This window comes from Pinus tabuliformis, chromosome 3_1 (genome assembly GCF_031772625.1).
Source record: "Pinus tabuliformis cultivar Carrire ecotype Pingquan chromosome 3_1, CPIR1, whole genome shotgun sequence".
In the NCBI taxonomy this organism is placed as follows: Eukaryota; Viridiplantae; Streptophyta; class Pinopsida; order Pinales; family Pinaceae; genus Pinus; species Pinus tabuliformis.
This window is the reverse complement of record NC_142301.1, coordinates 414,412,502-414,484,590: the sequence shown is the minus strand read 5'-3', so window position 1 is coordinate 414,484,590 and position 72,089 is coordinate 414,412,502.

Genomic DNA, 72,089 nt, shown 5'->3' with positions numbered 1-72,089 from the left:
CAAAACAGGAACTTATGTTGTTAGGGTTGGGCCCTCACCCAAGAGATTCAGCCCTCTGAATCAACTCAATCTGAATCAAAATAGAATTTCTCATTATCATAAAATTTTCAAGTACATCATAACAATAATAGTCAAAATATTTCAACTCAAATGGCCTCTTGGCTACAACAAAAAATTGAATCCTAATGACTCCCTTGGATCTCTTGTTTATGCAAAACTAGAGCTACCAACAGCTCCCTAGAAAATAGATATACTTGGATCCCTAACTCGAGTATAACTCTTCCTTGAGTGTCACTATCTTGGTTGCCAATGAACTCAGCTTGCTTGGTTGTAAGAGACATTGAGATGATGAGATAGAGTGGAGGAATATTTGAATGATTTGAGGAGTTAAGGAGTGATATCAACTCTCTCTTTATTTCCTACTGTGAATTCCTGCACTTAAGTCAACCCAAAAATGCTCCAATTCCTGCATTTAACACACATTAGGCCACATGACATAGTGACTCACCTTTACTCTTCTCACTAAGAAAAATATAACAAAATATGTAAATAAACCAATTGAATAAGTTGGAGAGTGGCATTGTGACCCATATAGTTTACCTATTGATGAGCCTCATCATCACCCCCCCCCCCCCCCACTGAAATTATTGCTCATTCTCTGGGCAACCTAGTCATCTATATCCATATATTTCATAGCCTTGGTGGCCTCTCTGACATCCCAGGATTCTGTGGATAGTGTGTCTTCTTGAGGATGGAACCCTACATGTTTCTCAATCTCTTCCATCTACTTTCTTTCCTCTTCTTCCTTCCTACCTTCCAGAAAACCCAACAACAAATGTGGACTGAGCTTTAGTCCAATCAAATTGATCTTCAGTATTTGCATGGCCTTCTTATACAAGGGTATCCCTTCCAATGCATTTCTCAATCTCTCCAGAGAGTGATACTCCCTGATTCAGTGTTATGAAACCAGCTCACAAAAAGATAGAAAAGAGAGATAAACGTCTTAGAATTCAGCCTCTTCGAGGGGGCAACCTCCTTTACATTACACAAATGAACAATTCTTGGATGATACAAATGACAAGACCTCCTTTCTATATATAGGAGTCTAAGGAGTCATACTATAATCAGAGGCGACATAACAATAATAATGTAAGGGCACAATAATAACAATAGTGGGCTTCTATGGGGCACAATAGTAACTATATGGGGACTACATGGGTACAACAATATAATAAGGGGGATGTACTAATAACAATAAGGGGTTACACTAGTAGTATAGGGGCATAACATGCCCCTCTCCTTCAAAAAGTGTTGTCCTCAACTTTTGAGTAGTTCTTGATGCTTCTGTAGAATATTCTTGTCCTCCCATGTAGAATCTTCAGCGGGTAAGTTCTTCCACTTGATGAGATACTCTGAAATTGATCGATATCGTAGCTGTCGGGTTCTTGTTTCTGTGAATGCTCCAGGTTCCAATATGATTTTTCCTTCCTCTTCAAGTTCTGGCAATATTGTTTGAATTGGGATCTTCTTCAAGTTTTGAATGAGTGGCCACACTTCTTCGTCCTTCTTAAGTCCAACTTTTGAGGACAACACTTTTTGAAGGAAAGGGGCATGTTAGGAGAAACAACACTTCCATTATTATAGTTGTGAGGGGTAGACTTCCTTGTTGCCATAATTTTACTTCCCACTATGTAACAAAGCTCTTTTACTCTTTCCAATTGTTGTGGTGTTGCTCTAAAGAAGGTGTTTCTCTTTGTATCCTCATAATGTGCTATCATTTCCTCCATGAAAATGGACCACGTAACAAGTTGTTTACGAGAACAAAGCCCTTTATACCATAAAAATTGATCCAATTCTAAATATGAAGATGCAATACATACCTTTCGTAACAATGCTACACCATGTAGATCAAAATATAGCTCCATTTGAAGTATCCAATTTACCGGATCCTTGCCATCAAACTTCCTCATATCGCATTTTCTTGATTTTAGGAGCTCGATCTTGAAATGACTATAACTCTGTAATTTTAGTTCTTCCAGTTCTAAAATTATGACCTGCAGTAGCCCTTTGTGTCCTCTTTCCAATGTCACCAGTCTGATCCAAATTGGATTCTCCAAGGAAGAGTTATGCTAAATCTCCCACAGTGACCTGATTATAGACTAGTTCAGTAGAGCAAACTTGTACGATGTGCCACGTGTCCCTGTTTTGATATTTGGCTCTAAAAAATATATACAAGAAACTACAATCTGTCCTCTTTTTGTACCTTCTTACGAAATTTCAATCTGATGCTCAGAGAGAAAGTTATGATGATTTTCCCCAGGTCACCTATTTGGAATGTAATTCAGGAGTCTGCAAAAAGACCAACTTCCTCATATCATATCTCCGCAAATATAGTGCAAAAAGCTCTAAAATTTGGACCCGAGGTTCAGTACGATTTTGTATCAAATGGGTTTTTTTTTACTTTTGAAACATCATAGAAGAAAAAGTTATAGCGAAAATTCCACAATGACCTATTTGGAGCAGCGAAACCCTGGAATCCAAAGCTCTAATACCAAATGTTATGAAACCAGCTCACAAAAAGATAAAAAAGAAAGATAAACGTCTTAGAATTCAGCCTCTTTGAGGGGGCAAACTCCTTTACATTACACAAATGAACAATTCTTGGATGATACAAATGACAAGACCTCCTTTTGATATATCGGAGTCTAAGGATTCATAATATAATCAAAGCCGACATAACAATAATAATGTAAGGGCACAATAATAACAATAGTGGGCTTCTATGGGGCACAATAGTAACAATATGGGGACTACATGGGTAAAACAATATAATAAGGGTGTCGTACTAATAATAATAAGGGGTTACACTAGTAGTATAGGGACCTAACATTCAGATACTATCTAGCAGGCTATTTCATCTCCTTTGGTATGCTTGTTGGCTCTCAGTCCCAAATAATCTTAAAGTGTTCTCAAAATGGGATATGACTTGTTCTTGGGTAGCCAAGTATCTTGGTACAAGTTGAGCATCATTGGAAATGATGTTGTTGTTACTAATAACAACCATCGAATTTATTTGTTCTACTTTGATGTAGAGGGGCTCTCTTTCCTCTTTTTCTACTATTCCCTTCACCTCCTTGGCCCTGATCTCCTCATGACTCATCCATGATGCAAGGGCCATCAGCGGCAAGTCCCCCAACTTCACATTGGGGTACCACACATTCAAGTCTGTCAAGGCAAGGTTTTGCATGTAGAATTCGAATAATTTGACCTTGTCTTCAAGGGTTCTCTTTTCACATAGCTCAATGAATTGCATATAATCTTGGAATGGCATGGTCCCCTATTGTGCCAATGTCTTAATTTGAAACTATATCCATTGATCTTTGAGGTATAGTGCATATGCTTTGGATGGTAGCCTGCATTGAAGTGCCTCTAAGGAGAGGGTTTCCATGGTGGCCAACTAGCTCTCCTTTTCTTTCAACTTACTCCTCAACCATGTGTTTTCTGCCTACAGTTGTGTTCTCGTGGTGTAGTCTCTATCTCTCAATTCACTCAACTCCCTGCCCATCTTTAGGATTTTTTCTTCCATATGGCCCACATATTTTACTTTATTTGACTTAGAAATTTTCATCCATCGATGTGTCATTCCTCTTTATTTTTCAAGTTCAAAGAAGAGAGAGATTGCAAATTTCTGTGGTATCACTCTGCCTCCCTCTATGAACTTGTAGTAGGAGCTCAAATTTGGTTGTGGGATATGTTCCTACAATTCTAGAAAATCTCCCTCAAATGTCTTGGGAGAAGATGCCCCCTCTTGTACCTATGGTATTGCTTCCTTGCCCTTCTTTTGTTGCTGCTTCTCTTCCTATGGCTCTTTCTGTCTTTCCTATATCACTGAGAATGTTTCTTGTAGCAGGCCTTTTCCTTTCTGTTGGAGGGTTATAGGTGCCTTGGTTTGCTTAGATGATGTTGACCTAGTGACAGGCTTCCTAACATAGGTGATGGTAGCCTTTGGGGTTGCTTCTAGTGATGTGACTTTCTCAACCTTCATTCCCATGGACTCTAGCTCCTCTTTCTTGTTTGGTGATTCTTCAATTATGATGGGGGTTTTTGTTGGTGTTTGTGGCTTCCCCTGCTTAATCCTAGTGCTTCTTCTTGTTTTGAAATAGAGGGGATTCTGCCTCTACCTTTTCCTCTTGGACTTGATGGGTGTGCTCAAGGTAGCCAAGGAAACAGCTGCCTCCTTTTCAGTGGGTTTAGGAGACAATCTTGGGGATATCTCCTCTTCTTCAAGTGCAGTATTTTTCTCAAGGTTGATCTTTGCCTTCTGCTCCTCCTCTCCTTCATTATTTTCTTCTTCTTCCTTCTTCCTCCTTCTTTTTCAGTCTATAATTCTTCTTCTCCTTCTTACTCCTCTTCTCCTTCCTCTTCCTCTTCTCCTTCCTCTTCCTCCTCTTCCTCTTCATCATTAGAGGTTGGAGTCCCACCATGTTCAAGGACTCAAGTTTCAAGGAAGGCTTCTCTATACATGTCTCTAGATATTGACCAAAGAATAGGAATACTCAATTGGCTTAAGGAATCTTCAATTATTAGCTTGATGAAACCATGGTGTGTTAACTGCTGGTGTTTCCCTTCTTTCACTTTCCAACTCATGTCTATAATGGACTGTAAAAGAAAATAAGGCACATTAAGCCTTTGTTTTATGGGTCATCTAGCTCTAAATCTCAACTCATGGAGGTGTCTAAATTGGTAGCCATAGAATACAATTAGTCTCCCTTCAGAAGAAATGTACTTTAGGATGTGGGAGGCCACCTCATCCTAGGGATAGGGAAGGCTCTCCCTTCTGACCCCATTTTTTTCTTAAATGGCTTTTCATCATTTAGGAAGATTTTTTTCTTAGCAAAGTTGTTGCTTTCCTTGTCCTCTTTTCTCTGTTGAATCCCTAGAGGAAGTGTTATCACTTTGTTCATCACATCGGGGTTGATGGTTATGGAAAACACTCTCACCATAGTGGTAGCACTTGTTCTTGCTTGAGGGTTTAGTGCCATGGAAAACTCATAGGTTATATCATCATCATATCCCTTGAGCAACTCAAAGAAGCCTAACCAATGATGCCTCCTGAAGATATCTACCACAGGGGGATGAAGGTGAATTCTTGATGTATCTGTGGGTTCTCTTCTATTGAATCCCCCTCCCATTTTCTTCTTTGTTTTAGCTCATTGCAAGAGGTTTTGTAGGATAGCTTCAGTATGGATTTTAGGGTGGCTGAGAGCTTAACCTTTTTAGTGGATGACTATAATTTATACAATTCCTTATAGCCACAAATTTTTTCTTATATAGCCCCAAACTCTGTCTAATTCCCAAGCTTACTGTAATTACTAAAAGAATGCAAATTTTATCAATTATCAAAGCATGTACAGAGGAGAGATGGGACACTTACTTTTCACTGTAATGCTAGGGATTATGCCAATTGATGACCAAGCTGACCCTAGCCACCCCGTTGCAGACTTCCTATGGAATTCCAGTGCTTCCTGTAGCTCTCTGTAGGCTTATGTGTTTCCTGTAGTTTTCTCCTATAGGATGGTCAGAGTAGGGTTTGACTTTTCAATGGCTTCCTGAGTTAGTCCCTATCTCCTTGATCTTGGAATGAGCAAAAAAGTGCATGAAATTTTGGGGTTTTATGTTATTTATGGTCGAGGCTAAGAGCATTGTGCTAGCTAGCAGTGGTATGATATTTCCTAATTGGGACCATTGGCCCAATATTGGTGATCATTCACTTTCTCCTTGTAATCATCACCCACTCCCCCTTAACTGATTTGACCACATTTTTAACTGATTCCCATTGATGTGACGCTATAACATGGCATGCTGATTGAGAGTTCACTTTTTTATCATGAGATGAGGGTGGCCAAGTTAACTGGCCACCTCCATCTTATAAAAAGACCTTTCCTCAAAATTTATACATTTTCCATTATATCATACTTAGGGAAGAGTTGGGTAATTTTCCATTCCTATGCCTACCTTTTGTTTATAGATGCATGATGGAGTATTTTCCTTCTATTTTTCTACTTAGGGAAGTGCTCTTTTTCTCTCTTCCTATGTATTTCTTCCTGCTTGTATAACTGACTACTTGTATGTTCATGTGTGAAGGTGCTTGATATCTCTTTGCTACTATTGCTATTGTGGAGCCTAGCTAAGAGAAACAAGGTGTTCAGAGATGATGGTACTCCTCCTTGCTCTGGGTGGGAAGAGAAATTAAACCTCGGGATGGTTTCAGTAATTGAACAGGCTACTATAGGAAATCTTGTAGCTACTATATGAGATCCTATAGTTGCCTCTTTTCTTCCTTTTACAATGATTTCTTCTCAAAGGGATGTTTGGTAGTGGTGTAGGAGTTGGAGGATGATGGAAGAGCTCTAATGGAGTACTGAATGGTTGAGGCAAGGGAGGACATGTTCTCTATTTTTTTCATAATATTTTGGACACTTTCCTATGTTTTTTCTTGAATGAGACAGAGATAGGTATGGGTATGGTGATTTAGACCAGGGATGCATGGATGATGGGTGAGTGATTTGATGAAGTGTAAGGTCCATGATCAACCTAGAATATGAATGCATGATGATTTTCTTATCTCGTCCCCTTTCCTGTAGAATTTTAGGACATCCTGTAGTGCTACAGGATCTTCCTGTAGCAGCTACAAGACATCTTGTAACAAGCTAGAAGATGCAAAAAAAATTATTTTTGATGCCTGAAAATGGATATGAGTGGTAGGGACATGGTTGAAATGGATGAGATGGAGTTGATGGAGGGAGAAATGGAATGAAACTTGGCATGTTGTCCATATAGCTCTGCATCTTTCACTTCCTTCAAAACCTACAAAATCACAAAATTTATTAGTGGATAGGTTTGAGTTCCCTACAATGGTATTATTTTTGTTTTTTTTCATCTTTTCTCTTTTTGTATTTGAAAGACACACAGGATACCTCAAGAGATATTTTCAACCTGCCTGCCTACCCTGGACACCTCAATGGAGGTTTTCACCTAAGGTTATTTTTCTTTTTCTTTTTTCACTCCTCGACTGCCTCAAGGAGGTTTTAAAACCAAGAGTTGGCCTTAGACGCCTCATAGAGGTTTTCATCAAGGCCTCTTATTGTTTTTTTCTCCTTTTTTTTTTCTTTTTTCACAAATAAAAACAATTTTCAAGAATTGTGTGACTAAAAATGATAAGACACTTGCAATCACATTTACCTCCTTACTAATGGTGCTGATGGACTCCTCCCTGGACAAAGGTATTTTGTAAGATTTCAATCTGTATCCATTGAAAATCAAGGTAATACATTCCTCTTCAATGATCTTGATTTGAACAACCCCATTTTCATGGAACTTCTCTATCAGGTATGGGCATAACCACCTTGTCATCAAATTTCCTTTGAAGTCCTTGAACCTGGAGTCATATAGAATAGCCTAGTCTCCTTCTTGAAAAACCTTGTCCTTGATGTTCTTGTCATGCCAAGCCTTCCTCTGTACTTGGATAAATTCAGTGTGTAGGAGAGCATGCATCCTAAATTCATCCAGACCATTCAGTTGGAGTAACATCTCCTATTGTTCCTTTGTAACATCCAAATCGAACTATGATGCCATTCTCAAGGTGTTGCAGTCAAACTCAATGGAGAGGAGAGCCTTCTTTTGATAGAACAATTCATAAGGGGTGAAACCAGTGGTTGTCTTCCAGGTTGTATTATAGGCCCAAGTGGCCTCCACTAGTATATCATCTCAATATTTTCTGTTTTTGCTCACAACCTTGGTGAGGATGCCTTCCAATGCTCTGTTGGTGACCTCTACTTGCCCATTGGCCTGAGGATGATAGATAGTTGACTTCATGTGTTTTATTTCATGTTGCCTCAATAAATTTTCGAGCATATGTGATGTGAATTGACCTCCCTGATTGGTGACCAATTCTCTAGGGTACCCAAACTTGTATTATACATTCTCCCTTAAGAAATCACCCACTTTCTCCTCCATTTCTACCTTGACAGCCTTGGTCTCAACCCACTTTGTCAGATAGTTACTGCATACAATTATGTACTTTTTATGGCCTAATGGTGGATCAATGAGCCCAATGAAATCCATGCCTCACTTGTTAAATGGATCTAGAGTCACTTGAGGTTGCAAGGTAATTTCAGCCTTGGGAGTAGGTTTTCCCATCCTCTGGAACTGATTACATCGACTGGTGTATCTTCTTGCATCTTGGTGGAGAGTGGGCCAATAGTAGCCAACTTGCAGTACCTTCAAAGTTTTCCTCTTGGTTACAAAGTGACCTCCACAAGGCCTATCGTGACAGGCTAGAAGGATGTCAAAGACTTCCTCCTCCTTGACACACCTCCACAAAATTTGATCTAGGCCCAGCTTGAAGATATTTCCCCCAATCCAAGTGAATGGGGTGCTCTTCCTTACAATTTTTCTCTTCTCCTTGATGAAATATTTGGAGGGAACTTTGCAGAAACTAGGTAGTTGGTTATGTTAGCAAACCCTGGAGAGAGAAATGAAATAGAAAATAAATGCTCATCTGGATGTTGATCATCAAACATTCCTTCCTCACCTACAATAAAAGCAAGTCTAGACAAAAAATCTGCAACTACATTTTCTCTACCTTGCTTATCAATGATAGTTAAATCAAATTATTGTAATAAAAAAAACCATCTAATAATTATAGCATTCACATCAGGCTTGTTCATTAAGTATTTGATAGCAGCATGGTCAGTATGCATAAAGGTTTAATAACTAGGGATGTAGTGTCTGAATTTTTTCAACGAATGGACAACATCTAGGAGTTCCTTTTCAATCACAGTGTAGTTCAATTCAGCCTTGCACATATTTTTTATAATGAAGTAAATGGCATAAGGAAACTTGTCATCTATCTAGCCTAGATATGCTCCTATAGCTTTATCAAAGGCATCAACATGGATGTGGAAAGGAAGAGCCCAATTTGGGACTCTGAGTATGGGTGCAGTAATCAACTTGTCCTTCAATATTTCTAGAGCTTCTTGGCAACTCTCTAACCAAGAAAATTCAAAGTCCTTGGCTAGCAATCCAAATAATGGTGAGGTTACTTTGTTAAATTCTTTGATAGATCTCCTATAATATCTAGATAAGTCCAATAAACTCCTAACCTACCTCTTCTTTTGAGGAGTAGGGGCCCTTTTTATGATGGAAATTTTATTTGGATCCACTTGTAGTCCTTCCTGGGATATTGAGTGACCCAAAACAGTCCCTTCATTCATCAAGAATTCACACTTCTTGAGACTAAGTGATAGGTTCATTTCAATGCACTTATTTAGTACTTTTCCTAAGTCAGAGAAAGAGCCTCTAGGAAGTCACACCCATAGGGAGTGAAATCATCCATATAGATTTCTACATAGTCATGGACTAGCTCAGCAAAGATGCTCAGAACTTCCCTTTGAAAAGTGGCAGGGGCATTACATAATACAAACGGAAGGAACCTACAAGCAAAGGTACCCTAAGGACAAGTGAAGGTGGTTTTATATTGGTCCTCTGGTTGATCTGGATCTGATTATAACCATTGAATCCATCCAGGACAGAGAAGAACTTCTTCCCTACAAGACCATCCAAGACCAGATCAACGAAAGGTAGAGAAAAATGGTCTTTCTTAGTAGCTTTGTTTAGCTCTCTATAATCCACACAGATCCTCCACTTTCCATTCTTCTTTGGGACCAAAACTAGAGGGGACACCCACTCACTATCTAAGATGGGGTAAATGAACCCTGCATCCAACAACTTCTACAATTCTTCTTTAGCTATGTCTTTGAGGGCTGAGTTCATTCTCCTCTGAGGTTGTGGCACTGGTTTGCATCCTTACTTAATGTATATGTGGTGACTACACACCAAACAATGCATTCCCTTCAATTCCTTATAGCTTCAGGCAAAATCATCCAACTACTCTCTCAGCATCTTACACAACTTCTCTTCTTGATGTGCGAAGAGAGGGGTTGATTTTCAATGTTTTAGATGGACCAAATTCTACCATTTTGACATGAGCAGGACTTGAGTCAACTAGTTACAAATAATTCCAAGGGTTATCTTCAGATTTCTTCACCATCTTATTAAGAGGCATGGTACTGGGGGGCTTGTTATGAAGGATTTGATCAATGAGGCCATCTTCATCAGGTTGCCCCCTCCTATAATAGCATATAGGGCACATATTGGGTAGGATGTGGTATGGTGTACTTCATCTTCGTCCTCCTCTTCCAACCATAAGGTTAAATCATGATCTAGGGATGGTTGAGCAGGAAGGTACAAGACCAAATGTTTGGACAAATTCCCATTCTTAATGATCATGCTCCCAACTCTGCAACTTATGTAAGCATCAGAAGTGGCTAGCCATGGCCTTCCAAGGATGAGTGGATAACCATTGAATTTGATCTTGGGCTGGAGAACTAAGAAGTCAGCAGGGTACTCCAATGAATCAATAGAGACCATCACTCCTTAACAACTCCCTTGGGAGCTATGTGGATCTATCTACAAGTTCCAATATTGTTGTAGTCTTTCTTAAGGATCCTTGGAGATTCAGTTTGAGCATTGTATCCTTAGTCATCAAAATATGGTAGCCACAAGATCAATCAAGGTGTGGGGGACAATGATGCGGTCAATGTTCCCATCTACTGCAGGACTTCTAGGGTCTAGATACTATGGTAAAATCACTCTCCCAACTTTAATTCAGAAAAATTCCCAACGACATTAATGGTAATGGGTGTCATTCTTTCTCCTCCTAGGATGTTTGAATCATTTCTCCTTGATTATCTTGTTATAGATGGGGACATACTTGATGGCTTGGAGGAGTGGGATTTTAACACACAATTTTTCCAATTCTCCTAGAAGTTCAGTCTCTTCCAGGGCGTGCTGACTAGGATAGATCAATCTTTTAGGAACGGAGGTGGATTAGCTTTAGGAACACTCTCTTCCTTTTCCTCTTCAAGCTCCTCAAGTGGATATGGAGGTTAGTTATCTAGAAGCACCCTTCCAGACCTGAGGTTGATTTCTTGAATTTCCACAGCATAGGCAGGATAGGATATCTCTCCACTATAGACCTGTTGTACCTGTTTGTTGATTGGGTTTGGATTTGATTGAGAAGGCAAATGATGTGTCTTAGGTGGAGTAGGATGAAGGAGTTGTGTTTGATATGGAGGTGGAGGCATTAAGTATCTAGGTTGGTTGAATGGAGGCCTCCACCCTTGTGATGGGGTATTTATTGAGGATGTGAGGGAGCATATCGCTGAAATGACTGATTGGTTGGTTTGGAAGGGTATTGAGGTGGTGTGCACAATGAAAGATGAGAAGGATAACACCAAGGGGGGAGGGATGCATTCTAATTGGGATTGTAATAGGAATAATATGCTCCTTCTATGCCCTATTGGTATGGGTGGTGGGCCCTAGTATTGCAGCAATAATGCTGCAACTCCTGGAAATCCTTTCTTTAATTTTATCAACCCGGTAGTTCGTAACAAACTTGGAAGCGACAGTGTTGTATGCACAAGTACTAGCTCTTGCCGCAGCTGTCACTTGGTCAGCTGGCACAAGTCCGCTAGGAGCTTAAGCCAACTTCTATGAGCTCTTAGAAGAAGCTTTTCAATTGATGGATGAAAGCTAACTCGAAGGAAGCTAGTCTATTTGCGAAAAGAGATTGAAAAACTGAAGGAAAACGCAAACCCTAGCAAACCCTAATTCTACCAGCTAGTCCTACTGATGCAAAGGAGAGAATGCAAACTACTGAAAGAGATGCCATTACTTCTATGAAGGTAAAATACATGTGTCTAGACTATCTCTATCTGAAGAAAACATCTTTTTGTATTTTTGATTAAGTTGTCAGATTTACCATGCATGTGCTTTCACTGTTTTTGATTGTGCAGAGGTGGATCAGTGGGAGAAAATGCTTGCAGGAGGTTCGGAAGGTTAGAAGAGGTCCTAAGGGGTCCCTAGCACCCTTCCTAAGAGTTTCACAAAGTTTGGCTATCAAGAAACCTCATTCGTGAGCTTCTATAGGAAGTCTGCAGGGGTTCTACAGGATGTTATGAAAAGAGGATTTTGGAGAATGGATGGAGGGAAAAAGGTGGAGGAATGAGTATGGAGGTGAAATAGGGGTGTAGGGGAGTTCAAGACTTGGAGGATGGAGTCGAGGAGTGGCGCAGATGGTGAGATTTGTTCAAGGAGGGATGAAACGATGTTGCACAAGAAGATGAGAATCATGGCAAAGTAAGGGAATGAGGTAAATGTAAGGTTAGGGTTCTGAGTGAAGGATGAAATAGGTAGGTTGGATGGAGTATGTGCAGGTAAGGAAGGGTAATAGGTACTCTGCAAGTGGTTTTTCAAACTGAACAAACAAACACTTATAAAACCTATGACCTAGTTACTTTACTCTATTCTGACCTAAGTAACAACAAAAGGAAATGAACAACAGTTTATTCGAAATGAAATGCGTGAACTAACTTATGCCACTAAGAAATCATCAACTGAAGCATTTAAACATTACTAATATCAACATCTACAAAAGAGGATTCCAACACTAAGAATTGCATGGCAAAGCAAAACAATGTTTTTCTTGGCAACAAAGTCACATTGGTCCCAGCTCATGATTCCACTAAGGGGGAGGTGAGATCCAAGGTGTTTGGTAGCCTTTTTCTAACGATCTTCCCTATGATTAACCTATCAAACAAATCTGAACATGAAAAACCTTTTTAATCATCAAAAGCAACCTAAACAACAACACAATATTTAAATCTAAATAGCAGATTTTATTCTAAGAATGCAGCAAAGACACATGAAAGTAAACAGAGGTATTGGGCACTTGAGATGGGCCCAACCCCAAGAGATACAGCCTCCTAAGAGAGATTTATAGCTGGTACAAAGCTGGATTCATCTTTATTGATCAAAAGAAATGTTACATTCCAAAAACTGTCCACAAGGAGAACTTGAAAATGTGCTGAAAGCAAAGCTAATCTACTGCCTAAAAATCGAACTACAAAATGACTAAAAAATGAATACAAAAATGACTAACTACTGGCTTAAAAAAATGACTAACCACTAGCTAACCAAAATGAGGCCCTAAGCCTTCTTATTTATACAAATTGAGGACCCCAACAGTCCTCCTAAACTTTAGGGACTCGGTTGCCCAAAACTTGTAGTTAACAACAGTCCTACTTGACTTGCTTGGCTGCCCTTGTGCTAATTGATTTGGTGGCCCTTGAACTCCGAGCTGATGGTGGAGAATTCGAGGGGACACCTTCCTACAAATCGTCTCCCTTGTTCTCCCACGAATTTGGCTGCCAAGTGCTCATTAAAACCTTCAATTTTGTCTCCAAATTGACCAAAAAGGCTACACAAAGCACACATTAGACTTGTTGGCATAATGACTAACCCAATTCACTCTATTAGCATAAATATAATCAAAAACATGCAATAAACTAATGAGAATGGTGGATTAAGTCGAATTAGGAGGTTGAATGAGCCCAAATAATCATCCATTTTTGGGGCTCATCATCACCCCCCCACTGAAAGTGTTGCTCATCCTCTGAGCAACCAATCTATCTCCTCATCTTTGATGGCCCTGGTGGCCTCCCTGTCATCCCAAGCTTCTGAAGTGATGTCCTCTTCTTAGTCATGAAACCATGCTTTTCTCTCTGCTTCTTCCCACTGCCTGTGCTTCTTTTCCTAGAGTATCTGCATTCCCTTTCTTGCCTTAAAATATAGTGGAAGCTCCCTCTTTCACTTCTCCTTCAGCTTGGGAGAGGTACTTCGAGTGGCCATCACAGCTACTGCCTCCCTAGCTAGGATTTCGGCCGATTTCTCCTTCTGCTTCCCTTTTTCAGGACTTCCTGTAGAAAATCTTGTAGTTGATTTCTGGCTTCCTGTAGAAGCCGTTTTTACACTTCCTGATTTGGCTTGCATGGCTGGGGGTGTCTTCTTCTTCAATTTTGCTGATGCTGGTTCCAAGACCTTGAGACCCGACTCTCTAGTGGTGAATGTTGCCTGCACTAGCATCCTCAAGTATCAAACTTGAAAATTTTGAGAAATGTATGCAAATTTGACTCCATTTCAGCTACCTGTTCGTCAAGGTAAATTAAGAAGCTCTGATATGAGTCAATCCCTTTGAAAATTGCATGGAAGTAATCATCTTCGATCTTCTCTCTCTTTGCCAAAAGGCCCTTGGTGTCTACTTTCTGATTTATCTTGTTGTCGTTTTCACCAGCATCACTTACAGCAGTTCTTAGAACTTCATCCATATTAGTATCCTTGCTGCCTGGATCCAAACTGAAATGTTCTACTAAATTTTTTGGCACAAGATGCAACTTCTTTGGAAGAGAAAACTCTGACTGGTCCCTCAGTCTCTTTTTCAATATCCATGTCAAAACGTGTAGACATTATGGTTTTAATTAATTGGGTTTCCTTTACTGAGATTGCCTCACCAAGCTTTGTCGAAAGCTCATCAAGAAGCTCCACACGGTTTTTTACAATTCTCCAAAGCTTGCAGCACTTTCTTTTTTTCCAGAAGCATTTCTCTTGCAGAAGATTCCTTGCCTGCCTTTACACTAGCAGCAGCCTAGAGTTTAAGTTTTTCCACAGCTTCTGTTAACCTCATAAATCGAGATCTTGCATGGTTTCCTCTTTCAGAACTGCAAACTCGATGAAGAAAAGTCCAAGCTTCTCTGCTTCGGAAGGATATGCCATACTTCCTATAGAACTTCTTCTTGTATAACTCTTGCTGGCTTGTGAAGGATGTCACTGCGCCTCTAAATGAGCCTGGTACGTGGGAGAATTTTAAACTAGGCCGAGAAGCTCGGTGGAGGACGACAAGTTAACAGATTGTGGGAGCAGAGGACGCGTACTTCGGCTAAGAACGTTGCAGGTGCAAATGAATCAGCGGGTGGTGAGAGTCAGCCGAGCATTTTTTTAATTACGGCGTGATTCGTGGTGAGGGAGTGAAGTGGCCAGGCATACGTGGCCACATGCAGACTGCAGTGCTATCATGAACTGCATGTTCTCTTCTGGATCAGTTGCACTAGAGTTCAAACGGCCAACACTTCCTGTTTTTTTTTTTTTTTTTTTTTTTTTTCACGTGAGTTGTCTAACACATACGTTGCATGATTCCTGGCTGATTGATAGAGAATTGGACAAGGAACTATCGGCTTAATCTTGCTATATTCGTGGCTGAATTCCACCATTCCATTTATTCATGCAGTTCTTCAATTTGATTCATGCAATAGAGGAACAAGTTTTAGTCACGTACCTGAAGTCAAATGGTTGTTGTGAGGTGCTTTTTGCTGCTGCATGCATCTATTTCAGTGGTTGCATGATGGAACCTTTGTGCTATAAGCTCTTTTCTGTCTGATGTGTGGTTATTTTGCTTTTCCAGGTAGCCTCTAGCCGGATCTAAGCTGCAGGAGTTCGTTTCCACGTTCAGATCTGCACCCTCAAGCTGTTGTTGCTGAATTTTCACAGGACCAAAACTTGTTTTCGCCATTGCTCCCGAACGATAGATCGGATCAATCTGAAACTGGTTGAGCATGTTCTTGTCATCATTATGAAACTCCCATAGTAAAATTGCGATCAATGGATGCACAGATTTCGAGAAAAACGAAAAATGGTTGAAAATTTCAGAGATCAATTTCTCGGAAACCACGCATCGGAATCATCTGGAACTTCTTGGGTAGGCTACTATCACCCATGTTCATCTCCCCGTGAAACAGGTTTTGAAATGGATGCACGGATATGGAGAAAATGCAAAAATGGTTGAAGGTGATGGAGGCTGATTTCTTGGAAACCGTGCATCAAAATGGGCCGAAACGGCTCAGGCATGTTTCCATCATCCCTATACAATTCCTTGTAAAACGGTTTTTCAAATGGATGCATGGTTTTCAAGTTAGGGCAAAAACAAATTCTGTTCTATGTATTTTTTCCTTCAAAGCATTCTGCAAGTTCTTGCATGGAAAGAAAAGCTGAGCTTGGGCTGTGATGCAGGCATGGAGATGATAGAGGAGGAGTTTGAAAAGTATAGGAGGACTTCGGAACCCTTAAGGAAGCTACCATGTTTGCCAAACTACTTTTTTGCAATCCATTTTTAACTTCTTGTAATTTCTACAGGAAGTTCCTGTCGAAAACACAACTTTCATAAAAGAAGCAACATGAGGTGAAAAAATTGATGGAGAAAGGCAAGGGATGGACACAGAGGTGCTTACAGGCCTAACCAACAGATTCCCACCATCAGATTCCCTTTTAAAATTGAATTTGGTTCGTCCAAAGGTTCTACAGGATGTTTCCTGTAGAAATACAGAACTTCCTGTAGAAGGCACAAAAATTCCTTTGTCTTTGCTTTGAGTGATCCTCCTGACCTGTAATGTCCTTCTTACAACCTACAGTTATTCAATGGAAATTAGCTTTATTTTTCTCTTTTTTTTCTCTCTTTTTTTCTTGAAAAACAACTAGGGCGCCTCATGGAGGTTTTCACCCTAATTGCCTACCCTGGGCGCCTCCAAGGGAGGTTTTCACCCAGAGATCTTATTCTCTTTTATCTTTTTTCCCAACCCATTGACCGCCTCATGGAGGTTTTCAATCAATGAGCCAATCTAAGGTGCCTCCGCGGAGGTTTTCACCTTATATGTCTATTTTCCTCTTATTTTCATTTTTTTTTATCTTTTTTTCTCTTTTTTTCTTTTTTTTTTTTTTTTACCCTACCCTACTTGAAAAACAAAATCTTTTCAAGTATAAGAATACTTCCAATGGAGCCATGTGCACATCGAGATTGGAGACAAAACGATGTGGCGGCTTGAGATGCATGCTTTGACAGATATCCAGATTTCAGAGACCAAATGATTTGACTTTGAAGGGATCAAACATAGCTGAGGAAGAGAGTATTGCTGCAACTTAGTGACCGTCTGAAACCATATTTCAATATAGCTTTGATATCCTTGGTCCTTTTGCTAATCTGGATCATTCTTCATATCTTCTTCTATCATGACCTTCTCATCTTCCTCTTTTTGCTAATTTTCCTTTTGAGTACATGGAGGATTTGATGGTAACCATGAGGGAACTCTCTCGATCTCGGATTTTGATGCCTTCTCTTCATCAAGTGCAGCCCATGGTTCTTTGATCTTTTCTTTTGAATCTTCTTTTGCCTTTGGTCCTTCAATGTTGTCAATATAATCTCTGTTTTGCAACACTCTTCCTGAGCTATGGTGAAGATCATCGAGCTCAAGAGGAGTCATTTGGACATGTTGTGCCTCATCTTTGCAATTGGGCTGAGCTATTCCAATGTGCGGGTTTGGAAATGGTGGTATGGGTATTTGAATGGGGGTGTATATTTGAGATGGATGTGGATGGGTTTGTGGTTGGGTAGGCATTTGGGGTTGCCTTGGTGGAGCAGGAGGCGATGGTTGTGGATGAGCAGGTGGTGGAGGAAAAGAAGGGGGAGGAGTGTTGTATTGGGGCCTCCACCCCTGATGAGGTGCATTCCACTGAGGCTGTGGCTGAGCATAAGAGTGAAACGAATGAGCAGCTGGTTGGGCATAATACGGATCTGTGAAGGAACAAGGAGGAGGTGTGAACCAGGAAGGATGAGTAGGGGGGCCCCAAGAAGGCATGAAAGTGGCTTGATAGGGGTCATAATAGATCTTGGATGTCCCTTGCAATTCCTGATGGTAAGATCTAGGTCCATGTGGCCTCCTTTGGTTCATATAATAGAGTGATTCAGTGGATCCCTTGGCTCTCTGATATGCAGCTTTGATTCTGGGCAAGGAAGGGCACTGATTTGTAGGATGGTCTCTTTCACAGACAAAACACACTTCTATGGAGTGCAATGGACATTCATTCCTAGGATGCTTTCTAGTGCACCTGGGACAAAAGATGGCCAAAGCCCTCTTGGCTTCCTCTTGCTTCCTTTGGATCTGTAAGGTATCTAGTTGCATGGTAAGAAATTGCCTCATATCACACTTGAAATCTTCCATCTGATTTTCAAATTCATTTTTGGACAAGGTACTACTCCCAACATTACTGCTTGTAGCCATTTGCTCCAGAGGAATGTTTTCTTCTTCTTCTTCCCTTGAGGTTCTTCAAATATGTCCTGATGTCCACCTAAGGGTTCTTTAATCACAGCCATCGAAGAAGAGAGAAGGTTGGTTGTGTGAAGCAGTGGGGGCGTTGTGCAATCATTTTTTTGAATTATCTCTACTCCTACAAGGCATGAAATGAAATCTTTTTGGTTGATTTTTGCTTTTTTCTACTTAAAAATGAAATAGATTGAACTGCAACTAACTATCTTGCGAAAATGAAAATGCAGAATTGAAATGAAAGCAGGAAATGACTAATCTATTTTGCTCAAATGAAATATCAGGAATGAAATGCTAGTCTACGCTTGCGGAATTGAAATGCTAATCTACGCTTGCAGAAATGAAATTGCGGAATTGAAATTCTAATCTATGAAAGCGGGAAATGTCTACTCTACTTTTTGTGGACATGAAATGAAATAAACTACTTAGTAACAAACTTGGAAGCGACGGTGTTGTATGCATAAGTACTAGCTCTTGCCGCAGCTGTCACTTGGTCAGCTAGCACAAGTCCGCTAGGAGCTTAAGCCAACTTCTATGAGCTCTTAGAAGAAGCTTTTCAATTGATGGATGAAAGCTAACTTGAAGGAAGCTAATCTATTTGCAAAAAGAGATTGAAAAACTAAAGGAAAACGCAAACCCTAGCAAACCCTAATTCTACCAGCTAGTCCTACTGATGCAAAGGAGAGAATGCAAACTACTGAAAGAGATGTCATTACTTCTATGAAGGTAAAATACATGTGTCTAGACTACCTATATCTGAAGAAAACATCTTTTTGTATTTTTGATTAAGTTGTCAGATTTACCATGCATGTGCTTTCACTGTTTTTGACTGTGTAGAGGTGGATCGGTGGGAGAAAATGCTTGCAGGAGGTTCGGAAGGTTAGAAGAGGTCCTAAGGGGTCCCTAGCACCCTTCCTGAGAGTTTCACAAAGTTTGGTTATCAAGAAACCTCATTTGTGAGCTTCTACAGGAAGTATGCAGGGGTTCTACAGGATGTTCAGGAATTTCTACAGGATGTTATGAAAAGAGAATTTTGGAGAATGGATGGAGGGAAAAAGGTGGAGGAATGAGTATGGAGGTGAAATAGGGGTGTAGGGGAGTTCAAGACTTGGAGGATGGAGTCGAGGAGTGGCGCAGATGGTGAGATTTGTTCAAGGAGGGATTAAACGATGTTGCACAAGAAGATGAGAATCATGGCAAAGTAAGCGAATGAGGTAAATGTAAGGTAAGGGTTCTGAGTGAAGGATGAAACAGGTAGGTTGGATGGAGTATGTGCAGGTAAGGGGGTAATAGTTACTCTGTAAGTGGTTTTTCAAACTGAACAAACAAACACTTATAAAACCTATGACCTAGTTACTTTACTCTATTCTGACCTAAGTAACAACAAAAGGAAATGAACAGCAGTTTATTCGAAATGAAATGCGTGAACTAACTTATGCCACTAAGAAATCATCAACTGAAGCATTTAAACATTACTAATATCAGCATCTACAAAAGAGGATTCAAACACTAAGAATTGCATGGCAAAGCAAAACAGTGTTTTTGTTGGCAACAAAGTCACATTGGTCCCAGCTCATGATTCCACTAAGGGGGAGGTGAGATCCAAGGTGTTTGGTAGCCTTTTTCTAAAGATCTTCCCTATGATTAACCTATCAAGCAAATCTGAACATGAAAAACCTTTTTAATCATCAAAAGCAACCTAAACAACAACACAATATTTAAATCTAAATAGCAGATTTTATTCTAAGAATGCAGCAAAGACACATGAAAGTAAACAAAGGAGGTACTGGGCACTTGAGATGGGCCCAACCCCAAGAGCTACAGCCTCTTAAGAGAGATTTAGAGCTGGTGCAAAGCTGGATTCATCTTTATTTATCAAAAGAAATGTTACATTCCAAAAACTGTCCACAAGGAGAACTTGAAAATGTGCTGAAAGCAAAGCTAATCTACTGCCTAAAAATCGAACTACAAAATGACTAAAAAATGAATACAAAAATGACTAACTACTGGCTAACAAAAATGACTAACCACTAGCTAGCCAAAATGAGGCCCTAAGCCTTCTTATTTATACAAATTGAGGACACCAACAGTCCTCCTAAACTTTAGGGACTCGGTTGCCCAAAACTTGTAGTTAACAGCAGTCCTACTTGACTTGCTTGGCTGCCCTTGTGCTAATTGATTTGGTGGCCCTTGAACTCCGAGCTGATGGTGGAGAATTCGAGGTAAGGGCCCATAAATGAATGGGACACCTTCCTACAAATCCTCTCCCTTGTTCTCCCACGAATTTGGCTGCCAAGTGCTCATTAAAACCTTCAATTTTGTCTCCAAATTGACCAAAAAGGCTACACAAAGCACACATTAGACTTGTTGGCATAATGACTAACCCAATTCACTCTATTAGCATAAATATAATCAAAAAAATGCAATAAACTAATGAGAATGGTGGATTAAGTCGAATTAGGAGGTTGAATGAGCCCAAATAATCATCCATTTTTGGGGCTCATCGATGGGCGAGGTCCTTGAGACCTCCTTTGATTTATATAACATAGTTTTTCAACCCCACCTTCATCCCCTTGATATACAACCTTCAATCCAGGTAGAGAAGGGAACTTATCTGTGGAATGATTTCCTCACAGACCGAGCAAACCTCTATAACATTTAATGGACACTCATTTCTAGGTTCCTCTTAATCTACAAGATGTCCATTTCCAGAGAAAGGGTGTGCAACATTTCAATTTTAAAGTCTTCCAACATGTTTCCAATTTCACTCTTGATAGATGTGTTAGAGGAAGAGGAACTGGACAAAGCTTGACTAGCCCTACCCTTCTTTATAGCAACCCTAGAATGATTTTTGAAAATTGTCATGATATCATCATAAGATAGTTGATAAATATCCCCTCCAAACAACATTTTTAGGGTTTCCAGAATGTTCTCCATGATTCCTCTAAGAAGGACTGATTCAGGATCAAGGGTCCATCTTTTGTAACTGAGTTGGAAACTTTCCTCATAATATTCCAAGGATTCATCATGTCCCAATTATAAAATAGAAAGGAAAGAAAAATAGCGTCTACCTACTGAAAGCAAATTAGAAAGAAAAGAAAAAATTACATCTACCTAGAAACCTCCCCGACAACAGCGCCAAAAAGTGATGAGCCTACTCCTAGGGCTACCAACTTTACTTTATCAACCCGGGGTTTCGTACAAACTTGGAGGTGACAGTGCTATATACACAGTAAATGCATCGTTATACTCATGTCACTTCTCAACTAGGGAACTTGACCATTAGGATTCCAGACCAGTCCTATATTGAACTAAAGGGAGTCTGACAATTGATAGTGAATGTAAAGTTAGTTCTAGTGCAGGGAAAGTAAATTCTTGTCTATTCAGGAAATGAAAGCTACCAAATGGTAAATGCTATGAAATGCCATAAATAATCTAGCTATGAAATGACACAATTAACTTGCAGAAAGGAAACTATGTTAATCTTGCAATTTATCATCTAGCTATCAAGACTCCTTGAAAATAGAAAGTTACTCTATCATCTCAAAATTCAAACATGCATGCATTAACTATATCATTCACATTTGCAGGAAAAAATAAATAAATAAATAAAAATAAAAATAGATAAATAAATAAATTAAATTAAATTAAATAAATAAAAAATAATAATAATAATAATAATAATAAATAAATAAATAAAATAATAAAATATAAAATATAAATAAATAAATAAGAGATATAAAAGCTAATGTTATATAATCTTGCACGAGGGAAAGGAATGGGAAGGTTGGCCTAGGTGGCACTTATGGTCATGGAGTCCAATATAAGGGGTTAACCTACTCCTATACTAGGTTATCCTATCATTTCATGTCAAAACAGGGTCAAAACAGGCTGCTACAGTTTTGCTACAGGAGACTACAACATGATGTCTTGATCTGCTACAGGATGTCCTAAACTACTATAAGAAGTTAGCTGAGAGGTTTTGTAGGGTAAGAATAGTGAGATGAGGTGTTGGAGGGGTGCATGACAATGGTATAAGGTGTAGGGAAGGTGAAAATCTCCCAAGACAAGGCCAAACACCCCAAGGATGTCAGATTTGCCTAAGGTACATTGCTCACATTGGTTGGAAAATAGAGGTTTGAACTATGGGTTGGTATTCCTCGATAGAAGATGGAGAATACCTAGGTGAATCTAGTTGTAGGAGTCCCTTCCTACAAATCAACAATCCCTGCAATAAAACTTGTTTCTCTTTTCATTTATGAATCACGACATGTCCACATGGAAAAGATGAGTTGAATTTGAGGAAGTTTATCTATCTACTGTTAAGGACTAGATGTATGAAATGGATTTCCTTTTAAGATACATACACCTTAATAAATAAGATAATAACTCCAGATGCTTCCAAGAAATCATAAACAATTATCTAGCTAAGAATGAAACTTAATCTATGCAATAAACAAAATACGAACTCTGTTTTTGAGGTTGTGAGAGTGGGGTCCTCTAATCATCATCCCATGAGGAAGATGAGATTGGGGCCACTGTCATAATATTTTCTGGTATAATTTCCTTCACTAAACTGCAATACTAATCTACCTCTTTAAACTAATGGAAACAAGGTTAACCAACAATTTAAGTAACTTGCTAAGATAAACACAAAAAAAACATAAATAAAATTCAACAACTAACTATCATTCTAAGCTAAGAATACAACTACAAAAGAGGAACTTCTATTGCTAAGGTTGGGCCTGTTAGCATTCGAATTTGCCTCAGGCTGAGGAAGGCAAAACTCGAGACCACATCAAACCACGCTCAGCCTCGTAGCTAGCCCTACGAGGACAGGAGAGGGCTCTCTCCGGTCAATCTCGGAAAAAGGTAATCAAAGAGGCTCGAGATGACTGAATTGATGACTAATTTTAGGCTAGGTATGAAGTACAAGGATTATGAAATTTATTTTTTGAAATTTTGTTGAATTCAAGGGAAAGGCAATTTTGGGTGCGGGGATGAGGCACAGCTTTTGCAGAGGTGTACTTGGGGCAAGATAGGCGATTGTTTTGATGCCTTTAAAGTGAGTGAATGAATAGTCCTGACAGGTGAGGAGCTAAGGAGAGCAAGGAAGTCTCAAGGATTCTCCTTAAACTGAAGAAAACATAGAAAATTAAACAAACTTAAAGGCAGAGCATAGCAAATTTATGGATTCTACCTTAACACTTCATTTGTTTAATTGCAGAAGATTAAATAAGGAAAATGGTACACATACACAACTTACAAGTACTGAGAGAAACACACCATCAACACATAAGGCCACATGAATCCCAAATAGTGCTGCAAAACCCTGGTCTATCCTTTGCCAAAATTGAATAAACTATGTACAATAGTGTATCAAGTTATTCCCAAGAGTCCAACCATGAAAATGACTAAGAAAATACATAATATAGGCAAGATAACTCATTCCCTTGCCTCTACGGGTCGAGCTCATCATCCTAGGAGTTGTTTCAACCAATTCTAAACAAAGCACTACAATCTAGGCAGTCAAAACAACTTGCCTCTATAAGCTAGGAAACCAATTCATTCATTAAATTTTTTCTATTTTATGAATGAATCATCTAGAATAGGTAAAAAAGTTTCAAGTCAACATAAAGTTCCATTAATTACATCAATAAGGGTGAAAAATCCCATCACAAGTCAAAACTGGTCAAACTAGCTACGTTTTCGGAGCTGAAGATGAAAACTTTGCAAAAAATCCTGATGCGTAGCGCGCCTGAGCCCTATGCATAGCGCGCCTTTCCACCTGCTTTTGGGGCACTTCCCGGCATCCAAATTGAGCTCAGGTTGACTTGTTGGAAAGACCTAGATGTCTGCTTTCCAACCCAAGTGGAATTTTCCAATTTGATGTCCATTTGCCCCTCCAAAAGTGCATTCTCCCAAGGCTGCTACCTGTGTGTCCAAAAAGGGGCAGTGAGGTCATTTTTTGCATGTTTTTTGACCTTTTGGGGACCCAAACCTTGATGAAATGCCTTGGCAGTGGCTGAGCAGGTGTATTTCATCATGAAAAATCCAAAAATGCAAACCTTTCATGATTTGGACCTCCCAATTTTAAGGGTAGCACGCGGCGCGCTACGCGTTGAGCCCAAAAACCTGTTTTTTACACAAACATTTCAAAATTGACAAAATCTTCCCCAAATTTGTTGAAATTTGGGCTGGGGGTCCCCAATCAAGTACTATGCTCAGCCAAAGAGGCTTCGGCCAAAATCCGAAGACGATCAAGCTCCTTTTGCCGTTTTTGCCTCTTGACCATTTTCCTCAATTTTGCCTTAAGACTCCTAATTCGCGCCTTGCAAACCAGGTTCCGGACCTTGTAATGCATAACCATGTGTTTCAATAATGCATGATCTCTATCGGCCCTTTTCAGCCGTTCCTCCAAGTAGATGTTGACCCTCTCGAGATTAGCCTCTCGATCCTCATTTACCTGTTGCTCTAGAGAGGTGAACTCAATTTGCCTATGTTGGGCAGCTTGGCGATTCTCACGGATGTTCTGTAGCTCTATGATCCTGTGCTGGTCCTCAAGCTGTTTATTCCGCTGCTCTAGATACTTGATATATTGGGTCTTCTCTGATTCTGAAGCTGTCTCATCATGAATAGTAATAAACCCGAATGGCTCACCAGAAGGTCCCTCCTCATGCTTGGGCTTCTTGCCCTTATCTTGTATCTGCGGTGCTGCTGTCGAAAATGAGGCCCCTTCCACACGAGGTGGAGATAACACTCGCTGTGCCGATGAAGTCAACGAGACCCCTTCCACCCCGGGTGGAGATAGTACTCGTCGTGTAGATGTAAACAATGTCCTGTGACCTCGCTAATATGTCACATATGGAGGAGCACTTATATGCTTAGCCTCGGGAATGTCTGGCTGGTGTGAAGGTCCTCCCTCATCATGAACTATCTCAGGAGGTGGCTGTAATGGTGCAAAGTAATCATGGGAAATGAAATCTTCCCAAGTAATGCCCTGCTATGCCAACTGATGCATCACTACAATTTTGATCAATGCATAATGATAGATGCTCTTATTCTGATGTGTTGGGCTCTTCCTTTGTACTAAAGGCACCATCCTCTCTATGTTGCGACACATAAAAAATGGAATGTTCATCATACGTACTCTAGTAAAATGCATCAACAAACGAACATGGTACGCATAGAAACGTGAGAATATTCCCTCGCAACTGAAATATCGAACGATAAGTTTCATCAATGGTGCATACTCATCCCTTAGGAATCTGAAAGGAAAAACTGCAGTCAAGTGTCTTACACATTCGGGCTTAATATATGGCTCATAGTGAAATTTGTCTAACTGCTGGTGTTTACTCCATTCCTCCCCTACATTTGGTATCCCAATGGCCTGAGCAATAATCTCGGGTGACAAGGTGAAATTCACTCCGGCAAGGTTTACATGACCTTCCTGCAAATGTAGGACAAATAAACAGACTAGTTCCCGATGATGCTGGATTTGTGAGATCCGCTCACAGTATTCAAAACATGATTGATACCGAAAACAGTCCATTGCAAGTGGACAAGCTTGCAATTGAGCCAAAGAAGTAGGCTCCTCCCTGACATGCTGACCACCTTTGCCACCTTTTTGATACCTCCTTGGCACACTTACCTCTGGTGTAGAATCACTATCATAATCCTGCTCATAATCTGACTCGGTCTCTGACATGTTCTTTAAAAACAAGGTGGCTCGAATATATATATGTTGATATACAACTGTGTGCAAAATTGACTGTAGGCTTTTTCTTTTTCTCAAAATGTTGTGACCAAGGGGACACAAATATACAAGGGAACTGTTAGGAAAGGGGAAACATTAGGGAAATGGGGACAATGGAAATAAAACAAGGAATTTAGGGAAGGGAAGGGACATGAAAATTTTCAAATTTTAGGGTTTAGGATGAGGTAGGGTAGGAAAAATATGTTTGTAGTAGAAGGGAGGGGTTAGGATTGGAGGGAGAATAATATAGGGTTTTATGAGGAATTATTGGGGAAAATATTAGTGAGTATAGGGGGTGGGAAACACAAGAAATGAGAAAACCTTGGCAACATTTATGTTTGAAAACCCTACAGCAATCTTGGCATTTGAATCCTCACAGCAAAGTAATGGAAAATGAGGGTTTATACATTTGGTTTTTCATGGAAAATATAGCATAATTTCTTTACATAAATCCTTCAAAACCAAGAACGAGCCGTGGATAAAAGCCTACCTGTGATTTGATGCATGAGAAGAAATGTTTGAATGTGTTTCAGGAAAAGTTCTGGGCATAAACTCCAACGCGTAGCGCGCCTCACCCAAACCGCCGTGCGCTCCTGATGCACCTCACCCGTGCAAAATAACACTGCAAATTGTGGCCTGATGCGTAGCGCGCCCCTGGTGCGTAGCGCGCCCACCCTGATGCGTAGCACACCCTGGAAACGGCCTGATTTTCCCTCAAACTCACAAAATTGCCTTAGAAGAATACTCTTTGCTCTTGGAATGTGGAATGGGTTGCAAATGAGGAGAAATATCTTCATATGGACTCCTTTTTTATTTTTGCTTAACCCAAAACCCATTTTCTTATGTTTGGTTGTTGACACTTTTTGAAAATTAATAGGCTTTGACCTTTTTGGTTTCCCCTTTAAAATTGGTTGAAATAATGATTTTCAATGATAATTTTTTGCAGGGATAGCTCTGATATGCTCTGGCAAAGGAGACCAAGGCTACACTTGAACGATTGAAGAACTGAAAATTTTTACAATTTTTACAAAAATGAGATGGCGACTTATCTTCAAAATAGAGTTTTGAAGAGAAGTCCTAATTCAGCTGTACAATGATGAAAATTATTGAAGTGATGATCTATCAAAGACATCCCTCTGGCTTGCTAGTCTTCTAAGACTTTTCAAAACAAAATTGACTCAACCCTAAACCTAAGACCTCAAAATTTAAAACATGATGGTAAATGACCTTTCAAGACTTATTTTAATAAACAGACCTGAACCAGCAGTACCAAGCACAAGGGGAATGAATGATACAAACCGCTCCATCAGAGTTATGGCATGCCTAACGAAATGCAACTGATCAAAACTGATGGGACACCTAATCATGAAATGAAAAAGAGCTTTGATCTCTGATGGAGGGATAACTAGACCGACTCTAACATTAGCTCCAATGGGGATGGTAGCTCCTTGGAGATGCCAAGAACGGCAGATCTTTGGGAGAGCAGACCAGCGCCTTCGTCCATTGGGCTATGGAGTCCATTATTTCGGCAAACGACACAATACTTTGACTCATTTATTGACTGAAACCTGGCTCAAGCCGACACAATTATGAAACCAACATGACTGAAAACTGACTCATAAATGACTCATGACTGACTTAACGAAAAAAAGAACTTACAAAGCTTATTGAAGGGCAGCAATCCATCAAGATTTGAAATCATGATGACAACCACCTGTGTTTCTTACAAGACAATATACCATCAAACTATATCAAAATTCCAATGCAACCAATCAAGCAGATGCCTTCTTGATTGATTCTCCTGATCAGATTTTCTGGTCAACAATGAATACTGGTAACTGGGCATCCAAAAATATAGTCGACCATATTCTCCTTCATCACTGAATACTGCAATAATCACCTTCATTATTGACTGCAACAGGTTTGCCATTGGATCTTGAAAAACATGAAGTCTTTCCTCTTGCTAAAAGAGCAAGGTGTCTTTTTCTCTTGATTCTGATCTTCCTTCATCATGTACTCCAGAAAGAGTATGTTCCTGGTCCTCAAAAAATTCTGAACAAGTAGATGAGCAGATCTCCTCTTGAAATAACATTTCAAAACATGAGACATATGAGGAAGAATCTGAAATGGAATCCTGAATGGTCTGATCTTTTGTAGTTTGAATATATGGTAGGTCATCCTCATATGATATGACAGCCAGATTCTCATTACATTCATCAATCATGAGAAAAGAAATTTCAGATGTTTCGTGAAACCCAACACTAACATTTCTATCAGCTATCATAGATTCATCCAGAGAAACCTTTTCACTTAATTGAATGAAGATCCTATCTTGTTTTTCATAGAGGCAATGAACTACCTCCTCATGAAGATCTAGTGCTGGTGAGATGAGAGCATTTGGGTCTTCTACTCCATTTTCTTCATTTGAGGCAGCCGCGACAATACAACTCTCTTTTATGAGATCCGGAACAACATGTTTTGCCTCATCACCATTTATCTCTCGATCTGATTTATCATCATCACTTTCTGAGATTGGAACATTACTTTCCTGCGTTACCTGCATGTTGTCTTCTTCTATGGACAGATCTGAAACAACATTTTCTCTTTCCTCATTTTCAACCATATGGAAATCTTCAGCCTGCTGATCTTGACAAGTATCCTCTAAGATTTATGTGTGCTGCTGAAACGGATTTTCATATAGGGCTTCCATGATCTCTTCATCCATGAAATTATCATCTTCATAAAACTTCTCAAGGCTTTCAATAAAACTATAAGCATGCTTGCAACAGTCTTGAACTAAATTTAATGATGGATAAGAGTCCATATATCTTTCAATGAACATAGCATGAAAATCCTTTAAACAGTAAATACATGCAGGCGGCAAACTTTCATACCAAGATTGGGCTTTACCTTCTAGAGTGGCCAAGAATATCTTCATCAAGCAATCTTCAGGAAAATCAACCTTCAACTTGCGAATATGCATGTGAAATCTAACCAGATGTAGAGCAGTGTCCTTCCTACCATCATATTTAAATGTAGGCAAATTCCTTGACCAATCTACCTTCGGAATTTTATTTGGAAAACCAGGGATGTGATCTCAGCTCATGGGAGCGTATCTTCTTGCAACCCGATCCATCTTGAAAAGCTCAAAGCTACTAATCTTCCTGCAGTGAAGTCACCATGAAGCATTGATCTCTGGATTTTTCAGTGAATGAAGTCGCCAAGTGAATGATTTCAGCCTTGCCAGTTTCTGATCGTTGTCCACCATCAACAATCAGATCTGAACTTGATACATGTACTGGGGCAATTAACAAGTTAGATGTCGCGATTACAAGCTAGACCGGAGATTGACTGAAGCAGCGTTTATCTACTTCCGCTAATGCAAAGCAAAAGAGTTTCGAAGGCTACCTAGCATAACTTCAGGCTCCGTCTGTAGCTTATAAAACAAATGACATCAACAAGAAAACCATTTGTTCTCCCCAGTATGGTCGCCACTATGTTAGTGTTCAAATTTGCCTCAGGCTAAGGAAGGCAAAACTCGAGGCCACATCAAACCACGCTCAGCCTTGTAGCTAGCCCTACGAGGACAAGAGAGGGCTCTCTCCGGTCAATCTCGGCAAAAGGTAATCAAAGAGGCTCGAGATGACTGAATTGATGACTAATTTTAGGCTAGGTATGAAGTACAAGGATTATGAAATTTATTTTTTGAAATTTTGTTGAATTCAAGGGAAAGGCAATTTTGGGTGCGGGGATGAGGCACAGCTTTTGCAGAGGTCTACTTGGCGCAAGATAGGCGATTGTTTTGATTCCTTTAAAGTGAGTGAATGAATAGTCCTGACAGGTAAGGAGCTAAGGAGAGCAAGGAAGTCTCAAGGATTCTCCTTAAACTGAAGAAAACATGGAAAATTAAACAAACTTAAAGGCAGAGCATAGCAAATTTATGGATTCTACCTTAACACTTCATTTGTTTAATAGTAGAAGATTAAATAAGGAAAATGGTACACATACACAACTTACAAGTACTAAGAGAAACACACCATCAACACATAAGGCCACATGAATCCCAAATAGTGCTGCAAAACCCTAGTCTATCCTTTGCCAAAATTGCAGATAAAATATGTACAATAGTGTATCAAGTTATTCCCAAGAGTCCAACCATGAAAATGACTAAGAAAATACATAACATAGGCAAGCTAACTCATTCCCTTGCCTCTAGGGGTCGAGCTCATCATCCTAGGAGTTGTTTCAACCAATTCTAAACAAAGCACTACAATCTAGGCAGTCAAAACAACTTGCCTCTATAAGCTAGGAAACCAATTCATTCATTAAATTTTCGCTATTTTATGAATGAATCATCTAGAATAGGTAAAAATGTTTCAAGTCAACATAAAGTTCCATTAATTACATCAAGAAGGGTGAAAAATCCCATCACAAGTCAAAACTGGTCAAACTGGCTACGTTTCCTGAGCTGAAGATGAAAACTTTGCAAAAAATCTTGATGCGTAGCGCGCCTGAGCCCTATGCGTAGCGCGCCTTTCCACCTACTTTTGGGGCACTTCCCGACATCCAAATTGATCTTATGTTGGCTTGTTGGAAAGCCCTGGATGTCTACTTTCCAACCCAAGTGGAATTTTCCAATTTGATGTCCATTTGCCCCTCCAAAAGTGCATTCTCCCAAGGCTGCTACCTGTGTGTCCAAAAAGGGGTAGTGAGGTCATTTTTTGCATGTTTTTTGACCTTTTGGGGACCCAAACCTTGATGAAATGCCTTGGCAGTGGCTGAGCAGGTGTATTTCATCATGAAAAATCCAAAAATGCAAACCTTTCGTGATTTGGACCTCCCAATTTTAAGGGTAGCGCGCGACGCGCTACGCGTTGAGCCCAAAAACCTGTTTTTTACACAAAAATTTCAAAATTGACAAAATCTTCCCCAAATTTGTTGAAATTTGGGCTGGGGGTCCCCAATCAAGTACTATGCTCAGCCAAAGAGGCTTCGGCCAAAATCCGAAGACGATCAAGCTCCTTTTGCCGTTTTTGCCTCTTGACCATTTTCCTCAACTTTGCCTTAAGACTCCTAATTCGCGCCTTGCAAACCAGGTTCCGGACCTTGTAATGCATAACCATGTGTTTCAATAATGCATGATCTCTATTGGCCCTTTTTCAGCCGTTCCTCCAAGTAGATGTTGACCCTCTCGAGATTAGCCTCTCGATCCTCATTTACCTGTTGCTCTAGAGAGGTGAACACAATTTGCCTATGTTGGGCAGCTTGGTGATTCTCACGGATGTTTTGTAGCTCTATGATCCTGTGATGGTCCTCAAGCTGTTTATTCCGCTGCTCTAGATACCTGATATATTGGGTCTTCTCTGATTCTGAAGCTGTCTCATCATGAATAGTAACAAACCCGGATGGCTCACCAGAAGGTCCCTCCTCATGCTTGAGCTTCTTGCCCTTATCTTGTACCTGCGGTGCTGCTGTCGAAAATGAGGCCCCTTCCACACGAGGTGGAGATAACACTCGCTATGCCGATGAAGTCAACGAGATCCCTTCCACCCCGGGTGGAGATAGTACTCGTCGTGTAGATGCAAACAATGTCCTGTGACCTCGCTGATATGTCACATATGGAGGAGCACTTATATGCTCAGTCTCGGGAATGTTTGGCTGGTGTGAAGGTCCTCCCTCATCATGAACTATCTCAGGAGGTGGCTGTAATGGTGCAAAGTAATCACGGGAAATGAAATCTTCCCAAGTAATGCCCTGCTATGCCAACTGATGCATCACTACAATTTTGATCAATGCATAATGATAGATGCTCTTATGCTGATGTGCTCAGCTCTTCCTTTGTACTAAAGGCACCATCCTCTCTATGTTGCGACACATAAAAAATGGAATGTTCATCATACGTACTCTGGTAAAATGCATCAACAAACAAACATGGTACGTATAGAGACGTGAGAATCTGCCCTCGCAACTGAAATATCGAATGATAAGTTTCATCAATGGTGCATACTCATCCCTTAGGAATCTGAAAGGAAAAACTGCAGTCAAGTGTCTTACACATCCGGGCTTAATATATGGCTCATAGTGAAATCTGTCTAATTGTTGGCGTTTACTCCATTCCTCCCCTACATTTGGTATCCCAGTGGCCTAAGCAATAATCTCGGGTGACAAGGTGAAATTCACTCCGGCAAGGTTTACATGACCATCCTGCAAATGTAGGACAAATAAATGGACTAGTTCCTGATGATGCTGGATTTGTGAGATCCGCTCACAGTATTCAAAACATGATTGATACCGAAAACAGTCCATTGCAAGTGGACAAGCTTGCAATTGAGCCAAAGAAGTAGGCTCCTCCCTGACATGCCGACCACCTTTGCCACCTTTATGATACCTCCTTGGCACACTTACCTCTGGTGTAGAATCACTATCATAATCCTGCTCATAATCTGACTCGGTCTCTGACATGTTATTTAAAAACAAGGTGGCTCGAATATATATATGCTGATATACAATTGTGTGCAATATTGACTATAGGCTTTTTCTTTTTCTCAAAATGTTGTGACCAAGGGGACACAAATATGCAAGGGAACTGTTAGGAAAGGGGAAACATTAGGGAAATGGGGAAAATGGAAATAAAACAAGGAATTGAGGGAAGGGAAGGGACATGAAAAATTTTAAATTTTAGGGTTTAGGATGAGGTAGGGTAGGAAAAATATGTTTGTAGTAGAAGGGAAGGGTTAGGATTGGAGGGAGAATAATATATGGTTTTATGAGGAATTATTGGGGAAAATATTAGTGAGTATGGGGGTGGGAAACACAAGAAATGAGAAAACCTTGGCAACATTTATGTTTGAAAACCCTACAGCAATCTTGGCATTTGAATCCTCACAGCAAAGTAATGGAAAATGAGGGTTTATACATTTGGTTTTTCATGGCAAATATAGCATAATTTCTTTACATAAATCCTTCAAAACCAAGAACGAGCCGTGGATAAAAGCCTACCTGTGATTTGATGCATGAGAAGAAATGTTTGAATGTGTTTCAGGCAAAGTTCTGGGCATAAAGTCCAACGCGTAGCGCGCCTCACCCAACGTGCCACGCGCTCCTCATGCGCCTCACCCATACAAAATAACACTGCAAATTGTGGCCTGATGCGTAGCGCGCCCACCCTGATGCGTAGCGCGCCCTGGAAACAGCCCGATTTGCCCTCAAACTCACAAAATCGCCTTAGAAGAATACTCTTTGCTCTTGGAATGTGGAATGGGTTGCAAATGAGGAGAAATATCTTCATATGGACTCCTTTTTTATTTTTGCTTAACCCAAAACCCATTTTCTTATGTTTGGTTGTTGACACTTTTTGAAAATTAATAGGCTTTGACCTTTTTGGTTTCCCCTTTAAAATTGGCTGAAATAATGATTTTCACTGATAATTTTTTGCAGGGATAGCTCTGATATGCTCTGGCAAAGGAGACCAAGGTTGCACTTGAACGATTGAAGAACTGAAAATTTTGACAATTTTTACAAAAATGAGATGGCAACTTATCTTCAAAACAGAGTTTTGAAGAGAAGTCCTAATTCAGTTGTACAATGATGAAAATTATTGAAGTGATGATCTATCAAAGACATCCCTCTGGCTTGCTGGTCTTCTAAGACTTTTCAGAACAAAATTGACTCAACCCTAGACCTAAGACCTCAAAATTTAAAACATGATGGTAAATGACCTTTCAAGACTTATTTTAATAAACAGACCTGAACCAGTAGTACCAAGCACGAGGGGAATGAATGACACAAACCGCTCCATCAGAGTTATGGCATGCCTAACGAAATGCAACTGATCAAAACTGATGGGACACCTAATCATGAAATGCAAAAGAGCTTTGATCTTTGATGGAGGGATAACTAGACCGACTCTAACAGGGCCATAGCCCAAGAGATTCATCCCTCTAAGCTAACTCAATGCTGGATCAAAACAAAATTTCTCGTTATCATAAAAGTGTCAAGTACATCATAACAATAACAGTCAAAATATTTCAGCTCAAATGGCCTCTTGGCTACAACAAAAAAACAAATCCTAATGAGTCCCTTGGCTCTCTTATTTATAGATTACTAGATCTACCAAAAACTCCCTAGAAAATAGGGATACTTGGCTCCCTAACTCGAGAAGAACCCTTCCTTGAATTTCAATGGCTTCACTGCCAATCAACTCGACTTTCTTGGCTATCAAAGATACTGAGTTGATGAGATAGAGTGGAGAAATCTTCTAATGATTTGAGGAGTGAAGGAAGGAGATGAACTCCTAAAATATCTCTTTCTTTCCTACTCTGAATTCCTACACTTAATATAACCCAAAACTACTCCAATTCCTACATTTAACACACATTATGCCACATGACATAGTAACTCACCTTTACTCTTCTCACTAAGAAAAATATAACAAAAGATGTAAATAAATGTGAGAAAAGTCAATTTAATAAGCTAGCGAGTGGCATTGTGACCCATATAGTTTACTTATTAATGAGCCTCATCATCAAGTTGTTTTTCTTTTGTGCTAGGTTCCTCTGGGCAGTTTCCAAATCCTTTTGCACTTTCTTAAGCCTCACTTCTGAAAGTTGGAGTTCATTAAGAGTTTTGGTGAGATGCTCTATGGGATTTTGGGGATTTTTAGGCACAAACACTGCATAAATGTGTGTTTCTATCCTCTAATAAAGTTCCATTACCTATTGCTTGAGGGATAATATCTCATTGTTTCTTTCTATCATTTCTTTAGCTAGGATTTCTTTCTCTTCTTCCACATGTGCAAGTTCCTTAGGTTACACATGTTCACTACCTGGAATCTTCAATCTGTGCCTTAGCTCATGTATTTCTGCTTGTGAATTTTGGGGGAGAGCTTCAAATGCAACTTTTTCTTTTAGATTTACCCCCAACTTCACAATGAGCTCTTTGAAGCTCTCATTTTGCATTTGTAGAGGTTTGGAGTTAGCTCTCTCCTCAACCTTGTTGCTACGTTCTCCAACATCTTCTAAATTTGTTGATGGTAATTGCATTTCTACTGAGTTCATTGTACAACATTTCCCCTACTTACCTATGGAAGTTAATATTATCATGCAGAGAGACGCTGGTCAATTCTAATGAAAAATCCAGGGCTTTGAACTAAAAGCTTGAAGGCAACGACTATGTTAGTGGGTGTTGCAGGGAGATCTTTGTTTGATTTCTCTCTAAGTCCATGGCAACTAGAAGTCTAGTCTGATAAGGGAATAAGTGAGATGTCATTTGTTGTTGCATATCTTCCCTTACATTCTTGTTTCTTTCCTCAATGGCCTTTCCAATAGGTCATCTTGGTTCAATGACAATTGCACTTCCTTTGGAACTTAAAATAGCTACCTCTGAAGAGGATGAGCCAGCGGTTTGTAATGGGTCTTTCAAGTTCACATGGAAGCCTGGTTGATCTAGTCATGTCTCTACCAGCCTTGTATCAATTTATTCTTACTCTATCTCTTGGGTTATTTCATTTTTACTGGGGTGTACATCTTCCATTTTGACATATTTAGCTTGGTCAAAGGTCCTTTTATGTGCCTTGTCCTTCGATGCTTGAGTCTTGATATCCATCTCTGTATTAATAAGCCATGAATTAGACTTATCCTCAAGTTCATAAGTCGAAGCCTTTATGCTCTCTCTTCTCTCAGAAATAACACCATGAGGATCATAATGCCAAACTTATCCTAGGTAAAAATTCATATGTCTAAGTAATTCCTCAACTGCCTTATGGGCCTACCTGGAATTGACAATAAAAGGCCCCACAAACTTGCCTAATTTAAACATATATGCCTTCTTAGCAGGGACAAAGTGCACTTAGTATACATTAAGGCTATGTCTATTGAATTCAAGAATGAAAATCCTCATGGGCATAAACATAAGCAAGCGTTAAGGAGGAAGCTCACACCTATAAACCCTTATTTTTGTGAATTCATCAAATAGGTACCAATACCCCACTCTAGAATCCTTTTTGAGATGGAGGATTGATATTTTATGAGGGAGAAATATGGGAGGGGAGACACCATGAATGATTTTGTAGGCAATGTCCATGTAGGAGGATATAATAACCCTCGGGCTCTTTTCTTTTCCTAGCAGCAATGTCCAAGTTGAAAACAGACTTCCTTAGTTTGTTGGAAGCCACCAAACTGAGACCCAAGCACTCAAATTGATCCACATGATTGTACACAAACAGAATAACAACATGGAATAATACCTAAAATAAGCGGTGGTGGGGAAATGTTGTAGCTGGAATCTTATGGCCTTGGCTAGGTAAGCAGGGATGTCAAATAAATGGCCAAACTACATCATTTTCCTTAGAAAACCTAGAGAGGCTTTAGAATCTATATTTGAATCATCATTCCCAAACAAATGACCAATTAGAGATAGTATGGGATGAATAGGCTCCCCAAAGAGGGTTATATGGAAACCATCAGCAATAGGAAACGACTGTAGGCTAGAGGCCAAGACCATTTATAGAAAATATTGTTGCTCATCATCTGGAAGGGTAGTGTAGTGGTAGACCAATGTTGTTTTTGTGAACTGATGGGGTTCAAAGAAGCTTGGGTAAACCAAGGCCTTTTGAATTAACTTTGTGGTCACCCCAAGGATTTTGACCTCGGTTCAAGAGACAAGACATTTTTTCTCATCTATGTAAGTCGTTTCTGGCCAAGAGACAAACTCAAGAAAGTAGTGTACTGAGGGTGCAATCTGGTAGTATAGGCTTGAGTTGACCACCTGAAACATCTCTTCTCCTTTGACATGGCTACCATACAGATTGAATCACAGGTTTGCAAGGTGGTAAGCACTAGAGGGGTCCATAATTCATGCCTCACTGTCCATGAGATGCTCGACACTAGTGGAGGGTTTAGCCCCACATGTTTGAGAGGGCTTAAGGGTTGGCTTCTTTATTTCCCAATTATAATCAAATGAATTATAGGTGAAAGGGACTGACCAGTTACTGGTTTTCCCTAGAGAGGCTAAAAACGAAGTTGGAGGGATTTTTCTAGACTAGCTGGATAGTTGGATGACATTTGTAGAACAGACGGAAAGTGAGAGGCATTTGCACCGGGAAGCAGTTTGAAACTTTGAAAAATTCAAGGTGGGAAGGGTTTTTATAGTTAGATAGGGACCAATGGTCAGCTAACATGGGGGGTGACATCATGGGAGGATGTGTGGCAAAAGTGGATTGGGTGGCCACAGACAGGAGGTGGACGGGAGCAGGAGGAGGGTGAATGTGTTATCGTTTTAATTTGAAATCCCAACTTGCTTGAATTGGCGCCAATGGACCGCCCATTCCTATGGGTGGTCCAACACCATCCTCCGACGGGTAGGAGGGCGGGACGTCGGATCCATCGGTTACCCCCTAGAATTAATTTGGATCATTGGATTGGCGGGCCTGCCAAGTTGACTTGTCAACTCCAAGGGGTAGCGCCTACTTATCACCTGAGCATATTACCCCCCCCCCCAAGCCAAAATGCTATCGGGGGAAGTTTGGGTGTATATGTATGGTGATCTACCCATAACTTGTTCGAATTTTAACCAAAAGGGTGCATATGCTCTGATTTTTCAGTTTAGTTGACTGCGCTTACTTGGTGAGGGGTCCGCAAGCACATATTTGAACCATGGAACTGGGACCTAATCATTGCCCCCATCACAAATTTATTTGATTTTTAGCCAGGGATATTGAATTTGACCTCTCTTCTTTCTCTCTCTACACAAATGCTAGAGGGAAACAAAAAGTTCTACGAAGACGCCAGAGAAATATATTGTTGGCAGACCATCAAGAATTAGTTCTATAGATATGCCAGAGAAATATACAAGGAATGTAAACTGGTGCCTTGGAAGGAAGCAAATTGAGATGTGATCTTTCCCAACAAGAATTGAAGAAGGAAGACCCCTATTTTTACCATAATTTTGAGCAAGAATTTTCCAGAGTTCACTAGTATGTTGACTGTATTAGGAGGAGTGGTGTTGGATGGACACAACTTAGATTCGATTTCCCTTTTGTTTGATTACCCACCTATCAGAATCAACATCCATATAGTATTACTAATAAGCTTTGGGATGTAGAATTAGTTATTTCTCAAGGATACAGTGTCAAAGCTGAAGACATGATAGGAACTTATAACCTCACACAACTTCAATCTCAGCATGTCAGGCATCAATGACATGAGTCTGCATGAGGACATGCAGAAGCTTATTCTGGGGTGAGATCTTGGGTCACAAAATTTTCATATTTTTCCTACTTATTTTCCTATTTATTTTATCCCTATTTGACCAACAAGACCATATCTTTTTACTGTAACAATCATTACTCACTTAATTATGTCCTTTTTCACTTGTCACTTTCTTAGTCCAATTCTACCTATAATTTGACATTAGAACTATTGTCTTAGGATTTTTTTTTATCATAAAACTAATGTATGGCCTGCTTCAAGTTTGGATCATCTGTCAAATCTTCTTGTTATAGGATTATATTTCAGTTCCTTTACCGATTTTGATTAATTAAGGTTCCATGAGTTGTTGTTGTTACATAGCAAATTGCTTAAACATGTGCTTCCTTTCCTAATCAAACTGGATCTATGAGTGCGTCAAAGTCAAAAGAAATAACTCATCACTTGGAGATATTTGTGGAGAATCCATATCATCCATTTGTAATTAAAGGAAAATGTTATAGTTTTACCCCTTTCATGGAATCATTGTGTAATTATTAAGATATCATTTTATTTTAAGATGAAATGAGAATAAAAAGATTTTTATGTTGGTCTTCTCATTGTAATTAAGATATATAACATAGAATATTGTTTGCCCGCAAGGGCTAGAGAAAATAATTGGAGAATAGGATTGGAAAGGGGAAACACCAGAGCTTTGTAATCCTGATACTTTTATTAATGTGAATCTCAACTTCGTGGTTCAATAATTTCCTCTGAGTACTTTGTGTGCTTTTTAGTCCACTACCCCCTGCTGAGGAGGAAGAGCCCTCCTTCTTAGTGTAGAAATTATATTTAGATTAAAAATTGTTCATTTAATTTACTAAAACATAAAACTTGGATCTACTCTACTCACCTACGGAAAGGAATTCACAATCAAGAAATGAAATTATAAACATGTGACATGATTCAATACAGAAACACAGAGAATCATCTAGGGGAAATAAACTCCTCAAAACCACTTCCTATATATATTACATTAATCAAGGAATCTGGATGAATACAATATGATTGCTCAAGCTTAAGCACAACCTGCAAGTGTATCTTCTATCCTCTATTTCACTAACTGATTCTAGTCAATACTTAACCGATTTCTTAGCCTGCTAAGATCTTATTTCCTTGCGTTGTTCCCTGATGAATTAGGCCCCTATTAATTACAGATTCCTCAATCTGGATTGCGCAGTTCATCTAGGCTGATCCTCTGACTACTTGTACCACTTATACAACTTGGAATAGTTTACAACTAATAGTACACTACCCTTGAACTCCAATCTCAACTAGGTAACTCATATTATTTGCATGCATGAGATAATTTAGGTTGAATGACCAGTTAAGTGGTTGATCACTTAGTTGTGACTAACCACACTCCCCACTGCTAAACCCTCCACTAGTTCCTCCAACAGTTGGAACTAGTTTAACTTATCATAACTCAATTTAACTTATTTAAATTGTTACAACTAAAATTACCTCTACCTAGGCTCCTAAAATTTAGGAATGACTACACATAACTGAAGTTCATGCCCCTAACTTGAATTAACTAAGGTAACTAAGTGATAACAACCATGCCACTTCAATCAACTCGTCCAAGTTATCTGTTGATGTGGGATTTCAAATTTCCTCAATTTAATTAATGGAAATTTAATATTTAGAATTTATTGCTACATTTTAAACACTCCCTCTCAGCAAGAAATGGATTCACATCTACCCCGATCCAGCACCATTGGAATGTGATACGTGAAACACTTATCTTTTTTGTTTCTTCTATTGCAACATCTACAACTATGAAACATACATAAAAAATAAAAATAATATTGAATCACTGTGCAACTATCTAATGGGAAAATAATGTTTTTGCTCTCTACTATTGAACCTCCTGTTCCACTGTCAACACTCTTTGCGCTCCTCAGTATCTGATTTACATTGATTCTCCTTCTACTGAATACTACGGTCCCTTGTAGCAAGGGTAATGAGCTATGAGACAAAAACACCTCAATGGACCCTGCCTAAATTTCTGAAACACTTGGACTAGGGCTTCACATCACCCCACCTCACACTTGGAGGTATGGCTACATGTTCTCCTTCTTCCCACTTGGCTCAAACTCTCCCCCTACCCATACTATAGTTCTCTACTTGGGTGGATGTCTCCACTCTGTCTCCTCTCTGCTTCTCCATTTTTGGATGCTACACAACTTGTTGAGGCTACTTCTAAGGCTTCGTTTTGAGAGGCAAATCATGCTCCTTCTCAACCACCAAGTCTCTAACCCTTTCCTTTCTCCTCAAAGCTTTGCAAGAATATTCTACCTCAAGTGCATATAGGTTCTTGACTCAAGCACCGATCTGCTTCCCCTGCCTCGTGGCTATGTTTCTCAGGAATACTTTCCTTTTGTTGAAGATCACATCGTAACCATGGTCTTCCAACACTACAATGAAGATTAGATTCTTCTTTAGACCCAAAACAAACATCACATCCTTGAGCCTGAGAGGGGAGCCTAACTCCCTCTGAAATTTTATTGTACCAATCCTGGTATCATTGTACCTTTTGTCATCTCCAAACTCAATGTTCCTCTAGATATCTTTCTCCTTCAAGTCACTGAAAAATTATCTATTCCCATTCATGTGGAATGAGGAACCACTATCCAAGTACCACCCTGTTAAAATTGGAAACTAGGGCCAAACTTTATGTGGGTCATCGGACTCATGGCTGATAATATTTTTATTAGATTCCTCTTGTCGAGAGGTGTAGGATTGATCTAAAGATCATCTGATTCCCCGATAAGTATTTATGGAGATACGGATTTATTTTGATTATGGAATTATTATCAAGCCGACCTACAACTCATGTAGGCTCAGAAGCCCAACAGTCACATATATTCAAACATCAACAGTTGTGTATAAATACAAGTTGACTTTTCCTCATTTGCACTCACTCATCTCATCACATCTCTCTCTCTCTCTCTCTCCTGCACAGAAAAGAGGCTCTTCTCTACTATGCAGAAAAGAGACTCTCTCTCACACATGTGGAAGGAAGTTGTTGAACCTAAAGCTGTAACTGCAGATCCAAGTTTTGACCAGTGTTGACCATCAGATCTCCTCCTCTGAACTATTCTGTAGGTTCATTTGGACCTCCTCTGAAGGCCGCATTTTTTGGTGATGGAATCAATCTGATCCAATGGTCGGTTTGCGAGATATCAACTACCCTAGTTTTGATGATGAAGCCGCTAATGTTGTTGTTGCTGATCTAGGGTTTGCTACTGCTGATATAAATCAGATTTATTGTACTATTTCTCTCTTCCAAATTATTGAAGATAAAAGAAGATTTGATCAAAGGGTTTCCCCCACACATTGTGGAGTTTGTCCCTGGCTAGCCGCCACATCTTATGTCTCTTGTCTTGGCTTGTTTTATGTTGATTGTTTAATGTTCTATCTGCACTTTACTTATGCACATGTGATTGCTAATCTATGAATAATAATAAGAAAGTAAAGTAAATTTCTCTAAGCATAGAACATACCATAACTTAACACACCCACTCCCCATCACTGTGAACACCATGCATGTGATAAGGGTCAAATCAATCTCAAACTATGAATCCAAGGCTTCACTCATTGTTGCTACTGCAAGCTCCTTCTTTCTCTCCTTGTTGTGTGGACACTTCGTGGCATAGTGTTTGAATTCACGGCAGTTGAAACACTTGATTTTGGAGAAGTCTTTATTCTTGCCCTCTTGGCTAGAATCATCCTAACCTTAGGACTTCTTTCCCTTAGCCTTCATTCCTTTTTTGTCTAATGAAAATTCTTCTTCCACTTCTTTGGATGAGGTCCCATCTCTAGTGTTCCACCTTATTGCCTCTTGTACCAAATCGAACCATAGGTGTTCCAAATTTTGTAGCTTCTCCCTCCCATTTACTGAATCCTGATAGCTATGCTAACTCTTGAGAAGGCCTAGAAGGGCTAGGCTCATGAGATCATCCTCCATAATAGTAACCCCAACTGATCGAATTTCATCACACCATTGTGTGAATCAGTTCAAGTACTGTTGAATAGACTCAGTCTTTTGCATATTGATATTCCGAATTGTGTCCTTGAGCACCAACTTCCTGTGGTCTCTAATATTCTGGAACAAATCTGTCAGTTCTTTCTGCATTGCATACGGCGTTTCTATCCTATGGAGATTGGACACTATGTGATCCTTCACACCTTCCAATATGATTCTCCTCACCTTGTCTACACACTTTCTCCATTCTGCTAGATCCTTGAGGTTCGTTGATGGTGGTTTTGGAATATATATTTCAATTAATTCATTCAAACTGTTTTCCTCCAATATCGCCTCCATGCGGTCCTTCCAGGCAACAAAGTTTGAGCTACCCTCAAGGGCATACTCAAGCCTTAGACCATAGAACGCCATCCTGCTAGCTTTGAAGAATTGATCCAGTAAATTCGATCCTCTTGCAATAACAACCTCAAATTATCTTCTCTACTTTGAATAATTCTCTAATACCATGTAGAAATTCTATGTAGATTTAAAAATGCTCATGTAATTCACAAAAAAACAAAAACTTAAATCTACTCTACACATCTGCAGAAAGTAATTCACAACCGAGAAAGGAAATCATAAACATGTGACATGATTCAATACACAAACATAGATAATTATCTAGGGGAAAGCGACTGCTCAAAACCCCTTCCTATTTGTATTGAACTAATCAAGGAACATGGATGAATACAATATGCTTGCTCAATATTGAGCACAACTTGCAAGTGTATCTTCTGTCCTCTACTTCATTGACCAACTCTGGTCAATACTTAACCAATTTCTCAGCCTGCTAACCTCTTATTTCCTTGCACTATTCATTTAGGAATTAGGCCCCTATTAATTATGAATTCCTCAATCTTGATTGCGTTGTTCATATAGGATGATCCTCTGACTGCATGCACCACCTGTACAACTTGTAATAGTTTACAATTGATAGTACACTTCCCTTGAACTCCAATCTCAACTGGGTAACTCATATTCTCTGCATGCATGAGATAATTTAGGTTGATTGATTAGTTAATTGGTTGATCAATGAGTTGTGACTGACTACACACCCCACTACTAGACCCTCCACTAGTTCCTCCAACAGTTGGAACTAGTTTAACTGACCATAACTCTATTTAGCTATTCAAAATGTTAAAATTGAAATTAACTCAACCTAGGCTCCTAAAATTTAGGAATCACTTCACACACTAAATTCCATGCCCCTAACATGAATTAACTAGGCTAATTGAGTGATAATAACCATGTCACCTTAGTTAACTCATTCAAATTGTCTGTTCATGTGGAATTTCAAATTTCGTCAATTTAATTATGGCAAAATTAATATTGAGATTTTCTTGTTGCATTTTCAACACTTAGTAGGGATCATTGGTTAGTTAGAGTGGAATACTTAATTGCATAAATATTTCTCAGTTATGTGATTATTGTTATCGTTATTTTTATAGTTAATTCTATGTAATTTAATTAATTGTAGTATGCTTTCGATGGTGTGACAACTTAAGTTTTGGACCAGTCCCTCAGTTTAGTGTGGCAGTGAATTATTTTCTTTGTTGTTATAGTTTGGATTGCATATCCTTTTGTGTGCAGATTGAATGAGTGATGGTTTTCAAGAGTGTTGTGAGAGTGGTTGAATGACAAATTGCATACATATTTCTTAGTTAGGTGGTTATTGTTGTTGTTACAGTTAATTATAAGTAATTTAATTAATTCCAGTAAGCTTTGGTTGGTGTGACAAATTAATTCTTGGGTCAGTCCCTCAATTTAGTGTGGCAGTGAATTATTTGCTTTGTTGTTACAGTTTAGATGCAACTTCCTTTTATGTATGTAGATTGATTGAGTGATGGTTTCCAGGAGTGTTGTGAGAGTGGTTGAATGATCTATTGCATAAATATTTCTAAGTTATGTGATTGTTGTTATTGATGTTGCTACAGTTAATTTTCTGTGTAATTTAATTAATTGCAGTAATATTTGGATGGTGTGATGAATTAATTCTTGGACCGGTCCCTCAATTTAGCGTGGCAATGAATTATTTTCTTGTTTGTTATAGTTTGGATTGCACTTCCTTTTATCCATGCAGGTTGAATAAGTGATGGTTTTCAAGAGTGTTGTGAGAATGGTTGAATGACATAGTAGCTTATTCTGCAGTATTTCTTCACACTGAGTCTATGTGGAGTGTGAAATAGCTTTGTTGATTGTTGAGAGTGTGTGTTCAATGACTTTGGGTCGAGAGTATTTTATACTAGTCATCATATTCCTTAGCATAGCCTTTGCGCAAAAGTCTTGTAAAAATTAAAGCCTACTTGGATTGATAATTAAATGTAAAATCAGGTAGACCGACATTAATATGAAAACAATATAAAAATAAATAAGTTAACAACTTTTCTTATTCAAATCATTATGAGATTCATGCATTAATATTTTATTAACTTTTATGTCTTCATGAACATATGTTGATATAAAATGAATGAAAGAACCATTCAAGTAATCCTGATTTTTTCTACCAATAATTCATACCATATCTTGAACAATTAAATGATATTTCAATAGGTAATTTGTATTGCCACAAATAATACCAAAGAATTTCAAATTTTAGGCCATAATAATCATCATTTTTTAAACATGGATTACAAATAATTTTGAAAATTTATAATTCTTGGTCATTAACAACATTGTCTGCAACAATATTATGCAGTGTATCATTGTCAATGTTCATATGATCTTTTAAGTAGTTAATATTATCATCATCCTCATCTTGACTTGCACCATCTTCATCATTATTAAAATCTAACTTTAGACCATCCATATTGTTACCAGATGTATTTGGATCATCATTTTATATACCATCCATATTGTTGTCTTCCATAACATCATCTAACTTTGTATTTTTATATTCTTGTTCCTAAACATAACCATCTTTAGCATCATCATGTATGTCAATTTCTTCAATGTTCTCTAATACCTCTCTCTCATTTTGTTTTCCATCATTTTTTTTTATCAATATCCACTAATGCATCATCAAACACATGCCTTAATCTTGGATCATACGGTATGTCAAATATCCATTTCGAGTTAAGAATGTTTTCATAGAAAAATACTTGCACATGAATGAGTACATACATATATTAGACGCATGTTATAACAATTTTATTGATTAATAAACACATGTATATATTCACAATAAACAATGTATTAATATATTATTGATCACCATGGCTTCTTCTTCGAGTTAAAGAAATGCATGTTCACAATGAATTGGTAGCATATAAGGCTCCTTATCCTCCGATAGGAACTTTGAGGAGGCTATAGAAAACAATCCACTATGGCTACCATGTCTTTGTGTCCTCTCAAATGCTTCATACCATCTACACTTAAAAATAAAACATTTAAAAGAGCGGTAATCCAACTCAATACTTTTTTCTTTTTCTTTTTCCTAACATGTTGTAAATTCCCTTCAATAATATTCTTATTTTATGAGCTTGCTCGACTAGATTTCTTGAAGTCAACCATGATGCCACAATTGAAGGATCATCTCTTTACATTTACATGTTCTACATGATATTGTCGACCATATGCTCACATTTCTTGATATTTCATTTCCTGTGAAAGACCATTTATCTTGGTTAAAATAAATATAATGACAAATATTAAAATAGTTAATAGCGTTAAAACTATAAGGAAACAACATTCTGTAAAATTCCAAATGTACCTTTCTTTCACATCCTCTAGACATGTTGATTTCATCTTCTATTATGTTTGAATCTATACCTATATCTTCTATTTGATTTTGAATTTGTTTAGTAACCCATTCTAGTGTGCAATCTTTGCCCCATTCCCCTTGTAGATCAATAGGAAATGGGGTATTCCTTGGGTTCGATCTCTTAAATTGTCTCCTTGGTTATAACCCTTCTTCTCTCTTTTTATCATACAAATCAATCCATTTGTTCATAAAGTCCATGTGGTGCATAATGAACTTGTCAAGTATATCACTTTCATCTACACTTATTACATGTCAACATGTTTATTTCAAACTTCAAAGATAATGTTGTTAATTTGACAAGTAAATTAGAGAGTAAATTAATGATTGCAAAAAAAAACTACAATGATCATGAGATTACTTACTAATTTCTACTTCAACGCCATTAAATTATATTTTTTCTCCATCAATAATAGCTAATGCTCATTCTTCATCCCAGAAGCATGGCCCATCTTTGAAATCCTTACCAAGGAATTCATATAGGAAGAAAATTGTTTCATTTAATACATACCCTTCAACCATGCAACCCTCTAGATGTTCCTTTGTCAAAAATGTATTTTTAGAGTTTTCATGTACCTTTCAGAGAAAAACATCCACCTCTTCAATACAACACTCATCGATTCATTGTCATTGAAAAGTTTTATAAGTAAATGGACTTGTAGGTTCAGGAAACTTGTAGGGAGCTCCTTCTCAAATACACATACAATTTCTGCAATTTCCTTCTTCCATTTTGGCTCTTCACACTTGTGGATCTTCTTGGATGTCACCCAGCTAATATAAGAATCTTAAATGAGTATGAACCTTTAGGAAAAAATTAAAATGCAATAAATTATGTCTATGTCACTCACAAATGAACATTCCATACCACATACCTTGCAAATAATGGCAATTGAATCATGGCATTCCTCAAGTCAATGGTAAGACATGAATTCCCCCTAATTTCCAATGGCATGACACGCTGTCAAACACATTTATCAAAGGTTATCATTAGTTATTTTTGTCACACAATAAAATATCATAATATATTTAGTACCTAAATAATCTTACCAATAGATTTTAAATGATGATATATAATACCTTCATAAAATTATGAAAATAATTTGTTTTAAATCCCACGAAATGTCTATCAACTATAAAATCTTTACCTAATGATGACCCATAGCCAATAGGTTTCCTTATTGAACGTATGACATTTTTTAGTTGGTCTAGCTCTTTCTTTTTCAAAATCCTTAAAGCTTCTGCATATTTTTCATTTACCCTATTTGTCCACAAATGTTATCTATCAAATTTGGTATGCGAAAGAGCAATATCTCTCCTCAAAGACAGGTTGTCCTTCTCTTTTCCTGCTATATGTTGAAAAATTGAATCTGGGATATTTTTCAAGATTTGCATAGGATCTAATAGGTGAGATATTAACATATTCTTCTAGTATAGGAGCTCATAAAGTATGGATTTCCTTTTAATCCCTTTTGGAATCTTAATTAAAACTTGTTATGGTTCTTCAATAGAATCACGCCCATAAAAAAAATCCTGTCAATCTTTAAATTAAGAATCTTCAGACTTATTCATCCAATCAACAGGATCCATAATCATGGGGGGGGTCTATATTTTCAAATTGATTCTTATGGACGTTTCTAAATCTATGATCTGGTGGTAGAAAAACCATGTTGTTTGCATAAATAATTTATGAATATCTTTAGAATATTGCCCTTGAAATTGTTCTACGCATCTTGGACATGCACATATCCCCTTTGTTTGAAACCCTACAATTCAATAAGTAAGGTTAATAACATCAAAATAATAGTATAAAACTAAGTATGAAAGCTAGGATGATAATAAATTATGAGTGCAAATACATAAAAAAAAAATTATCTTACCAGAACAAAAACCAAGTCCCAGGAAATCATGAACAGTCCAACAAAGCATACCATACAACATGAAAGAACTATTTTATGGAGGATGTGATATTTCATGTATTCTTATGCCTTTCTATAACAGTTGCATCTCATCAATAAAAGGCGCAAGATAAACATACATGTTTTTTAACTTGATTTTTTCCTAGAACAATAAGAGTCAGCATAAGGTGCCCCTTTCTAACACTCATCCATGGGGGAATATTGTATATTATCAATATTACTAGCCAAACACTATAATTTGAGCTCATGAAAGAGAATGGCCACACTCCATCAATTTCAAGACCAAACCTCACACTACGAGGTTCATCTTTGAATTTTCTTGGCCATTTTCTCTCTTTGTGTTTCAATGCTTTGGATCCAGTCGAAATTTGCATGGACCCATATTTACTCCTATTCTTCACATGCCATTCCATCAATTGTGCAAGCGATTTGAAACAAAACATTCGTTAAGTCTAGGTATAATTGGCATGTGGCGTAAAACCTTCTTTGGAACTGCATGATCTTGTACATTTGTATGATATATCTTCTCTTTGCATACATGGCATTCTACCTTATCTTGATATTCATCTTTGTATAAAATGCAATCATTTTTACATGAATCAATTTTTTTATATTCAATCTCCAACTTAACCAACAAATGATGCTCTTCTCTGCAAGTTGATGGAAACACATTCTCTTCAGGAAATATTTTAGTTTTTAGTGCCTTGTAAAATTGCCAAAGATTAGATCAATTGAATGTTTGAATTATGATGAACATGTTTGATATGCCAATCTATATTATGACTATTCACATACAACATATGGCTTTAAAATCCCCTTAAATAAATATAAACAAAGTTTATGCATGTTTGCGAATTATGTACACCAATTGACAATGCATTGCAAGAAATAGATTTCAACTCACTTAAGCAGGGTACTCAATCCTTTATTTGACCAACAAAATAGTGACTTATTTCTAATAATTTTAATGTGCATGGTATTTTTGAGGTTTTACTGGCACTCGATTTTAACACGAGAGTCTTTGTTTCTTGCTTGATGGAGTCTTTCAAGTTGTTATCATCAACATTAAATTGGTGGTAATTACCCTTGTTGTCATCCTTACTGTAAGTGTCAGTCTTTGAAGCCTTCCACCAGTGATCAAACATGCTCTTACAAAGTGGTCTCAGGGTGTCAAAGTCAAATTTTGTCATTTCAGTGAGTCTTCAAGAAAAATTTGGTCACTAGGTATTAGGTCTAGGGTTGTTTTCATTCCTTCTAAAATCTTCCAAGTATTGGTCCATGTCACCATGTCATCATAATTTTAGGTTCCAATGGGTCATTTTACACCTTGTTCGTGCTTCAGTTGTACTTGGGTAAGCCCCATTTCCCTCTCCTAGGATTTTGAAGGTAATTTTTCTTGGATGGCCAAATGATCAACAAAACTTGTGTCCTGATGTTCATACACCTTCCCCTATCCCTAATATACCTTCTTAAACAATTCCCATCACTGATATCCCTCAAATTCGTCATTTTCCCACAAACCCTATCTTATTACTACAATTTGACAATTTTCTAGGTTAGGCCTGTGTTTTTCCCTTTTGGACCCCTTCCCCTCACTCAATATTTGAAATTCCACTTTCCCCTACTTCTTAACATCCCTCCTTACTTCCCAAAATTTTCTCAATAATTGAGAAGCCCCTCATCCCCTTCATTTCCCTTCATTTCTACAAATCCCCTGTTCCACACATCGAGATAGGTTTTACCCAAATGATGATTCTGAGCAAGAAAAAATGAATTTGGAAAAATTTAGAGAGGTTTTTTTCCCTAATATGCCAAAGAAGAAAAACCGCCTTTCCTTTTTACATAGGTGTCATGGTTTTAGCGAAATTTCAAAAATATAGTTGCCTCATGAGAGTTGTTGCACCTCTATAGTGACCTTAGGAAAATCAAGATTTCTCCTAGCTTGGTTGGCCAAACGACTTTTTTGATGATTGAAATGATAACTAGACACAAAGAGCTTTCCAATGAGCTATCATGAGCTCAATTTGGAGTTGAGGAATACCTTCAAAAGTTGACTACAACAGCACTCTGCATTTAGGCAGCCTCATTTTGCACATTTTGACCAGTCTTGGGAGATTTGACTTTGACAGGGAAAATGAACTCCAAATTGAAAAATTCCAGATTTTCTAGAAACTAGACTCGACAATATTTCCAACGAGCTATCACATGCCTAATTTCAACATCGAGAAGGCAGTAAAAAATCACCTTGAAGTTGGCGCTGCGCATAGGAACAGTGGCGTTGCGCATTGGGAGGCTGGCGTCGTGCATTAAGGATGCGCTACGCATTAGAGCCAAAATTCCTTCAGAAAAATACACTAGTGGTGTACATCAAGGAGGTGTTATGCATTGGGCTAGTGGCACTGCACATTGGGCTGTGAAGCTTCCAAACCTCTAAAAATCATCTTCAATCACTGCAATTGCCTCATGTCACCTCCTCTTTTTAGTTGAAACTAGGGATTACATGAATTTTTGGTGGTTTATACTTCTCTAAAAACTAAGCCCTAATTTGTCTCTAAAACTACCTCATACATTTCATACCACAGTTTTTTATCATTCTCCTTCTAAAACCCTATGCCCTAAATCCATTTGCCCAAAACCTATCTCCTAATTCCTTCCCTAACTCCCTAGACATTATTCCCTTCATCTATTTTTTCCAAACCCAAAACCCTAATCCCTACATCCCATTATTCCCAAATCCTATTCTACATAAAACCCTAACCCTCCACATACAAAACCTATTCTACCTACTCCCCTACAAACCTTACCTATTCCCCTAAAAACCCTACCCTCTCTCCTAAATCCCATTCACATTCTCTAAACTCTATTTACATCTCATACATTCACATACCCCTCCATACACTCTGTCCACTTCATTCCTCCACTTTGTGTTCACTTCACCATTATCCATACAACCACAAGTGTTCACAGCCATAAAAAGGGAGAGAGATTTTGACCTTGTTGACCATGAGGAGACACAAAGAGTTAATGTCATTGACTTGGATGCTCAATATCCAAGTATTGTCAAAGACATGATCATCAAGAAGCAAGAGGACAAGATACAAGCTTTGTCAATTAATTTAGAGAGGGATAAGTGGATCATGAGAGAGATATATGGCTTAAAATGGTAAATATCCACCTTGAGGGCCTTCTGAAGAAAGCAAATAGAGACAACAAGATGTTAAGGCATATGGCCCACCATTATTTGACCCGGAATAGAATATGCAACAAGAGGATCAAGCACGTTAAGGCAAGATTAAGGAGGGCCTTAAAAGGAAAAATGAAGGATGAAAAGCTCAAAATTTCGGCTGATGTGACTTTAGTCCAAAAAAGTAACCCATGATGCAGCTTTGAGCCAAAATTAGGAAAATTTTGAAACAATTTTGTCATTTTCTAATTTTTGAATTAGGCAACACAGGAAATTCCGGTGGCGTTGCGCATTAAATTGGTGTATCCTCTTGAAAATTGGCTTGTAGATTTGGATTCATCATCAAAAAATAAGAAAACCTAGAAAGTTTCATCAATTTTGGAGGAGATCTTGGCCACCAAAAGGGAAAAAAACACTCAAAAAGTGCCCTCTCTGCCACTTTTTGGACACACAGGAACCAGTCTTGGGAGAATCCACTTTTAAGGGGGCAAATTACCTCCAAATCAGAAAATTCAAAGTGTTCCAGAAACTGTACAGGAAAGGCTTTCCAACAAGCTATCTTGGGCCTGATTTTGATGAGTGGAAGGCCTCCAAAAGTAGCCTTGAAGCGACATTATGCATCAGGCTCAGGGCGCTGCGTGTCCGGCAAATTTTGTCAATTTTGCCTAGTCTCTTCAGTAGTTGACTTTTTCTTCTTTTCTTGGTAAATTTTGCATGGTAAATGATGTAATATGATGTAAATGTTGACGTAAAACACTTGATGGGGTAGATACATCAAAGCAAATGTGATTTTAAACTGAATGTATCACTTTCCTTAGTTTTAGAGGTGAGTTGTTCCACTGCCTATTTTCTAGTTCCTAGTTTAGATGTTATTGAAGCAATTCCTTGACTCATGGATACGACCCCTGATGGATAGCTCATATGGTTATGAGGTCTATATGATGTCTTTTCTCAGTCATTTGTAAAGGTTGGACTCTTGCGGAAGCTCTGAGCTCTATTGTACATCCCTACAACAATTGGCAAGGAATAAAACCTGGTTCCACATCTATTTTTGTGGGATTATTGTGATATTGAGTTTATGTATTGTTTCTTCTTTGTAATGAATTTTTCTGACATTTTATATGTATCCACATCTCTCTCTCTCTTCTAAACTAAATGAATCAATGTGAATATACAAAATACACTAATTTACAGTGCTTTGTCTTGGGAATGCATTTGGTTTTCTGTGTTTTTCAATAGTTTGAAGAGGATTCATGCTCCTCATGCCCTTTTCAACCCTCAGTAGTCTAAATCTACCATCCTAACCGATTTCTAGTACATAAATCCTTTGTCTACCTTGCCCCACAGAACATGTTTGTATCCCTGATTTGATTTCCTGGACCCAACCTGTTGTTATGGACATATTTGGGCACCTCTTATATGTCGATAAACTAGGGCTCATCAACCCCTAAAAGAGTTGTTTCATACCCTAAAAGAACATGGTCATCTAATTACATCATTCCCCAAAAGTTCCACCTTAGAAACCATCCAGAAATTGCCTAAACTGAACCATACTGACTGCTATGCTGGCAAGGTGCGATGCATACTGAGTGATACACTACTCAGGTGCAATGCATACTGATTAGGCCTTCTATAGGGTGTGATGGGTGAGGATGGACAAATGTCCGAGACAGTTTGCTAAGTGGATGCTCATGGAATCTTCCCGAAACTTCTCCTATGACACTTGCCTTTCTGAATCCGCCTAGGGATGAGTAAGAGATCCAATAAATTTCTAAGTGGAACCAATTGTAACAAGTGGAATGACACTAATCAAAACCCCAAAGATGACTCACACCCTTTTACACATCTATAAATGGATCACTCATCTAAGAGATCTAGGGGGGCTGGAATCTTGTGAATTGCAAGGAAGTGCTGATAGTTTGTAATTGAGGAAAAAGCATTGTATTGTTGGTGTGATCTTGATATTTCATGAGGTGAAGAGGGATTGATGTTGGGAGGATGATGCTGGATTAGACAAATGGGTTGTAATTCTCCCTTCTATTTAATAAAGTTCTTCAAGTTTTCTTCCATATGATTGTGCAATTGTGAATGTTATCATTTTTGAATGCTATTATATGTTCATTATATATATGATTCTATAGTGTTTATGTTGTAATAGATCAAGATGCTTTGACGGTTCTTTGTTATTGTGTTTCTACAGGTACTCTAAAAGCGGGATAAGTATAGGGAGGATTTGCAAGCTCTGTCAAGGTGGAGAGAGATCAAGCAAGAGATTAAGCAGAATTTCCAGGTTGGTTCCATTGTCTTTCTCTTATCTATTTTACATAGAAGAAATTGTGAATTGCTTTAAACTGATGTTTCTAGGGTAGCTGCCAAACCTAGAGGGGTAGTCATTCGAAAAGACACTAGTTTTCCCAGAAAGACAAAGATAAGAGAATGACAATGGAACCAACCTAGAAATTCCACTTAATCCCTTGCTTGATCTCTCTCCCCCTTGATAGAGCTCGCAACTCTTCCCCGTACTTATCCCGCTTGGAGAGTACCTGTAAAAACACAGTAACAAAGAACCGTCAAAGCATCTTGATCTATTACAACATAAACACTACAGAATCATATATATAATGAACATATAATAGCATTCACAAACGATAACATTCACAATTGCACAATCATATGGAAGAAAACTTGAAGAACTTTATTAAATAGAAGGGAGAATTACAACCCAGTTGCCTGATCCAGCATCATCCTCCCATCATCAATCCCTCTTCACCTCATGAAATAGCAAGATCACACCAACAATACAATGCTCTTTCCTCAATTACAAACTATCAGCACTTCATTGCAATGCACAAGATTCCCGCCCCCTATATCTCTTAGATGAGGGATCCATTTATAGATGTTTGCAAGGGTGTGAGTCATCTATGGGGTTTTGATTAGTGTCATTCCACTTGTTACAATTGGTTCCACTTGGAGATTTCTTGGATCTATTACTCATCCCTCGGCTAGGTGCGATGATTGGGGAACAAAATATTCAAACCCCAGGGGCCCAAAAATGTGGAAAACTTGCTTAGAATCAAGAAAATATGGAATGTTCCTACCTAGTCCTGGCGGCATGGAAAATGGTCCACCGGATCTCCTGAAATCGATTGGTGAAATTTGAGGGGGGAAACCACTCCAAAGATCCAAAATCCCAAATTTGAAATGAAATGATGAAAGTGAAAGGTAAAACTACTTTTTATGTTTACTATTCATGTACTTCAAGTAAAATGTTAGCTTTAGTTCATTTTTCGTCCATATATATGTATTTCTAAACAATTTGATGGAGTCTTGAGTAGGTTGAACGACTGATGAACGAATTTGATGTGCTAAACATTGAAGTGAACATCTTCAACCACCGAACCAAGCATAGTTCCCCCACGGTTCAAGCTCATTAAAAAATGAACCCACCTTCAGTAAATAACCTTTGTGATTGCCATTCTATCAGCCTTTTGAGCCTTGGTTATGTACCTCTCTCAGTAAATAACCTTTTTGATTGCCATTCTATCAGCCTTTTGAGCCTTGGTTGTGTACCTCTCATCACCTCCATTCTTTTGGCTGATCATACACTTCCACTTGGTTGTTTACCCTTTTCGAGGAATATTTGCAATGACTGGTCTTGTTAGCCAACCTCTTCACAGAAATCACCATGTTTTGAGAAGTTCCAAGATTACCCGAAACCAGTTGCTACCCTAGACACCACTCTTTCCTCAAAACCGAGTCTCCTTTAAACCCTTTTCAAACTCGTTAAATATGAAAATATTGTCGAGCAATTGGCCTTTACAGCTCGTTAAAGTGCTTGGAAATGTCATCCCTCCTGTATATTTTAATATTTTTTGGACATGAGGGATTATCTCACGAAAAAGTTCGAGCACTTGTCTTTTTCAGCGCGTTAAAGTGATCGAAAAAGTCATCCCTTTTGTATTATTTTATCCTTTTTTGTACTTAAGGGATTATTCTACAAAAAAGAACTTCTGGAGTTTTCTTTTCGTCCCTTTTCAAACTCTCTAAACATGAAAAGGACTGAGTTATCCTTGTCATTAAACTCATTAAAACAATAGCGATAAATTTGTCCATTCTAGACAAGACCGAGTTTCATTGTCGCTAGACTTGTTAAAACATAGCGACAGGTTTTCCCGAAGGGAAAATTATAGAACAAGCATATGTTATCCTCCTCAATCTTGACAAAAATAAAGAGGTACTGGTCAGCAATGACTGGGGAAAAAGGGAAAAAACTTGAAGAAATTTATGGTAGCAGGTCGCTCTTGAACATGACACTTTCACTCCATCACCATGATTGAGTCGGGTTGGGTATTCTGTTCACTGGTCATCTCACCATTAGTCTTCCACACCATCCATTTTTTGGGGTTAATGCTACCAATCCATCTCAGTGTCACCAACATGTTCAAGAGAAGTCATTCAGTTGAGAAACCACAATCCAGTTAATGCCTCATCCACTGCAATACCTTCAACCTTCATTTTTCATGACCGCCATTCCTGAACCTTGTATCATCAGATCGTTTTCACCTCCAGAAAATCATTTGCTTCATTTCGTGTTGTAGATGTGGGATACATCAAGGCCCTCCTACGACGATTCACTTCTTGTCGACATTAGCTCATTATCCAAGAAGTTGACTTAGAAACACCCCTTTTAGTGCTTTGAAGCTTGTATACCTCAATGGCAAGTTTCTAACTTTCGGCAATAGGTTGACATCAATGGCCTTCGACCGAAAGATTTTGTGTGGTGTTCAACATCGGATCATATATTCACACCATGTGAATTGTACTATAGTACCTTGAGGGTCATCATCATTATCGGTGATTCCTCTCGCGTCTGTTAAAAGCCCACATTATTCGTTGGTAATCAGGTGATGTCTTTCCATGTTCGACTTTAGAACATCCCTTCACATGGATTTACTTGTACATCGACCGAAGATTGAACGAGTTTGAAGACCCCAGATCTAGTTTCATCCATCCGGGCTGTGATATATTCAGGGATATAAAAACATCAAATGTACAAAGACGCTACACAGATGGTCATCCGAACCAAGGATGATGACTCTACATCTGAAGAATCACCAGTTTGCATCTGTAGACGACTATCTGATCTATGTACATGAAATGAATTTATAAAGCTGAGCATGGGAATGCTCACCTCAGCTAGATCATGAAAATTATATTATGATGATGTATTGTATTGTATCTTATATAGGTCACCTTCTAGTTCGAAGCCTCGGATCCTCATGATAAAGCATTTCACCTGACATCAAGATTTACGACTTCATGCTTTAGGGGGAAACTGTTATAGACATATTTGGGCACCTCTTATATGTTGATAAACTAGGGCTCATCAACTCCTAAAATAGTTGTTTCATACCCTAAAAGAACATGGTCATCTGATTACATCATTCCCCAAAACTTCCACTTGAGAAACCATCCAGAAATGTCCTAAACTGAACCATACTGACTGCTACACTAGCAAAGTGTGATGCATACTGAGTGATACACTACTCAGGTGCAATGCATACTGATTAGGCCTTCTATAGGGTGTGATGGGTGAGGATGGACAAATGTTTGAGACAGTTTGCTAAGTGGATGCTCATGGAATCTCCCAGAAACTTCTCCTATGACACTTGCCTCCCTGAATTCACCCAGGGATGAGTAAGAGATCCAAGAAATCTCCAAGTGGAACCAATTGTAACAAGTGGAATGACATTAATCAAAACCCCAGAGATGACTCACACCCTTGCACGCATCTATAAATGGATCCCTCATCTAAGAGATCTAGGGGGCTAGAATCTTGTGAATTGCAAGGAAGTGCTGATAGTTTGTAATTGAGGAAAGAGCATTCTATTGTTGGTGTGATCTTGCTATTTCATGAGGTGAAGAGGGATTGATGCTGGGAGGATGATGCTGAATCAGACAACTAGGTTGTAATTCTCCCTTCTATTTAATAAAGTTCTTCAAGTTTTCTTCCATATGATTATGCAATTGTGAATGCTATTATATGTTCATTATATATCTGATTTTGTAATGTTTATGTTGTAATAGATCAAGATGCTTTGACAGTTCTTTGTTACTGTGTTTCTGCAGGTACTCTCCAAGCGGGATAAGTATGGGGAGGATTTGCAAGCTCTGTCAAGGGGGTGAGAGATCAATCAAGGGATTAAGTGAAATTTCTAGGTTGGTTCCATTGTCTTTCTCTCATCTATTTTACATAGAAGAAATCGTGAATTTCTTTAAACTATTGTTTCTAGGGTAGTTTTCAAACCTAGGGGGCTAGTCGTTCAAAAAGACACTAGTTTTCCCAAAAACACCTGCCTCCTCCATTTGATCCAGCAACCAATCATCAAAATCAACCAAAAGCCCTTGAGCTACTATACCTAGCCTAAAATCTAATTTCATTTCAGCCATCTCAAGTTGTAATTGCAGTCATCTTAACCGAGATTGACAAGGAGAGAGCCCTCTCCTGACCTGGTAGGGCTAGCTATCAGGTTAAGTGTTGTTTGATGTTACAGACCTGCATTCCTTCAACCTGAGGTAGATCTAGATGCTAACATAGTGGTGAATCCAAATCAGTTTCGAAATCAGATCCAAGGACTCCACTGGAGGATGAGCCTGACCAGAAGAAACATGAAAGGACAATATGGAAATATTAGGTATTCAAGTTGGAATTTCATCCAAGACATTATGTTCTTCGTTATAAATTATTTCTTCTCTTTTCCCAATAATGTCAAGAAGGCTTTACAAAGTATATTGTATTCGAGGAAAGATCCTAGATCTGCATTTGAATCTTTCCCTTTGAAGATTGTGGATACAAAATATGAGCGTGCCTTTGATCTTGATCAAGACCCTTCTTCTGAATTTTATGATGATCGTCTTCAAACTGATGAGCCTCAAGAGACAAAGACTAATTCTACACCTTCTGTACATATTCCTATGCCTTGTAAAATTCCAGATAGATATAAGCCTCTGATTTTACCTCCTATATCCCATGATTTCCCTAAAAATCATTACCTATATCTACCAAGATTTGATGGTGAATGTGACATCACTGCTAAGAGACATGTACTGAATTTTGAGTCTTTTCTTAACCTTTTTGAAGTTGATGAAGAGGATGTCAGTATTAGGCTTTTTTCTCTTTCTTTGCAAGGCAATGTCAAGGGCTGGTTCAAAACCCTGCCTGATGCAGCATCTCAGATTTCCAGCAGTTTGTCAAAGTTTTCCTCGACAAGTGGGTGGTCAGAAAAAATGCTTTATTGATTATAGAAGAGTATAACCAACTGAAAAGATTGCCAGGGGAGACAGTACAACATTTTTCTGCCAGGTTTAACCAAGTCTATTTTTTGTTGCCGGTTAATATAAGGCCTCCTCCTAGATTCGCTCTCTTACACTACCCGGAAGCCTTTGATTCGTAAATGGAGTTTCAGTTGAGAGAAAGGAACCTTGGAACACTTGAAGAGATGCAAAACAGTGCAGTAGATGTAGAGGCTAATTTGTTGATCAGAAGGGTTGTTGGGTCCCTATAATACTAGTGATTACCCCATTACTATTGTAGTTATACCCCTTATTCATATTATTGTGCCCCTATTCCCCCATGTTGTTATTTCTATGCCCCATAGAATCCCTCTATTGTTATTTTTGTGGCTTTATATTATTATTGTTAGGTCGGCTGGATTATACTGTGACTCCTTAGGCTCCTATATATAGAAAGGAGGTTTTGTCATTTGTATCATCCAAGAATTGTTCATTTATGTAATGTAAAGGAGGTTGCCCCTTCGAAGAGGCTAAATTCTAAGGCGTTGATCTATCTTTTCTATCTTTTATTGAGCTAGTTTCATAACATTTGTTATCAGAGCTTTGGATTCTAGGGTTTCGCTGCTCCAAACAGGTCATCGTGGCATTTTCACTATAACTTTTTTCTGTGACGTTTCAGAAGTCGCAAAAAAAAACCATTTGAGAATAAATCGCGCTGAACCTTGGGTCCGAATTTCAGAGATTTTTGCGCGATATTTGCGGAGATATGATCTGAGGAAGTTGGTCTTTTTGCAGACTCCTAAATTACATTCAAAACAGGTGACCTGGGGAAAATCGTCATAACTTTCTCTCTGGGGATCGGATTTAAATTTCGTAAGAAGGTACAGAAAGAGGACGGACTATAGTTTCTTGTATGAATTTTTCAGAACCATAGGTTGAAACAGTGACTCGTGGCACGTTGTACAAGTTCGCTCTACTGAACTAGTCTATAATCAAGTCACTGTGGGAGATTTTGCATAACTCTTCCTTGGAGAATCCAAATTGGGTCAGACTTGTGGCATTGGAAAGAGGACACAGAAGGCTACTATAGGTTGATATTTCAGAATTGGAAGATCTGGAATTACAAAGATACATCAGATTAAATTCAGGATTCTACAAAGTAAAAAAAGGTGTGTAGTTTTTTATTTTTATTTTTGTGTAAGCTGGGGTTGAAGGAATTCAAAGGGCATAGTAAAGAATTATTATCGGTAACTGATGCCCCGAGGAAAGAAAATGCAAACACCTAGTAAGGAACCTGAAAGCTCTAGCATGACTCATGAAGAAGAGGAAGAAATGCTACATGATATATCAAAATTACAAGAACAAGTGCAACAAATGTCACGCTCACAAAAGCTAACAGAAGCTAAGATAAATGGCGTGGAATCTAAGATAAATGGCGTGGAATCTAAGATAAAGGGCATGGAAGCTAAGAAGGATGATTCAAAGACAGATTTGAAGAGAGACATGGTAGATTTGAAGACAGATTTGAAGACAAACATGGCAGATTTGAAGACAGATTTGACAAATTTTCTACAAGAAATACTTACTAATGGTGAAAAGGTTGTAAAGGAAACTCATGATGTGAACAAAATTAATGTTAATCATGATTCCATAGACTCTAATGTTGGATCGAAGACCCACCATATTCCAAAAATTGATATGAGGAAGTTTGATGGCAAGGATCCCGCCACATGGATATTACAGATGGAGCAGTTCTTCGATCTCAATAATGTGCAAAACACACAAAAGGTACGTATGGAAACTGTATATTTGGAACCAAATCAGTTTGTATGGTATCAATGGCTTTGCTCTAGTAAAAAATTTATCACTTGGGCAATTTTTATGGAAGAATTGATAGCACATTATGAAGATACAAAAAGCAACACTTTTTTTAGCCAATTGATAAGTCTCAAACAAAAGTGTTCTATAATGGAGCACATTGAGGAGTTCCAAAAATTGAACATAAGGGTAAAAGATATTCCAGAGGAGCATAGGATTGATGTGTTCATAGGGTCTTTAAAGGATAATATCCAACATGATGTTCGCCTTTGGGAACCTGATTCATTAGAGAAGGCATTCAGGTTAGCAAGAAAAATGGAAAGCAAAATTATGGCAACCAGGAAGCATACCACTCACAACTATAAAGACGGAAGTGTTGTTGCCCCTAGTCTTCCACAACATATAAGGTTGACACCACAACAATTGGAAGAAAAAAGAGCAAAAGGGCTTTGTTACAGTTGTGATAGCAAATACACTAAAGGTCATAAGTGTGCTGAGAAGAAATTATTCTACATAGATTATGAAGAGGAAGAAGAAAAGGAGCAAGAAAGGTCAAAAGAAGATGATATACTCCAGGAACAAAGCCTAGATGAAGAAAAAATAAATCCGACCATATCTTGTAATGCATTGGCGGGAATTACCACTCCTCAAACCATCAAGATAGAAGGACAAATCAAGAAGAAAAAGGTAATAGTGTTGATTGATTCAGGAAGCACCCACAATTTTGTTCATTGTAGGGTAGCAAAAGAATTGAATTGCTTCCTATATCCAACACCAGATTTTCAAGTGATGATTGAAAATGGAGGAACAATAAATTTCTCTGGAAGGTGCCATAATATCAAGCTATCCATGGGAGAATATGTATTGACTAGCCCAATGCTTTCCATTCCAATGGGAGGTGCTGATGTTGTACTAGGAGTCCAATGGCTACAATCCTTGGGTAAAATAGCTTTTAATTTTCAAGAAATTTTCATCAAATTTTCTATGGAAGGAAAGGAAGTTGAATTAAGGGGTATTGCAGGGAAACCAGGAAAGATAATCAGCTTTCATGGTATGACAAAGCTTCTAAAAAAGGAGCAAAGAGGTGTAATTGCACAATTATGCTCGCTAGATGTTTCCACATTGGAATCATCTATTTCTCCAGACCTCCAAAAAGTCCTGGACAATCATTCCAAGGTATTTGAGACTCCCAAGGGTCTCCCACCTATGCGTGATCATGATCATGCTATTCATCTGATTCCAGGAAGTGTTCCTCCAAACATCAAACCGTATAGATATCCCTATGTCCAAAAAAGTGAAATTGAACGTATGGTTGCAGAAATGTTAGAGGCTGGTATAATTCAACCAAGTCAAAGTTCTTTCTCTGCTCCAGTAGTATTGGTGCACAAGAAGGATGGATCATGGCGCATGTGTCCGGATTATAGGGAGCTCAACAAGCTCACTATTAAAGATAAGTTCCCCATTCTTGTCATTGATGAATTACTGGATGAATTGCATGGATCAATTTACTTCACCAAGTTGGATCTTCGTTCAGGATATCATCAAGTCAGAATGAAGATTGAAGACATTCCGAAAACGGCATTTAGAACTCATGAGGGTCATTATGAATTTTTGGTCATGCCTTTTGGCCTTACCAATGCATCTTCAACATTTCAAGGTTTGATGAATTCAATTTTCAAACCATTCCTTAGAAAATTTGTGTTAGTATTTTTTGATGATATACTAATCTATAGCAAGTCTTGGAAGGATCATGTTGAACATGTTGACATGGTGCTACAACTATTGGAGGAGAAACAATTATATGCAAAAAGATCCAAATGTTTCTTTGGAGTCCAGGAGGTGGAATATTTGGGTCATATTGTATCTCATGAAGGAGTTAAGGTAGACCTTAGCAAAATTAAAGCCATTAAGGAATGGAAAATCCCCACATCCATTAAGCATCTGCGAGGATTTCTTGGGTTGACGGGGTATTATCGCAAATTTGTTAAGAATTATGGGAGAATAACAGAACCTCTAACAACATTATTGAAGAAAGATGCATTTTCATGGACTCCGGAAGCAATAAAGGCCTTTTAACATCTTAAAGAGGCAATGTGCCAAGCACCGGTCTTAGCTACACCGGACTTCACAAAAACCTTTATTGTGGAATGTGATGCTTCAGGAAATGGAATTGGTGTTGTTCTAATGCAAGATGAAAGACCCATTGCTTTTGAAAGTCGTCCAATCAAGGGAAAGTTTTTAAGCAAAGCTATTTATGAGAAGGAAATGTTGACAATACTCCATGCACTTAAGAAATGGCAACCCTACCTAATGGGAAGACACTTCAAGGTAAAAACGGATCATGATAGCCTTAAATACTTTTTAGAACAAAGATTATCCTCTGAAGAGCAACAAAAGTGGGTCACAAAGATGTTGAGTTATGACTTTGAAATCATCTACAAAAAAGGGAAGCAAAATGTGGTGGCAGATGCACTCTCAAGAAAGGATGAGGATGTGGAAGCATTGTTGTGCGCCATTTCTATTATCCAACCAGATTGGATAAATGAAGCAAGGGAGGAATGGAAAAATGATGAAGAAGTGTGGGCACTTATTCGAAAGCTACAACAAGATTCCAGTACGTCTGATACATTTAGCTGGAAAATTGATTCGTTATGGTACAAAGATCGCTTATAACTCTGTAAGAATTCCCAGCTAAAACGAAAGATTCTTATGGAATTGCACACTTCTCCCTTAGGAGGGCACTCAGGATTTTTAAAAACTTACCACAGGGTTAAGAAGGAATTTTTTTGGGATGGCCTTAAATCATATATTCAAAAGTTTGTGGCGGAATGTTTGGTTTGCCAACAAAATAAAGTTGAAACAATTAAGACATCAGGTCTATTACAACCTTTATCCATTCCAAGCCAACGTTGGGAGGAGGTTTCAATGGATTTTATCACAGGTTTACCCAAGTCTGACGGAAAGAGTGTAATCATGGTGGTAGTTGACAGACTTACCAAGTATGCACACTTTTGTGCATTATCACATCCATTTAAAGCCAGTACAGTTTCTACTGCATTTATGGAAACAATTTAAAAGCTACATGGAAACCCAAAGATTATTGTAAGTGATAGAGATCCCATTTTCACTGGAAATTTTTGGACAGAATTATTTTCTTGTCTTGGTACTCAGTTAGCTCATAGCTCATCTTATCATCCTCAATCTGATGGGCAAACTGAGATAGTAAACAAATGTTTGGAAGGATATATTTGTTGCTTTGTATCTGATAAACAACCACAATGGGTCAAATGGTTGCCTCTGGCTGAATGGTGGTATAACACTTCCTTCCATACAGCAACAAAAATGACCCCATTTATGGCACTTTATGGGTATCAACCACCATCCATCACATCATATTTAAGAGAAAATTCTAAGGTTCAAGCAGTGGAACATCACATCGAACATCAACAAAAAGTCCTCCAACTCTTAAAGGATAACCATGTGTTGGCACAAAATAGAATGAAACAACGGGCAGATCAACATCGCAGTGAAAGAAGTTTTGATGTAGGTGATTGGGTATTCCTACGGCTACAACCATATAAGCAAATGTCCCTAAAGCAAGCTAACAAGGATAATAAATTATCACCAAAGTATTATGGTCTGTACAAGGTGTTGCAAAAGATTGGTACTATGGCATACAAATTGGAGCTTCCTGCAGCTTCTCGATTACACCCAATTTTCCATGTTTCATGTTTAAAGAAGGTTATAGGCAACAAGCTCCCAATTCAAACAATATTGCCATAACTTGACGAGGAAGGAAAAATTATATTGGAACCGGAAGCAGTCACAGAAACAAGAACTCGACAGCTACGAAATCGATCAATTTTAGAGTATCTTATCAAGTGGAAGAACTTATCCGCTGAAGATTCCACATGGGAGGATGAGAATTTTATGCATAAGTATCCAGAACTACTCAAGCGTTGAGGACAACACTTTTTTGAAGGAGAGGGGCATGTTGGGTCCCTATAATACTAGTGATTACCCCATTATTATTGCAGTTATACCCCTTATTTATATTGTTGTGCCCCTATTACCCCCATGTTGTTATTTCTGTGCCCCATAGAATCCCTCTATTGTTATTTTTGTGGCTTTATATTATTATTGTTAGGTCGGCATGATTATACTGTGACTCCTTAGACTCCTATATATAGAAAGGAGGTTTTGTCATTTTTATCATCCAAGAATTGTTCATTTATGTAATGTAAAGGAGGTTTCCCCCTCGAAGAGGCTGAATTCTAAGGCATTGATCTATCTTTTCTATCTTTTCTTGAGCTGGTTTCATAACAAGGGCAAAGTTGAAGGAAGAAGAGATGAAGAACATAGATCTAGAGGAATCGACATCTTTAGAGGTAAAGCTCAACATTTTGGTAAGTGCAGTGGAAGAGATGATTTAAAGGATCACCACAAGGAATGAGTATAATGTTCAAGACCATGGCTCGTTGATTGAAGAGGAACAAGTTGCTGATCCAAAACATTTTCTTTATTATCCCAGTTTTCATAGACCTGATAATGATTGTTTTATAGATCATCTTGGAGAAGAGAGATCTTTTGATATGACATGTATGCTTTATGATGTGTTTTTACTGATGGTTTGCCTCAATTTGATTAGTATGATGATGTTTATGTCCTCCAAACAGAAGCTAGTTTTGCAGATAAATCAGCAGCTGGTTTGTAGAAGGAGGAAGTCCACTTTAAGCAGCTCGAATACAGTGATTAGCCGATGCATATCAGCTATGGAAGTGAGGAGGAAAGTGCAACAAATTTTGAATTAAGTGAAGGATCTTTTCCTTCTTTTTTTTCTTCATTCCAGATCATCAGAGACAACTTTCGTGCAATCAGAAATCAACCGTCGATAAGTTTTGATCTGGACCATCTAGAGGGAAATGAGATCCTTGTTCAAGACTTCTCGTATCTAGATTTGCAGCCACTGAATGCCATTGATTGTCAAGTTGCGGATGGTTTTCAAGTTGCAGATGAAGACTTGGAAGCTGGAACATATGATCAAATGATGCAAGATGATTCCATACCATTCTGTTTCGAATCATTTCAGTTTTTGAAGGGAAATTTGCATAGTATATCTTCAATAAAGGATGAGCAGCCTATAGAAAATCATGCCATCTCATTGGAACCAATCAAAAATGGGTTGCAATAGTATTTTCAAGTTTTTCACGATCCAATAGCTGATGTGTTGGATGATGTCTGCAGTCAAAGTCCTTCTCCACTAGCTAACTGTGAGATTGAAACAAGTATTGATACAAACTTGATCCGGTAGCCGGTTTCTTTGTCATTTTCAGCAGGAGTCTCATCACAAAGCTTAGACGAAAGTTTGCATTCATGGTATGAGGAGGAGAAAAGTAATCCATCGGATGAGCTAAGTCCCAGTGCACATGAATTTCAAGATCCTTATGTAGTATTTTTGGAGTCGGATAGAGAATCCATATTATTCAATGGATCTATTTACAAGTTTTCATGGAAGTTTCTTTTCAGTAGTTCTCTCTTGTTGTTCATTAGAAAGCGGTTGCGGAGAATTCAAACAACAGCTAGAATGCTTACTTTGTTGCATTGGTTGTTTCATTTCACATGATCAGGTGATGAATGGAATAGTTAAAGTAGATTTTATTGAATAAGCTCCATTTTGACCATATTTTCTAGTTTTTCAGTTGTGTTTTATTATTGATTCAGTTTCAACTCAGTTTGCGTCTTTGAGTCGTCAGTTTTCAGTCATGCATTTCAGTTTGTGTTTTTGACTCCATGCCTAATGGATAAGGCTACTTGGTCTACGGTGTTCTTGGCACCTCCAAAGATCTACCATCCGCAATGGATCCAATGTTAGTGTTGGTCTTTGAAGCCTTCCACTAGTGATCAAACATGCTCTTACAAAGTGGTCTCAAGGTGTCAAAGTCAAATTTTGTCATTTTAGTGAGTCTTGAAGTAAAATTTGGTCACTAGGTATTAGGTCTAGGGTTGTTTTCACTCCTTCTAAAGTCTTCCAAGTATTTTTCCATGTCACCATTCAACTTAGTGTACCATCATTCAAATATTTTTCATCATCATTTTAGGTTCCAATGGGTCATTTTACACCTTGTTCGTGCTTCAGTTGTACTTGGGTAAGCCCCATTTCCCTCTCCTAGGGTTTTGAAGGTAATTTTCCTTGGATGGCCAAATGTTCAATAAAACTTGTGTCATGATATTCATACACCTTCCCCTATCCCTAATATACCTTCTTAAACAATTCCCATCACTAATATCCCTCAAATTCGTCATTTTCCCACAAACCCTAGCTTATTGCTACAATTTGACAATTTTCTAGGTTAGGCCTGTGTTTTTCCCTTTTGGACCCCTTCCCCTCACTCAATCTTTGAAATTACACTTTCCCCTACTTCCTAACATCCCTCCCTACTTCCCAAAATTTTCTCAATAATTTAGAAGCCCCTCATCCCCTTCATTTCTACAAATCCCCTGTTCCATACATCGGGATAGGTTTTACCCAAATAATGCTTCTAAGCCAGAAAAAATGAATTTGGAAAAAGTAAGAGAGATTTTTTTCCATAATATGCTAAGTAAGAAAACCCTTCTTCACTTTTTACACAAGTGTCATGGTTTTAGAGAAATGTCAAAAATATAGTTGCCTCAGGAGAGTTGCTGCACCTCCGGAGTGATCTTAGGAAAATCAAGATTTCTCCTAGCTTGGTTGGCGAAATGACTTACTTGATGAGTGAAATGATAACTAGACACAAATATATTTACAATGAGTTATCATGAGCTCAATTTGGATTTGAGTAAGACCTTCAAAAGTTGACTGCAACAGCACTCTGCATTTAGGCGGCCTCATTTTGCACATTTTGACCAGTCTTGGGAAATTTGAATTTTGATAGGGAAAATGAACTCCAAATTAAAGAATTCAATATGTTCTAGAAATTAGACTCGACAAGATTTCCACCAAGCTATCACACTCCCAATTTTGACATCAGGAAGGTAGTCAAAACTCACCTTGAAATTGGCACTGCGCATTGGGAGGTTGGCGCTGCGCATCAGGGAGGCAATGCGCCTCAGGGAGGTGTTGCACATCAAGGAGGCACTGCGCATTGAGCTGGTGGCACTGCGCATTAGGCTGTGAAGCTCCCAAACCTCTAAAAATCATCTTCAATCACTACAATTTCCTCATTTCACCTCCTATCAAGTAAGTAGAGCCTCTTTTTAGTTGAAACTAGGGTTTACATGAAATTTTGGTGGTTTATACCTCTCTAAAAACTAAGCCCTAATTTTTCTATAAAACTACCTCATACATTTCATACCACAGTTGTTCGTCATTCTCCTTCTAAAACCCTATGCCCTAAATCCATTTTCCCAAAACCTATCTCCTAATCCCTTCCCTAACTCCCTAGACATTATTCCCTTCATCTATTTTTTCCAATCCCCAAACCCTAATCCCTACATCCCACTATTCCCAAACCCTATTCTACATAAAACGCTAACCCTCTACATACAAAACCTATTCTACCTACTCCCATGAAAACCTTGCCTATACCCCTAAAAACCCTACCCTCTCTCCTAAATATTGTTCACATTCCCTAAACTCTATTTACATCTCATACATTCACATACCCTCCATACACTCTGTCCACTTCATTCCTCCACTCTGTTTTCACTTCACCATTGTCCATACAACCACAAGTGTTCACGGCCATAAAATTGGAGAGATATTTTGACCTTGTTGACCATGAGGAGACACAAAGATTTAATGTCATTGACTTGGATGCTCAAGATCTAAGGATTGTCAAAGACATGATCATCAAGATGCAAGAGGACAAGATACAAGCTTTGTCAGTTAATTTAGAGAGGGCTAAGTGGATCATGAGAGAGAGATATGGCTTGAAAGGGTAAATATCCAGCTTGAGGGCCTTCTGAAGAAAGAAAATAGAGACAACAAGATGCTAAGTCATATGGCCCACCATTATTTGACTCGGAATAGAATATGCAACAAGAGGATCAAGCACCTTAAGGCAAGATTAAGGAGGGCCTTAAGAGGAAAAAAGAAGGATGAAAAGCTCAATGATTTGGTTGATGTGACTTTAGCCCAACAAAGTAACCCATGATGCAGCTTTGAGCCAAAATTGGGAGAATCCACTTTTGAGGGGGCAAATGACCTCCAAATCAGAAAATTCAAAGTGTTCCAGAAACTAGATAGGTAGGGCTTTCCAACAAGCTTTCTTGGGCCTGATTTGGATGAGTGGAAGGCCTCAAAAATTAGCCTTGAAGCGGCACATCACATCAGGCTCAGGGTGCTGTGCATCAGGAAAATTTTGTCAGTTTTGCCTAAAAGTCAAATTTCGCCTAATCTCTTCAGTAGTTGACTTTTTCTTCTTTTCTTGGTAAATTTTTCATGGTAAATGATGTAATATGATGTAAATGTTGGTGTAAAACACTTAATGGGGTAGATACATCAAAGCAAAGGTGATTTTAAACTGAATGTATCAGTTTCCTTAGTTTTAGAGGCAAGTTGTTCCACTGCCTATTTTCTTGTTCCTAGTTTAGATGTTGTTGAAACAGTTCCTTGACTCTTGGATTTGACCCCTAATGGGTAACTCAAATGGTTTTGAGGTCTATATGTTATCCTTTCTCAGTCATTTGTAAAGGTTGGACTCTTGTGGAAGCTCTGAGCTCTATTGTACATCCCTACAGTAGTTGGCAAGGAATAAAACCTGGTTTCACAGCTATTTTTGTGGGATTCTTGTGATATTGAGTTTATGTATTGTTTCTTCTTTGTAATGAGTCTTTCTAATGTTTTATATGTATCCACATCTCTCTCTCTCTTCTAAACTATATGAATCAAGGTGAATAGACAAAATACACTAATTTAGAGTACTTTTTCTTGGAAATGCATTTGGTTTTTTGTGTTTTTTAACAGTTTGAATAGGATTCATGCTCCTCGTGCCCTTTTCAACCTCTCAGCAGTCTAAATCTACCATCTTAACCAATTTCTAGTACATAAATCCTTTGTCTACTTCGCCCCACAGAACATGTCTGTATCCCTGATTTGATTTCCCGGGCCCAACCTTCTTGCTCCATTTGATCCAGCAACCAATCATCAAAATCAACCAAAAACCCTTGAGCTACTATACCTAGCCTAAAATCTAATTTCATTTCAGTAATCTCAAGCTGTAATTGACAAGCAGAGAGACCTCTCCTGACCTGGTAGGGCTAGCTACCAGGTTAAGTGTGGCTTGATGTTACCCTAGACCTACCTTCCTTCAGCCTGAGTTAGATCAAGGTGCTTGTTGAGCCCCAAACTTGCACCTTCCCTATACACCCTTCTAGCCTTGTTTTCCATTTATCTGGACCTCCTAAGCTGCCAAATCATTGCATATTATTTTAAAAAGAGCATATAAAGTGGTTTCCTAACTATGTCTTGTGTCTGTTGTTTGATCTATATTTTTGCTCATTCAGTTGCGAAATCTTGTCACTTTCCGCAGCCAGTTCAACTTTCCGCAGCCTTTTTGTTAAAATCTATGTTACAGGTGTCTTCAGGCGAATCCAGCCACATGAGCAAGTTGCAAATGACGTGAACATGGATTGTGTCCTATTGGCTCAGTCGAAACCATCAAAGAAGGCCGTGGTCAAAGATAGTCAAGCAGTGGTCAACCTAAGAGTCCTACGGTGACAGAAATTTGTTCTTCACCATGTGAAGACTTGCGTGGCCGTTTCTAAATCTCAAGAGACGTGTTAACACCTGTGGACTGCTCCATGAATCGAATCCAACAGCCACCCTCCTTAGATTTAATCTTCACGGCTACCATAATGCTAGATTCCTGGACGTGGTTGCTTCACGTGTCTTTTATCAACGCAGATTTTAGGAAAGTAGTTATGTCATACTCTGTTATAAATAAAGCGTTCTCATATGCATAGTAGCTAGTTCTTGTAATGTAATTTTGACTGTTAACGAGCCCACTGTGCCGTGACTTTATCTCTATGTTATGACTGCATTTTAATACATGAGAAGACTCTATTTATAAGCTCAATTCGTTGTTGATTGCTGACTGCCCGAGGTTTTGCAGAGGGCCCCTGTACACACCGAGGTTTTGTTAATTGCTGTATAGTTTCATGCTTTATTTCTTTATGTTCCTTATGCCATAATCATTTACTTGCATATATTGCACTGCTTATGGTATTCGCGTTGATTGTTGTCCATAGTTTTTATGCTTTCTAATGCTATTAACTGATCAGTGTCTTTGTTTCAGATTATAAAGGCAGCCCGGGCATTTGCACATAGCTTTATAATGACTAATGACATGGAATTATTCTTGTCCTTCTGCTGATTTATTTTCTTAGTTCTAATTCCAGCACTGTTTTATTTCTTTCAGTTTTGTTCATTTACTTTTCTGCAAGATAGATATTAGATTACTCATGTCATTTTCAGTTACCTCCAAAAGCCAGAGCGATTCAAATGGTGAGGGATTGAAGTATGAATGTGTAGTTTGATATTAGTTTATTTTTCTGCAAGTTAGTTATTGAATTTCTCATGTCATTTTCAGTTACCTCCGAAAGCCAGAGCGAGACGAATGGTGAGGGATTGAAGTATGAGTGTGTAGTTTAATAATAGTTTGATTTTCTGCAAATTAGATATCATATTGCTCAAGTTGTTTATGATTACCTCCGAAAGCCAAAGCGAGTCGAATGGCGAGGGGTCAGAATATGAGTTGATGTAATGTGATTTTAGTTTACTTTGCTTGCATTTTTTGAATTTCTTTGAGTTCAGTTTCTTTTATATTTATACAGCAGCAAGGATACTAGGTTTCATGGTCACTAGCTCACTGTTTGTTTAATAAGAATAGTGGTACATTTTCATTCTCTTTTAGGAATTGATTTCATCATTGCAAGTTTAAAACCTTTTTGAAAATCTTGAAGTTTGGAAATCATTTTAAAGGACACCATTTCCTTGAACACTTATATCCATACTTGACTTTTATAATTGCCATCTCACATTAGGGAATCAACGAAGATAAACCCAAAAACAAACTAAAAATCAAAAACGACAAAAAGAAATAAATCGATTATCTTGCATATATAGTGCACCTCACTTCAGCAGTTTCTGACTCCTGGATTGACAATTAATATACCAATTTAGGACACTCTAAATTGACCAAACATTTTGGCGTTGTTGCCGGGGAAGTGAAACTAGGTAGCCAATTTCTTAAAAAAAAAAAAAAAAAAAAATCAAGGAAGGTAAAAATTGATAACTTCTCAAAGTATGCTCTCCTCTTGCACCTAGTGTGATCTGGAGGATCAGAAAAGAGAGTTATTGGTTCAATAATTTCTTGAGTATGCTCTCTTCTTGCACCTAGAGTGATCTGGAAGATCAGAAAGAGAATTATCAGCCCGACTTAAAGAAAAATAAAAAATGACATGCATAGAGCAAAAGATTCTAGGGGAAGGTTTATAGCTAGGGCCAAAAGTTCGATTTTTACAACTGCATCTACTTCAAGGCATAGACAAGATACACCTCCATCATCTCCAACTCACACTCCTAGCCTTAGGATTCTTGGAATTCAAGGGGTAGCAGCTGAATTAGGAGACTCTCCCACACTATCCACCGAATCTGAATTAGGAAAAGACCCTTTCTTTACTTCTACAGGAGAACAAATTGTAATCAAGGAAGTAGAATCACCTGAAGAAGAAGAGGGAGAAATTCCTCCTCGTTCGCCATTAGTAGAGGAACCAGAGGACTCTGAAATCTCTGAGGAAACTATCATGACAGAGGAAGTAGTAAACGGATTTGGAGGAGGAGGTAGAGGTAGAGGTAGAGGAGGAGGAAACAATGGAGGAGGTAGAGGTAACAATGGGGGAAATAGGGATGGAGATAACTCATTTGGATTTCCTATAGTTGATGAGGAATCTCGTACAACAATGAAAAACATCTAACCATCTGTCCTCCCAAACTTATATGGGTTGC